We start from the raw sequence: 72089 nt of genomic DNA on the forward strand, positions 1-72089 counted from the left end.
CAATTGTAAAGGGAGCCCATTAAACTTAATATGTTTCAGAGTGATCTCCATCTTGCTACTAATAATCTTCTAGTTATCCTTATTATTTTTGCCTGATTCTTCAATCTAATTTATATTGGTTTTAGCATTAGCTTTGATATGACAAGGAGGGTAGTGAAAAATTTAAATGTTTTATCTAGAAACCTAAGCAATAAGTTTATATGTCATGGTCTGTTCAAAACATGAAGCAAATGTTTAAGTCCATAAATAATTGGGGATTTTTTTGGCACAAGCATAAATTTATGTTCTGAAGGAGTGATTCTAATTGTTGTCAGTCACTGATATACTATTTTTACATATACAACTATAAAACACTTTCTTTTAAAAACATAATTGTTTTTCAATTTATAAAAACTGATTTTGTATTAATTAAATTCAATTTCATGTGTGGAATATTTAATACACTAAAAGATGTAAGGTACACTTAAAAGAAGTGGTTTTTTCTCAGCGCATGTTTCAAAAAACATAAAGGCAATACTAAGCATAACTTTCAAACTCATTACCAGAGAATAGCTGCTTAAAACATTCCATTATATTTCTATTTTCTTTACATGCAACTCACAATTAATAATATATCAAGTTCAGAGTGTCGGTTATCAAACAAAATCTTTTTGTATACTATTCTTTAACTCTTGTTTTAATATATTTTAATTACTCAATATATAAACATAATGTTAGATTCAGAGTGTCTTATAATATTGATTAACTGATCTGAATGAATAATTTAGTTACCTAGTGTCACATTGCTTTATATAATACATAGTTCAAATTTTGGTTAAATATTTGGGCAAAAATTAATTTTTGCCTGTGTCAGCCTCCTAAAAATTGTTCTCATCAGATTCTTGGAATCACATCATCAACCTCCTACTGTATTCATTGAAATACTACTTCTGAGAGCTCAAGAATGAAAATTTACAGTCAGTTTTGAATTCTCATATGTATTCTATTATTCAACAAATTTCCAGGTTGTTTACTTGGAAGGTCTCTTCTCAGTGCCATTTGATTCAGTTTTCCACTCTGTTTTTCAGTGGTTATATTCTAAATATGCATTCATTCCCTGTAATTAAGAAAATTTGTAAGTCTGTTTTAAAACTACTATTTTTGATCCAGTTTAACTATCTCTAGTTAAACAACTAGTGTTGTTTTCCTAGTGGAATGAAACCAAACCAAAAGAAAATTCAGCTACAAACACAACAACAAACAAGAAGGCTTTAAAATTAAAATGTTTTCCTATTGGCAAAAAAATGAAAAATCAACCCCTTGTACTGACAGTTGATGTTCTTTATCTTGTAGATCAAATTTTCTTCAGTTTTGTCATAAAATTTCCCTACATGAACAATATACTCCAGAATTATCCATAATGCCATGGATTAGTTACCTACCTAAATACTCTTTCCTTCTTGATTAAAAAACAAAACAAAACAAAACAAAACAAAACAAAACAAACAAACAAAAAAAACTAATTTTCTCCGGGAATCAGCTTCACTGTGCCAAGGGAATATTTTTGGTGAATTTTCTCCTATTCCCATAGGTTTGTGTGGTTATTTCACCTGACATTGGGTAATTAAATATATAAGAATTAAATTGAGAAGCATTTTGAAAAGAAGTTTTCTCCATGATACAAGAGAAAACATACAAGTAGTGAGCTTCTCCTATTTCCTTATTTATTTTATTATAGAATGAAAAAAACTGAAATCATTTGTGGACTATTTAACATTTTAACAAAAAATTTTTTTTGTTAATATTTCTAGCACTCTTCATTCACCGTTTACTGACCTATAATTTAAGATTTGGAATCTACCTTAACTGCATCTATATGAATTTCTTTACATAACATTTCGAATTGTTTTCTTCTCTTTAACTTTGTTACTATTTAGATTTTAAAAATGTCCCCCCAAAAGTCTTATGTGTGTGAACCTGACTGAATCGTTGTATGCTATACTTCTTTTCAGTGAATACATCTATTGATGAGTTTAGTAGCTAAACGTGTTGCCAGGATGTGGGTGCCGGTCAGAAAGGGCTGGTTCCTGGGTGTAAGACTTGGAAGGGGTACAGTCTTGTTTCCAGCTCATCTCTTTTTAGCTCTGCTTCCTGAATGCCATAGAATGAGCAGCTGTTCTCTATGAGCTTCCGTGGAACCAGATGACTTTGCAATGAATTTACCAGAAACTCTGAGCCAAATAAATCTCTTGTTCTTTAAGATGTGGACATCAGACATGCTGTCCTAGTGATGGGCAAGTAATTATTATAAGCATACTCTAGCCTTCTGTCAAGTACAGCTTTCTCCTTTAATTTGAATACTGAGTCAATATTTCTTAGAAAAAAAAATCATTCTGCCATTCCCCTTCTCCAGTTTGCTTTACTGAATCTCATTAACTAAACCTGAAACTTATTTTCTGCTACACAACATACTCAAAGAAATCTTTTTAGTGCAACTTGACTTCTCTTCCAATTTAGTTGCATATTATTTTGTTTTCTTTCCTGAGTGTTATTGTTAGATTTTAAGTACTATCTTAAATAACAATGGTGAAAGAGGACAATCTATGGGTCCTTGTCTTCTAACCATTACAGAGAAAACTTTCAACTCTTTTACTCCTAAATTATTCAGCATTTTTATCAGAAATGTATATCAAATCTTTTCACCATCGATTGAGATGATCGTGTTGTTTTTGTCTGTCTTTCTACTGATATGATACACCACGTTTGTTAACTTGCTTATATTCAATCACAATTGTATACTTGGGATGAATGTTACTTGACCATGGAAAATTATGTTTTTATTGTGCAACTGAACTCAGTTTGCTTGTATTTTATTAAGAATTTTTGCATTGCTCTTCGTTAGTGTCACTGACCTATAGTTTTTGTTATATCCATATCTGATTTTGCTTTTAAAAAAGCATATGAATAAGAAGGTCAGACATATCTAATCACAGAATTTATATCAAAACTGCAATGAGATATCACTTCAACTCAATATGAGTGACACTTATTAAGAAAACTATGTTTAAAGAGATGAGAATTTGAAGGAAATGGAATCAATGCACAGTATAAAATAGGACTGTAAATATAGTCATTATTAAAAATGATGCAATTTTATAAATAAAAAATGGATCTTCCATACAATCCAACAATGTTATCTCCAGGTGCATACTGAAAAGAAATGAAATTTATATGTTGCAGAGACATCTGCCACACTAGTGAATGTAGCCAAGGAATACGATGTATGAGTCCAATCATTGATTAGTGGATAAATAAAATTTGCTACGTACATGTAATGGAATACATTCAGAGGCAAAACAGAATCAAATCTTATTATTTGCAACAACATGGATAAATTGGGTATCTTCATATTAATTGAAATAATAAAGGCATGGGAGGAAAATTTCTGCAAGATGTCAATCATATATGAAGTCCAAAAATGTGGATCTCATAGAAATTGAGAGTTAAATGTTATGACTGTTGGGACTGGAAGATGGGGGAGGCTGATTAATCGGTACAAAATTATAATTAACAGCAAGAAGTGTGGTGTGCTACTGTACAATAAAGTAGCTACAGATAATACACTTTACATTTCAAAAATCTTGAAAAGGGACATAATTTCATTATGAAGGATTTGTAAATATTTGAAGAGGTAGACATGACTATGGTATTGTGATATTACATTACATGACATATATCTTTAAAAGCCATGTTTTCTCATTATCATGTGCCCGCTATTTTTTCACCCTTCACTATATTTATGTTATTAGGTATGACTTAGAATGAATTTAGCTTAAGGAGGAATGCTTTTCAAATAGTAGGAATAGATAAATGAGGAGGGCCAAAGTAGACTGAAAGTTTGACTATGGCCTGTGGTGCAGATTACAAAACCATACTGAAATTATTACATTTCCCATCAAATGCAGAGCATTCTCATAGAATTCATATCTGTTGGATTGCTACTATTAATTTTACTAAGGCCAAAACTTGACAATTAAAAAAATGTTGAGTGTATATTAAACATAGGACACTGCTCCTGGTGATTAATAGAATGTCTGTCTTTATGGATATTAAGGTCCATGATAGTGGCTTGGTCCTGTTCCAACCAGGGCCTCATAAAGAGTTTCAATATTCTGAACTGACAAAGCATTAATTTTATAACATATGAATAATAAACATATGAATGATAATTCTGTTAAATTCTGTGTATAGATTTACCATCCATCTACCTTAAGTATTTTATAAGGAAGATAATTTCTTGGTATGAAATAACTCAAATTTATGTATGTTCAAAAATGGTTTGGACTTATCTTTAAATAGGGAGTTAGAAGACACTTCTCCATTGTTTCTGACATTCATTGCATGCCTGTGGCCAAGCTGCTTGTCTTTGCTCACTTGTTGTTTTTGACTTTGGTTTTATTCTTGATCTACTGCAGACATCAAAAATGAAAAGATAAATTACAATGGATATAATGTAAGAATGGGTTAATTTTAAATGAACCTACTTAATGCAGTACTCATTTAATCTCTTGATTCAGAGTATTTTTAATTCTGGAAAATTTTAAGCTAAGGCTTTATTAATATTACTTCATTTTTTGGAACTCTTCAATTTAGTATTAAAATATTTTAAAATATATTTATTCCTTTTGCTACATTCTGGGAAAATTTCATTCTATTAAATCTATTTCACTCAGACTATAAATGTTTTTTCAGTTGAATGTTATTTTTTAAAGCAAAGTTTAATAAATATTTTCACCATCTCTTGTCACATTTTTGTCTTTCTAATTTCATAGATTCTTTTTTCTTTTTTTTCTTTTGTACTGGGGATCAAACTCCCAGTCTTGTACTTGTCAGGCAGGCGCTTATGACTTTGAGCTAAACCCTTGGCCCCCAGATTCTTATTTAATTTTCAGAAATAACTTAAAATTTCCATCTCTTTGAATATACTAAATATAATTATCTTAGTGATTTTTCTATTAAGTTTTTATACTTGAAGTCTTCAATTGTTTCATAGTTTTGAATGCTAGCTTCATTTAAGTGGAGGAATTTTGAATTTTAATATTTTTCTTTGTGCCGTTCACTAAGCCTACACACTAGACTTTGTAGAACTCATATGGGATTCCCATCCTACAATGAAAATGAGGCTATTCCAGTTCTAGGCAGCCTTCAATGTTTGTCCAGCTGTTGGTGAGTAGTCAGTGTCATATCCTCTTGCTCTCACTGACTACAAAGCTTCCCAGTATAGTGAATACAATAGACATCTTAACAAATCCTTACTGAGCTTTCTGTACTTTAGCTGTTTTTGTTTGATGACTTGAAGCATTCATACCAGCCCTTAGATATTTGCTCTTTACATTTTAACTCACTTTACTATGTTTATAGCAAAGAGAAATTGCTATGCATTTAGAACAAGATTATGTTCATTAGATTTTATTTATAAAATTAATTATTTTATTAAATAATATATAATACATGTATACAAATAATCACAAAATTAATGCATAAATTATCTAAAATGTAAAACTCTGAATTCATTTAAATGTAACTAATGTTCTAAGATTCCATTCTCCTTCTCTTCTATTGAAGCATCCATGTTCACATTTGGGATCTATCTCAAGATAGCCTTCTATTGCATTTACATTTACAATCATTCTCAATCATTCATTATATACATGAGGGTCTTATTCTGTGAGTTTCCTTATTTTAGCAGATAAGCGTGACTTACTATTTGCTATTTTCCAATGATAGATAATTACAGTGCTTCTAGTATTTTCCTCATTAGAACTGTGGGGAGTGACTGAGCTGCCGCTGAGCTGGACGGTTGGGGATGAGCAAGTCCAGCCCTGAGAACAGAGTCCCAGAGGCCAGCCATGTAAACAAGTTGTTGGGACTAGACCAAGGCCAGCCCAGCAGGTGTCTGGCCTTGGTGTTCTTCCCTGTTGACCACCACACAGATAGCTCGGGAAGGTTTAGCTTTCAATGTTTTCACTATAACACTGAGACCCTGCACTTTGGGCCCGTTTGCATACTTTCTCCCCTCTTTACAGTATAAATAATGACTCAGACCATGCTGGATTTCTGGGCAGTTTGAGATTGTATTTTCAGTTGTTGTCACCTATTGTCACGAACATTGTCACGTTGTTTTCCAAGTAATGGTTCATATTTATGACCAGGGTTTCCACACAATATAATGGTTTTTAAAAACTGCAAAATCTACTCGGCAAGAGGTACTTCATAACGGTATTTTTAAATTATTTATTTTGGCAGCTTTACTAGTTTATTTTTTCCTACTCCCCTACTCTTCCTTCAGCCTCTCTTCCATATTTCAAAAAATATCACTTAAATTGGTAATCAACCAATAGTAGATGTCAGTGCAGCACAAAATATTTTCACATATTTTGATCATTTATATTCTTTTCCCATATTTTATCTCTTCATAAGGGAAAATAAATGTTTAAAAAACTTTTTCTTACTACGTGTAACAAAATGATTACATTTATTGTGGGGAATTGGTAATCATTCATAACACATCTTAATTCTTTTTCTCCTTTATCCTCCTCCCTTTTAACCAGTATCAGATTTATTTATTTATTTATTTATCTCCTAACGTTATAATGTTAACTATATTCATACATATTAACAACCAGATTAATAGACCCAAAATCACCTGAAACACATAAAGACAGTTATAATAAAAGTTTATTTAATCTTTGTTTTCTTGTAACAGTTCCCTTATTTCTTTATTACATATTTTAGATATTTGTAGTTTTCATATTTTGCTGGTAGTCAACTGTTGTTAGTAGATTTATAAATTTTGTTCATGTTTTTGTCCATCAGGATCTTTTTATCTTTTAATCAACATTTTTACACATCTTCTAGCAACCACCATTTTGATATCTGCTTCTGGAATTCACTGTTTTTAGATTTCTCATAAATGAGCTCATAAAATCTAAATCTTTTTAAAAAATGATATAAAAATTTTTTCCTCATTTCTCTACCCTCTTTTCAAGCTCTCTTCTCCTGCTTATTTACAAACTTTGTCTCCATTTGTTTCTTTTCTCATTTAAAAAAAATTTCCCTTTCTTCCTTTCCCTCTGCCCCCTCTGTGTTCATCTTCCCATTTGAACATTCTCTTCTTATTTCACAATACGTGTTATACATTTTGATCCTTATTTACACTTTTGGTTTCTCACACCAGACAGACAATGTGGTATTTACATGTGTGTCTGATTTTTTTCACTTAAAGAATACAGTCTCAAAGACAACATCCAGCATTAAAAACTCTATTTTTGCAATAGCATTCTATCACATCTCTATATTACAAACACTGGATTGTTAGCTGATACAGTACACTTTGTTTTAAAATTTAAACCTGAACGCTAGAATTACAGTGATTGCTGAAGTTCACATGTGTTCGCCTGTAGGCACAGCATTCCTGAGGGCTTTTCTGTGAAGCTTATTCTGCTCACCGCCCAGGGTATCATCCCGACTCATCACCCTTCTCTTGCAGCACATATCCCTGGCGGTCCTGCCCAGCAATGGCCTGCTACAGATGTCCCTGTTTCGCAATCCAAGCAGATAGCAAACCCCTGGAAGGCAGCTCATTTTGAGCGTCTTTGTAGCCATCTGGCTATGCCACCTATTTGGCAGTTCAAGTCTTGGATGCTCCATGTGTCAAAGCCTGAGTCCCTAGAGCAGCACTGTCAAGAGATTCTGGCACCATGAGGGTCAGACTCTGGAAAGTCTCTGGATAGCTGGCATTCTGCCCTTGAAGAGCAGAGTGAGATCATGGCACTGCTGGCCTTCCTCTGGGCACCAGATGAGCTGCTTTGCTCAAACTTTCTTCATGATCATCTGTGTCATGAGGACCAAAACAACAGAGCCAAGTGATCATGGAGTGGAACCTGCAAAACTAAGGACCAGATAAAGTTTTTCTTTATATAAAATATAAATCTGTGTGTGTGTGTGTGTGTGTGTGTGTGTGTGTGTGTGTGTGTTTGACCTATTTCAGTTAGATTAAAATTCTTTGGTTTTACTCACGTTATTGCAAGTGACACGATTACATCCTGTTTGAAGTCGAACTATACCTACCGTATTTTCTTTATTCATTTGTTAATGTTAATTTGATATAATCCTTTTTGTCTGCTTTTACTTTCACTGAGTATATTTTGGTGTCAAACTCAAAAATACCATCGTTCAGACAAATTCACAGAGATTTCTCACTGTATTTTCTTCCAGTAATTTATATTTTCAGTTGCCATATTTAATTTGTTAATTAATTTTGATTCATGTACAGTATACAGTATGCAATAAGGTCTAATTTCATTCTTGTTCATGAGAATGTCCAGTTTTCCCAGTAGAGTTTATTGAAGAAACTGTATTTTATGTACTTTGCATACTTGTAAAAAATATAATTGACTAGTAATATGTGATTTATTTCTAGTCTTTCTATTCTGTTCCATTGGTTCATGTGTCTATTTTTATGTTAGTAGCATGTTGTTTTGATTACTATGTTCTTGTGGTTTATTTTGAAATCAGATACTGTGACACATTTGTTTTATTTTTTATTTTTGGTCAAAGTTGGTTTAAATATTCAGAGTACTTTGCAGACTTTTAATTTTCAAAAATTTCATTGGATATGATATAAAAATGCATAGAATCTGGTAGTCATTTGGAGTACTAGAAACATTTTGACAATATTAATCTAATTTATGAACATGGGCTATTTCTTCCATGTTTTTTCCTCAATTATTTCTTTTGTCAATGCTTTTCAGTTTCCCGAGTGCAGGTCTTTCATCTCTTTTGTTAAATTTATTCCTCAGTATTTTACTTTTTATAGTTACCATAACTGAAAATTTTAGGTTTCTTTTTCAGATCGTTCAGAAATTTACTAATTTTTAATGTTAATAATCCATCATGGACGTTAGTGAATTAATTTATCAGTTTTGTCGATGTTTTGGTGGATGTCATTAGGATTTCCTATAGATAAGACCATGTTTTATGAAAGCAAATGCAATTTTCTTTTTAATTTTTGTGATTTCAGTTCTTTGCTTGCCTAATATTTCAGCAAAGATATCCAATATGATATTAAATAAAAGTGGCATAACTAGGCATTAAATTCTTGTTTATATATATTTAGAGAAAGTTTTCCAATTATCTTTAGAAATGAGTCCTCTTGTTTATTATTATTTATTGCTAGAGGAAGATTTGTATATGTTTATTATGTACCCAGACACCTTGCTCACTATATATTCATTTTTACAACAGCTTTTTAAGGCTTTTCAGACTGTTTGCATGTTGATATCATAGTTTCAAATAATAACAATTTAGCTTCTTTTTTCTCAACTGTTCTTTTATTTATTAATTTTGAGATATCACAATCACTAAAACTCTTATAATGTTGAATACTCATTGTGATAGGAGTTATCATTAATTTATTTTTACATGAAGGAATTATTTTAATATGTTTTTACATGGCAATCATTTATCAGATAAGTTGTTTTCTTTTTATTACTTGCAATATATTTTTGAAAGATTTTGTACCTTTTTTCTGTTGTATTGAGATAAGAATAAATTTATGTAATTAACTTTGCTAACATATAATGATGACATGCGATTAATAAAAGGCTAGTGATTAATAGAAGGGAAAAAAGAGAGAATGATCTAGAAACAATGAGGTGCTATTGCCTGTTTTACATCCCGTTCCAGTGACACCATTACTATGGTAAGAAAAGTAGACACAACTTCTGAGAGTGGTAGAATTAGCAACTTCAGAAAAAGCTAAGTCTGGGGGAAGCAGAATGTGAAGAGAATATTCTGGAAAGAATTGGAGGATAAAAGAGCCTCCCCAAGTGCTGGACTGTATATCAGCAAGGTCAGTAGAAGGGATTTATGAGAGAGGGAGAATACTGAAGCAATAAAAATTTTCCTGGAGATGTGCTTCTTGTTGAAGTAATATATCTCAAAAACTTGTTACAAGTTTGAAGAAAAAGAAAATGTGAAGAGGTTAGTGCCAGTGCTGGGAGGCTGTAATCTGTGTGGTGTTAGGGCTTAAAGAAAGAAGAATGAAGCAGGTGCAATCCCTGTGTAACTTGTGGTGATGGTGATGAGGAGTTTGATTTAATTCGCCCCATTGCGGGTGGCTCTAGCCTTGACTACTAATGATAGAAATAGGAAGTCCAGAGAGAAGACCTCTGCAGCATGTGTGGCCTTCACTAGGACAGGGAAGCAAATGTACTGGCTTTATACTCACTCTTGGCAATATATTATTCCATCACAGACTTCTGGGAAAATCAGCTGCTACTTAGAGTACGTGGATTCTTAAAAATAAGTATGGAAAGCTGATAGAAATAGAAATCCATTAAGTCTCTTAGTATTTATGCTTTCAGCAAAAGACTACTATTGTGTTTAACTAGCGTGAAACAAAACCACTTTGGGGGCCATAATGGATAAGATAACAAATAGGAAATGCTGTATTCTGTATTTTTTTTCCTGGGCTAGAATTGAGGTTTTATACAGATGCAGAACTGAGTTCATGGAAGATACATTCATGGTCATGAAGTTATTTTAAAATGGAAGAATCAGATGCATAGGTATACACATTTTCCTGGAGACTGAAAGAATATTCTCCAATAAAAAGATTATTGGGAAAGTACAAATTTGATTTCCTGGCTTTTTTTTTTACATTTTAAGTCTCTTGGCCTGAGCAAAATAAATTTCATGGAAAGATACGTTGCATTTGATTTTTTTTTTGTGAATTTCCACAACTAATCTATTTTTTCAGTAAGCCCTTCTCCCAAATGAAATAGTTTATTCTGTGGGGATTATAAACATCATTCCGTAATTATCTGAAATAAACTATGCAAAGGCACATTGATTTTTATATTAAATACTCCTTTTAAGGTGCAAATAAGAGTATCATTTTAGGTCTAAAGCTCTTATTGTGGATGAATTCTACAACACTGTTACAACCTATAGTAAATATTGCATCTGTTGGAAGCATAATACTAACTGTTTTAAGAGGGTTTTTGTTATTGTTGTTTGTTAGTTTGTTTGTATTTGATCTTCAGGGTTTCTGGAAGTTTAAAGTAATGGTCTGTAAGATTTATAAAGGCTATTTTTTTAGTGCTGTCTCCTGTGGAATACAAGTTACAATGTACTTATTTTTGAGTAACCACAACATTATAATCAAAAACATATCTTCATGTGTGGTTATAATAACGATTTTTCAATGAAAATAATGCAAATACAATATCCCTTTTTTTCAGAAGTCATAATTTCATGGAAAGATATTTCTCACATTTTTAAATTGTTTTGTATTATTTACCTGAATATACAAAAGAGTGAAAACATTAGGCAATTATAACAATTGATCCCAGGATATAAAATGAGAGATTATAGGACAGAGATCTGAACAGGGAGAGTAATCAAGGAGAGGAGCTCAAGCTCTATACTAACGTATTATTCATGTACTAGGTGTAATTAAGGCTTACAGGTTACTGAGGGTGAAGAAGTGAACTGTATTTTAATTTAAGTCTGTTCAGGTATATCCTTTATAACTAACTAGAGAATTCTGTACGTTTTGTATGTCAAGTCCTATGACAACTAGATTATCATATGAGGCAACTTTGAGCCAAAATAAAGCATAAAGCAGACTTAATCTGATTTTATACTCACTTTTCTATTAAACCGAAAGTCTGGGAGTATAAGATAGTCAGACTGCAGATCGTACAGTGTTACGGGACAGCTCATTTCAAGTATTTTGGCAAAATATCCAGGTTGTAACAAGTACATTGTTCCCAGAGATATTGTGTGAAATTTTATAATTTTTATAAGAAGTTACATAACTGAGGCAAAAATATTTGAGGAATTGAATTGATCAATACTGTCATAAATTCAAAAGAATTTTTGGTAGTTTTATGTGACACTTTAATATTAAAATAAAATGTCTAATTTACACAAAGCACCAGAATAGTCCCTGTTTTCTACATTAGCTTTCTACTAGTGAACCATGCACTATTTCACCCAATTTGATGAGGGTGAAGAAGTGAATTAGTCCACCAGATTTCTAAGATTTGTGAATTTATACCATTTTGGAAACATTTTTTTTTTTTTTTTGGTCGTAGGAATGTCAAAGCAGGCAACTTTTTAATGGCAACTTGTTTCTCCATCTGTTCCATACATTTAGAATGATGCTGTAGAATGGATTTTATGCTATGCCTGGAGATCTTTCTTTTGTCTCTTTCCAATGTGATTTCTCTAAGAAGTCTCCTGTACTTTGTGTTTCTGTGACTGCCAGAATGAGTTGTTTAATTTCTCTGAGGAATCTTAAAGAAGCTCAAAATGTATAGAGAGCTAAAATTTGAAATGCAGTGTTTTGGTATTAGGAAGCATGTATTAAGCTATGTCCTGACAAATATATCTTAAATTCTCTCTTAGTTACTTTTGACTCATTATTGAGACAAAATACCTGATGCCCAAAGTTAGGGAAGGAAAGGCTATTTTTTTTTTTTTTTTTTTTTTTTTTACAGATTGGAGGTTTCAGGGTTTCAGTCCATACTCAGTTGGCTGCAAGGCAGGGTGGCATGGTAGGATTCAGTTCATGGCTGGCTGCAAATAGCAACATGTGAACCAGCAAAAGACAGACAGAGAGACAGAGAGAGAGAGAGATAGAGATAGAGAGAACAGAGAGAGACAGAGAGAGGAACCTTCTTCCCAACATTACATCCTAGGCTGGCTCTAACCCTAGATGGGTGGAACACTCATATCACCAATTCCAATACTAGACACCAAACCAATCGCAAATACTAGATTCTTCAGCCACATCCATATTACATGAAGCCGGGGGGGGGGGCAAAGGAATATATAATCTATAACATTCTATTCCTGGCCCGAAAGACTCATGTGTATCTTTATACAAAACACATTTAGTCCATCTCCAAGAGTTGCCAAAGTCCTAACAGTGCTGAAAAGTCCAAGTCCCAAATCTCCTCAGAGATCTATGGCAAACACTTATCTGTGACCCCCTGTACAAATGAAACAAAGTTAAACATTTCCAAAAGCAAAGACACAAGATAAACATTACCATTCCAAAAGTTAAAAACAGGGGAATACAAAGAATTGGAAACAAAGCAAGTCCAAAATCCAGCAGGGCAAACATTATGTCCTGGAGTTCCATGTTTGACATCTGAAGCAATATGGTTGCCAGCTCCAAAAGGCTCATGTGATTCCACAGTACTTTTAGGGATTTTAACTCCCATAGCTTCTTAGACCCATTCTGCTCAGTTCTTACAGCTTTCCATGGGTGATCCATGTCCCTGGGTTTTTCAAACTTCTGCAGTCCCCACCTTTAGCTTTCATGTTTACATATTGCCTTCTCAAGGACACACTGCTTGGCCTCGCAGGCCTTTTACACTCAGGGGCAGGGGAGCTGCCTTACCCTCAGAAGTTGTGCATTTTCCTTGCACTTAAAACCAGCACCACGTGGATGATGCTGAGGTTGCTGCCAGCTGGATCAGGTACCAGGTTTTTCTCTCTCTTGGCTGTAGGGGTTGAGTGCCTGGATCACTGAGCTCTCTGAACCTGATTGTAAGGAAATTCTTCTCCATGCCACTACCATTATGGAGTCTGTTGTGGCTTCTGTCAACACTCTGGAATGTAGTACTTTGTGGCTCTCTCCTCTGAGCAAAGTCTTTCACTTTTGGCAATTTGAGGCTGCAAAAGGTGAGGATCAGCTGCTTTCTGGGAAGGCCCCAGGCAATTTTTTTTTTTTTTTTAATTTCTCTGTTCCTTCTCAGCAATTGAGGTTTCAGCTCTATTGTTACAGTCCACAGCTTTACTATAGTTTTACTTCTGGCCAAACTCACAGCCTTTTAAATTATTCTAGGGGCTCTTTCTTCTTTATTTACAACATAAGTCTGGCTTATCACCTCCATGCCATGCCATGCCATGCCATGCCATGCCATGCCATGCCACTGATCCAATATTTGCCTTGAAATTTCTTTTGCCAGGTTAATCAGTCCATAGTCCTTAATCTTAGTCTCAGGCAAAGTCTTAGGACATGAGCAAAATGCAGACAAACTTTCTGCCAACAACCAATGTGATCCTTGCTAGCCGAAACCTCCCAAGCCTGGTTTTACCAGCAGCTTTTTATCTGCCTTCTGGTCTCCTGAGCTCTGACCAGAATCTCTTCTACAAAACAGCCTAAGCTATTTCAATACTACGCATTCAGGTGAATCTCTTTACCTTTCCAAACTCCACCCACAGCCATTTACAAAGCCTATTGAACCACATGGTCAGGTATAGTCACAGCAACAGTCCTACTCCTCTGGTACCAAAATCTGTCTTACTTACTTTTTACTAGTTGTTGAGACAAAATACCTGATGTCCAAAGTTAGGGAAGGAAATTTCTTAAAGTTTGGAGGTTTCAGTCCTTACTCAGCTGGCTGCAAGGCTGGGTGGCATAGCAGGCTGCATTCATGGCCGGCTGCAAACAGCAAGGTCTGAACCAGAGAGAGAGAGACACACATCTTCTTCCCACCATTACATCCTATTTTGGCTCTACCCTTTGGTGGGTGGAACACTCACATCACCAGTCCTAATGCTAGATAACAAACCAATCACAAACACTAGATTCAGTGGCATCCATTTACATGAAGCTGGGGAGTAGGGAAAGAAATATAAAATCCTTAACAGGTACTTAGCAGCTTCACATATGCAAGTGTATTTTTTTCCTAGTCACAAACCCCTACCTAATACACAAAGGTATGAAAGTGGAAACTGACAGGGGACAATTGGATATGGATAAACACTAGTAATCTACATAGCTGCCAGCTATTCTTTGTTGAAAATTTTATCTCTCCAGTATCTTATCCTCTTTTGAAATCACAAGTTACATAATCTGATTTATCGTCCAGATTAGTGATGTAGATTTGGATTGTTTTTAATTTGCACGAGACAAAAATGTGTCTGATTTGCAACTTTTGGGTGAATTAATTTGTATAAGGTTTTGGTTGTTTGTTATGTTTGAAAAATTTATTAATGTAATATGGTAATCTGAAAATTAACATTACATGATTTCTCAATCAAGAAATAGCTAGAATAAAATTTTAGAGGAAATTAGATAAAGTTTGTAGACAAAAATAGGAAACTGTACTAGTTTTTTAAAAATATTGTAATTTCTAACATTGAAAGCATGTATTGAGATTTATTGGCCGCTAAAAGAGCTGTAAGTCCCTTGCTGAGTTAGTTAATTTAATTGCCTAAAATCTCTTTCCTTAAGTTGGAGAAAGTGTTACATCACTGACAAAATTGTCATATTGAGTGATGAAATTCATGTAAAGTAATTAAAATATTTCCTGGGTTTGATGACGAGCTCAGTGCCATATGGGTCACTGAAAAGTGATGATAACATCTATGTTGTATTTGAGCCAAATCCACCTGCATACATCATGAGTTACATACAGATTTCCTCAGTGTTAAAGTAAATGTTAATATCCCTTTTGGAGTCATTAAATGAAAATTTATGCTAACACATATCATTCTATCAGTTTTTAAGAATGTCTTTGATGGTTCTTTTGCTTCTCTTTCATGTCATTAACATCAAAATTATTTCCATGGAATTTATGATTTCACATAGACACAAAACTAAGATTTATAATTTATATTTATCAATGTACAATTCATAAACACTATAAATACAAAACACTCAAATGCAAGATGATTGTTGTCAGTCTGAGAATAGTTGAGTGACAAGACCTGTTATAAAACTGCCACTAATCAAAAATGTAACTTCTTGGTAGATTAAATTAGTTTCCACTCTTACTCCATTTCAGATTAGTGTTCTAAACCTCAGTGCCTTGCGATATAGTTCTCTGGCCAAATAAAATTGCTTTAGTTATGATTAGTTAAGGTGAGGTCCAAATACAATACAGTGAGCGTGAATTCCATATAACTTCCTGTAACTGGAGTCATTGTAAGAATAGGACATTTAAGTGCAGAGATGTACACTGTAGAGGGAAAAGATGATATGGAGGTGTTGAAGGAGAGCTATGTAATGCCAAAATAGACTTGGACTTTTTTTTCAGAAGGAACCAACTCTATCAATACTTTGAAATTAAAATTCTGGCCTGCAAAAAATGTGGGTGTAATATAGAAATCTATCTATCTATCTATCTATCTATCTATCTATCTATCTATCCATGTAGATATTTAGATCTAGATATCTATATCTATCTATCTATATATATATATATATATATATATATATATATGGAAATAGATGTCTATTTTGGAGATATGCAGTAATATCTTAACCTTTTTAGAATTTTGTATCAATATTTAATAGAGGCATTCTTCCTCATGCCTCCCTTCCAGTTATTTCTGATGTGTCTACGCCAATTTTGGAGCAGATTATTAAAGTATCATGCAATTAATCCATTAAATCATTTTAACCATACTTCTAAACAAAACCATCAAACATGTATTTGAAATAAAAAAAAATAGACACTGAGCTCCTAAACCTTAACTTCAAACACAAAGTACTTTTTTTAGTTTGCTTCTTCCTCTTTTCTTCTACTTTTTGCCCTTTTATAGTGCAGCAGTGAACACTTGTTGTCATATAATATCCTCCCAGGGGCAATTGAAAGTGTGTCTAGCAGGGAGGAGAACGTGTGAACTCTAAATCAGATCCTTTATTATACTCAAGAGATGCTACTGAAAAGTTCATGAGGCCAGAGTACACAAAGCAGAGATCAAACTTAAGAGTGTATCTCTCATCGTTAGCTTTGCAGTTGCCAGTTTGAATCTTTTCTTTTTGAGGTGAGACATTAATTTGTCCAATTTTGTAGTCTCCTGTGGAATTCTATGAATATAAAATTTCTTCTATTTATACAGCACACAGTTATGAAGTAAGAGGTTAATGATAGTTACTGTTCCTGGCAACCAGACTTCATTAACCTCTTGTGTCTATCATTGTTAGCTTAATGTCTTCCGTGCCGAGTCCTAAAAAAAAAAAAAAAAAAACTTTTTTTTTTTTTGATTTTGTACGTATCAGCTTTGTCTTGATTATTTTAGGTTATTTCAGTTAATTTTTAATGTCCTAATCTAGAATGAATACTATAATGCCTCTTGAAAGTCTTGAGTTTTGTTGACATAGTTTCCAGTGTTTTTATTTAATGTCATCAGGTTTTATCAGGTTTTCTCTGTCTTTTTATTCAAAATCTTGTTAGAAGCACTTTAATGAAGCTTGTGTTTGAAGTTTGGATTAGCTGTCCTAGTGTTTATCACCATCATTGTGTTTCATCCATTATTTTTAAGCTTTAAGAAAAGATTTATTTCTTTTATAAACTTCTTGTCATGACCATAAATGTAGCTATTATAACTACTTTCCACCGTAATTCACTATTTTTATTATAAACTCAGGGAGTTGTTCATGCTAGTCAAAGCAGTAAGTGGTGGAGCTTGACTGTGATGTAGCTTCCAAGCCAGCACATTACCGAAGTATCAGTCTGCCTCAGAATTCTACCAGCAAAGTTTAATTAGCCTGCTGTTAAATTCTCTGTTTTTAATACAGCTAACAACTTAGAAGAAATATATATATATATATATATATATATATATATATATATATTGATTGCAGTAATTATCTTTTGGAAAGTTTTCAACAATAATGAAAATGCTACTTTTAACTTGAGCCAATTCCCTCATTTATATCTCCACTGAGTGTCTTATAGGATGCAATTATTGGAAAAAATGTTCTTAGTTACCTTGTTTGATAGTAGAAGGTTCAGCACAGAGATCATAATTAATAGGCTTTCAATAAACATTATTAACCTCTCTGTTTATTCACCATTGTTTTTTCAATAATTTAGAACCTTCCTAGGTGCATTGTCAAAAATCACTGTCTCTTTAGTTCATAGTTCTGAAGTTCTGTTTCCTGGTTTTGTGAAGATGGCTAATAAAATTCTGACATTCTCTCCATTTACATTTTGATGGTGTATCTCCCTCAGTTTTAAAATGTATGTGTTTTCGTGTGTGTTTATGTACGTATCTTTCTCTCTGTATCATATGCTTATTCTTGTTATGTCCTATCCCCCTTCTATAGAAATTATAAATTGTATGTTCCGTTCAAGTCCGTTAAGCTTTGCAATTTTTTATGCATATATGTCTATTTGGATACATAATTCTGTTTGTTAATAATTCCCAGTTTAACTTTGCTCTATTTTTTCTTCAGGGCTTTTTAATTTCTCCTTGACTATGTCTTCTTGTTACCTTCTAGTCACCTCACCTCTCTATGCTTAAAATTGTTTGCACAAATATTATTACTATAACAATTATACATTTATGTTTGATATACTTATTCTTTTAGGCTACCAAATTCAAAGTTTTTTTTTTCCCTATGGATTCAGTCCATATAATTGACAGTTGACTACATTTTCAGTAGTCTTTATTTCTTTTATGCGTTTCAATGTTATTCATTTATTTTCATTAGTATATGTTTGTCATATAATATAATTACATGTGTCTTGGGGACTTGGTACACAGCACATCTTAATGAAAAAAAATTATTTCCTACCCCTCCAATCCCTCCCTGTTCCTGACAACCCTTTGTCTCTTACAGTTTGGAAAAGCTTTATTTCTATTTTTCCCTCTTTTTTCCCAGGCCATGTCCCTTCCTTTCCTTCTTTCCCCCGCCATATGTTTTTCTCTTGTTTGTTGGGATGTAAAATAACTACAGGAATCAGTGTGGAAGTTCTTCAAAAGCTAAAAATAGACATTTTATTTGACCACGGTATTATCCCTCTAGGATTTTTTTTTCCAAAAGCCTTAAAATCATCATCTTTTATGTGATACACACATATCTATTTTTCAATAGCATTATTTATGATAGTTAAAGCTTGGAAACTGTCTACATGCCCCAAAACAGATGACTGGATAAAGAAAATGTGTTACTTATAATTAATGGAGAGTTACTGTGCCATAAAGAATGATAAACTTATAACACTAGTTATATGGTTGCATCTTGAGACCATACTATTAAGTGAAATAAATCAGACATATAAGCTTAAATATTGCATGGTTCCCCTTATATAGAGAAAGCAAGATATAAGTGAAAAGCAAAATAATGATAGATGGAAAGATGTGGGGAGCTCCATATTAGTCTTCCTCATTCTGGCTTTCACCAACATTTTAGTACCCAAGTTAAGAGGAGCCATTTGATTTTTTCTCACCTTTTATTTCTTTTTTATTTAACCTCTTCTGATTTATTTCTAGTATATCTAACTCAAGAACTTTAACATGTAAAATTTTAAGTCATTTAATGTTTTCTCAGTGTCACACTGCAAAATACAAATACTGAGACTAACAATAAAGGCCCTTGCAATCTATTCTTGGGCTTCACTTTGAATACTGTATCTTCTTAATTCGTAGCATGTGTAATTCTGATTCAGATTGCACAACCTGGATGGGTATGGTGTTGCATGTCTGTCATTCTAGCTCTTAGAAGTTTGAGGCAAAAGTAGCTCAGTCCCGATTGGTGCCTGTAGCAAAGCTAGCCTGGGTGATGAAATGAGATGTTGTCTCAAAATGTCCCCAAATATCCCATAACCTGAACAGATTCTCTATACTCTAGAAAGTTAAAATATATGCATATTACATATCTACTATTCGTGGTAAGAAATGTTTCTTTATATTCATTGAATTTGAGGCTGTGGAAATTCCAACTCCTGCAGAGGCTAAAAAGAAACAGGTTGGTGTTTCCATTTCCAGTTTTCCATGAGAAAACTGAACTTCTTTTTTTAAGGAAAATTTTTTATTTTATTTTATTTTTTGGTACTGGGGATTGAACTTAGGGCCTCGTGCTTGCCAGTCAGGTGCTGCACTGCTGAGCTACCTCCCTGGTCCTGAACTTATTTTCTTATACATTAAATTTTTAAAAGCTTTTTACATACTTTTCTATGACGCTTATGAAAAAATGGGAGTCTCTGTTGGATAACTATTTTAACACTGAAAACTGATAATTATCCTTAGTTTTTAAAAACAATTCAAAGGATAATTATTTTTAAATTTTTATGGTACATGAAAGTCCTTACTAATTAATATGAGCTATCAAAACATAAACATGAAGATAAGGAATCAATCTCATTTGTGACATATAGAATATTAATGTAATTTACAGACCTGAATTTTTTCTCTCTTATAGTAAAACACTAATATGAACAGAACAGTTGAGAAAATGGAGTTTAACAATTTATTTATATTATATAAACAATGCCAAAGTCAACACTCAAGTCTAACTATGCAGGCATTTTCCTTTTAACTACAAATTTCCACATAATGTAAGTCATTGGCACCTTTACTTTTCTGAAGAAGAAAAGAGAAAATGGATGTACTCTGTAGTGTAAATAAATGATCAGTTTTTATACTACTGCCTCGATTCAGAATGAAATACATAAACAACCTCAGCTGAAAAACTTAAGTTTGAATGCAATATAAAAAGATTTTATAAACATTAGCACTGACAAGTAAGTTCAAAGCTTACCCATTGCATTTTCTAGTTGTCTATGTCTGGAAAAAATTACTTAATTTTTCTCAACTTCAGTTTTCTCTTCTATAAATAACAAATATTTTAATAATTTTATGGGGGTTTTTTTGGTAAGAATGAATGAAATAAGAAAAACTAGGTACTTAGAAGCATATGTAACTGATCCATAGCACGTACTCATCCTATAACCTTTAACAGCAAGAGTTGTGGCAGTTGTAAAAAATAATTTTTTTGTTAGCCTTCTTTCTTTACCTAGAGAAAAATAATCAGGTGAGAGAACAAGCATATAAATTATTTTTATTTTCTGAGACCAATGGCACTTAATTTCATGTTCTAATCCTTTAGATTTCTGGAATGGAAAAAGAGCAAGATTTGTCTAATGACTAAATTCATATAGTCCATGGCGCTCAGAGGGATCAATTCTACAAAGACACGTGTCCATTCCTAAAGACTTGGACCATTTTCACACTTCACTCATGTCCAGCATTTACCAGCTTCCAGTATTTGTAGCATCAGGGATGAAAGAAAAACCAAGCTTTATGTCTAGGTTCCCCTTTAGAAGTTCTCTGCATCTTTGTGAACCATAATGATGCTGACATTATCAATAATGTCAATAATCCTTATTATCAATAATAAGGTTGTGTGTACACAGTACATGCACAATAGTTAGATACTAACATTAGCAACAGTAATACATGCAAACCCTACTCAGATTCTATGCTAGATAATGTCTCACTTAATTCATAAGATAATCTTATTTCTCTTCTCGCATACAATTAAATTAATATTTTTATTACTTAAAAGTGATCATTTTTACTTATCCTCTTTTGATTGTTGATACATATTATTGAGATTATATATATATATATATATATATATATATATATATATACACATATATATTTTTTACGTACTTTGTCAGTTAAAACTGACAAATTACTATGTCAGGAGGATGAGGATCAGAATTTATTCACTATAAATACTTTAAAAATAATATATGATGGATTCAATTATCAATTTCTCAACAAGACCTTTGAAGAAAAATGTTAAATTTTTCTAGAATTTGATCTGTAAATTTCTTGTATTATGGATCATGATTTTAATATCATAAATAAGACATCTGAGCCTAAGTGAAGGACTATAAAGGTATCTCTGAGCTATTCTTTAGTGTTTGGAATTTATTTTTATTGCTGTGGTCAATTCATTATTAATTTATTAAAATTAAAACTTATTTTGACTGCAAGTATCTAAATTATAATATTATTTGTTGATAATCCTAAACTTTGTTAAATGGTATTTTTGTAACTTTGCCAAAAATTTTTCCATAACAATAGGAACTTAATTTTTAACTCTATTCTGTTTCATCTATTTTTGAGCCTTATTGCTAAAGCTACAGTGCATCTGTTCTTTTACAAATTTTTGAGTTTTGTTATAAAAGGCAATTGAGTAACATGTAAATGGTTTAACGTTTTTTTTTCCCTGTAATTTGCTAGGCAGATCCAGAGAAACTACCAGCTGATGTCTAATTATTCCCCACTTTTGGGGAAAGAATGTTATGTATACTCTACACAATGATCCATGAAAATCGAGGTTTTCTAGTCCAGCCAGTGGGAACACATAAGTACCTTTTGTATTCTAGTGTGAGTGTTGATCTATGTTGATTTTATCTTTTGAGGTAGTTTTCCCTAGCTTGGATAGTTTTATTACACAGATTTCCTCATTAGTGCTCATGGAATCCTCCACGTGGACTGTTTCCCAGACTCCAAAGTTCTTTGTCTTATTCTCTCCCCTCTCTGGAAGTAGTTCCTGTGAAATCTAGTTGGCTTGTTATCTCAAAATGTTTGTCTTACTTGTTTTTAATCTCAGATATTAGAATTCTTCATTGCCAGATATGTAGTATCACAGAAATCCTTTTACACAATTCTGTTCATTTTTCATTAATTCAGATAATAGTTCAAGTCTGGTCTCTTGTATTTAAGTGGAAGTCTGAAGTAGCCCTTCAATTGGAAAATACAGTACAATCTGAGTATTAGTTAAAAATAATAAAAATGCACATTGTTATCACCTCACATGAAATGTATTCACTCCTGGAAAATAGCAGGGGTCTTGCTTATGAAAGAAATGAGGGCAAATGAATATTTCTAAGAAACCTTGAAAAACATTACAATTTCATATTCTTGGCCTAAAAGAAACAAGGGTGGAGCAGATGAGAATTGGACAACTGTTTAATGATGAAAATCATAATATATTTCGCCTGTTTTTCCTTTTTGTCTGGTTTTCATGCTAATCTGAACTTGCATGAGACTCTAAATCCACTTAGAAGGGCGAGGTTTTCTTCCTTTTAATTCTTGATATCGATGGGAAATATGGTAAAGATGAGTTGAAATAATGAAAAATGATGTAGTTCAAACAGACCAACTTTGGAAAGCTATAATATTAGTTTAAAATTACTTTATATTGAGGAGTATTTTTAATTCTACTGAGACTAATATACTTTGGAGTGAAGAGCGGATGTCCTGACACTGTCTTGGTGGAAATGGAAGTTCCATGACTAGTTGACATTTGGGAGCAGAGTGCCATGATGGTCCAATAAGGGAGATATCATCAAGCTAGTTACCTATTAGCAATCACTGAAGAACATCTTAGATTGCTCTATTTCTAAGGTAAAATTGTGATGTGGCTATAAAATAAGCAGAGCTGATTGTGAGGAGGCTAATATGTCTCTTGTATCTTACAAAGTGTTTTTTTTTGCCACGACTTCTGTCTATCCCACATGTTTTTGTTCATCTTGGAGACACTTTAATTATAAATAAATACCTACCATTTTCCTTTGTCATTATTATTATTTACACTTTTTTACAGATCTTTTTCTTAGTACAAGCATGTAGTACATAACATTTACACTCCTTATGGGAAGTTGGTGCATATACATAGCATTACTTTCTTTTTCCTCCATCTCCACTCCATCGTCTGTTGACCCCTTTCTTTGGTGGTACTGGGGATTGAACTCACGACCTCATGCTTGCCAGGCAGGTGCTTATGCCGCTGAGCTAAATCCCCAACCCCTGAACCCCTTTCTTCTTGTACATTTTTATTTATAACTTTAGATTACAAGCAAAATGGACCTTTGATCCCTATACTTTAAAATGTAAACGTTTCACTTTCAAATACTGTGAGAATCACGGAAAAAATGATGCCTTTTCAGTGATGGGAAGGACACGAGAATGAGTGCCTCTATCACCCAGCCCCGAGCCTGCTTCCTGTGCTTCTATCCAAGGCTGTTCCTTCTGCTGCTACATCTGTATTTTGAATTATTTTTCCTGTAGATGTGTTAGTTATTTTTTCCAAATTGAAACTTATTTTATTTTCCTTGCTAGGGCCCATTTTATTTTTCCAACATTTCCCCTTTTTAGTATCATCTGCAGAATGCATTAAGACCTTGTTTACTCTCTTGCTGAGTTCTCTGAGACACAGCGTAGAGTTAGGCTGTGCATTCACTTTCCACCATGCAGCCTTCATAACTGACACTGTCCCACATAAATCAGAGTCTTAAAATTTCCTTATGAATTGTGATTTCTTAGGTTTCCCATAGGACAAAACTGAAGTAAAAAACAATATCAACAATATGTTTCAATTTTCTGCTTTGTAATAAAGTAATCAACAAACATTTTTAAATCATTATTCAGCGCCTGTCCAGACTTTTGCTAAGGAGCATGAGAAACATTAAGAGGGGAAACTTTGGCTCTCTCCCTCAAGGAAATTATAGCAATGAAGGAGAGTAAGTGTATGTGCACACTCACTTTCTCTCTGTCTCTCTCTGTATCTCTGTCTCTCCATTGGTGTTGTCTCTCTGTTTTTGTCTTCTCTCTCTCTCTCTCTCTCTCTCTCTCTCTCTCTCTCTCTCTCTCTCTCTCGCTATCTTTTTCTCTCTCTTTCTGACATTACATCATGATGCACAGATAACTGACTTGTGAGATGGACGATTGAATTGACAGGAGAGTGGAAAATTATTCATGTGTTTGTAAAACTCAGGAAAACTTTGACTAAAATAGAAAAACTTGTCTTCAAAACATTTAGTTATAAATTCACACTGTCTTTCTCTAGGTATTTATTGAGAATCTACTTTATTGGAGGCTTTATCAGAATCTACTTTATCAGAACTCCCAACAAAAAGGAGTATTCAGATCATGCCATCACCAAAATTTCAGTTTGCAAGAAACAAAGAATATCACAAAACTGTGTGATAAGAATTTTCAAAACTTTTGTTCTGGGTTGTTAGTGATACTAAAAATCAGAAAAACAAGATGTGATCTTCATGGACTTCAAAATACATAATTTATATAGTCATTTGTCTCAAGTCCTTAGCCTATACAAGGAATTGCTCTTGATATTACATAAATATTGAGAATTAGATTTGTACCCTGAGTTTAAGATTTTAGTCTAATATGGAGAAATAGACTAAAAATACATAGTAGTAAGTGAAAAGTTATTGCTGCTTTTTAACCTAGCTTACATTTGAAAATTAGCGTACAATTCAAAATGCTTATAGAAAGGATCCTTTAGTCAAAAATATTGGTAAGAAGTGAGCCCGCTTTGGAGGCTAGGGAAGTCCTAGTCCTAGCACTCCTCTGAGGAGGAGTGCAAAAGCAACAACGAAACATGTCTATTTCTCTTTTGAAAACGTCTGAATCATGGTTAATATTTGGAAAAATTTAACAGCAGCGGTAGTAACAAGGCTCACAGCTTCTAGATTCAGGTCTTACCCGACGATACCAGCCTTTAGTTAACTATTTTAATTTTCAGAATCCCATTTAATCTTCCTGGTCTTTCGTGCGATAGCTTCCATTGTTTTCCATACTTCAAATAAAGAAATAATTTGAGCCTTAGAAAATAATAATGGCTATACAACCCAGTAAGTAGGCAGGTGAGCATAAATTCAGTCTCAGACATCTGTAAGACTAAGGTCAAAATATAAGAAGTAGGAGGTTTGGGGGAACAAAGAGATCGGCCTTTGCACAGTGTCAAGCGGCTCTTAATGGGAAGGACATTAAAAATGCTTGTGGAGCTCCTGTATCCCCCGACCTTCCCATCATGTAGGCTGTTGACTCTGGACTCCTCTCATTCAATCTGTGTCCTATTTCACAATATAGAATGGCACTTCTTAAGACTTGGGTGAAGGTTTGTGGAATTGAACTAAGGTGGGAATAGGTATTCCTTTATAAATTTTTATTCAGTACTCACTCGCTCATCCACATAAGTTGGTCATATCATAATAATTTCTGAGTGTGAATCTCAGCTATTAGAATTTCCACAGGCTCCCAAATAACCCTACCAGTCAGCCAGGCTTGAGACTAAATGTCCTTAGCTGTTACCGAGAGAAGAAGAGAACAAGTATACCAAAACCAAGCATGCAAAATGTTATGGTCATAATTCAGATATGCCCCCATAAGTAAATTCTGTGAACTGAAACTTGTACAAGAAAATAATAAATTGCTTATTGCCATTAAGTTGTCATACAATAGGTAGAATCTATAGCATTTCAGAAGATTGTGACCTTAGCCAACTTCTCCAAGATGTGTATGGACTGCCTCTCACTTTTCCCAAGTTTGGTTGACAGAGTATTTTACATCAGAGCTCCAACTTCTTTTGGTTGTACAATTTGTTAACAATACTTTTTATTCTTGAATACTTTTTATGGAATACTTCAAAATGAAGCTGGGCCACATGGAAGACCTAAAAGCACTGGAGTATCTGTACTGGGAGAAAAATTCAATATTTTGGTAGCTGATTTAAGTGAATCCTGGACTCCTTGCTACGGGCATTTCATGGTTTTCAGTGCCTTTCCTCAGAACACACCTCAGAGGCACGTACCAGGTTAGGTCAAAAGTATGAAAGATGACATATTAGAAAAATATCTGTCCTGAATACTATTAATGATCCATAGATAAAGTGAAGTTTTCGTTAGACACAGTGAGTCTCAATTTACAATTCTGAAAAAAAAAATCCTGCTTTAATTAACTGACAGGTAAATCGGAAAAGGTTTACCCAATATATCCAGGAATGCATTTCCAGGAAATAGGGAAGTGTGCAGGAATCATTCCACATTTGAATTAGTAATTTTTCAATTTTCTCCAATTCCTCCACTGAGAATTTTGCTCAGTGGCTCAAAAATCTCATGCATGGATTGAAGTGGCGTGTGAGGGACAATTACCAAAAAAATATACCATGTTTATGGAAATATGTAAAATATATCTTCAAATCAGATACCATCATTAAAATAATAAATTTAATAAATAAATCTTGCTTTCATAGAGGTCATAAATTTCCCTAAATATTGAAGATAAATTTAACATTTTTATAGATGCCAATTAACATATTTCCATAAATTACAGGTTTTTAGATCCTAGGCCAATCTTCTTGCTTGACAACTGAAATAAGTTCATGAAGTGCTATTTTGTACCAGCTAAATCTAATTACCTTATTGCTCTCCAAGTTTCATACCACAGATTTCAGGAGCAGAGACCAATAAAATGTTTATCCCACATTCCAGCAGGCAAAGAAGGAAGGCGTTTTTCTTGTGGCTGGATAAGAGCATGTTTCTTAATAAGAAAATGATGGTTTGAACACTGCAACACATGCAGTCACTTCCTTTGCTGCTTTGCCTGTGGCTTTCTACTATTATTTGACACACTGCTTTCGCATCCTTTCTGTAGCTGACCTTTGTCCTGGTCCATATTAGAAATCTTCATTTAACCTCTTCCATCAATAAATTTAGCTTTTTTGTGTTCTATTTCTGATCAAATTTATTATTCAAAAGGAATAATAGACAAAAATGAAATACAAATGGAGACATTACACCTGACACTAGCAAAATAAACATAGGTTATGATTTCACACGATGATATACCAAAAATGGTCAACCTAGAAGAAATAAATGTTTCTAGACACAAACAATCTATTTAGGCAGAATTATAAACAAAGAAAATATCTAAACAGATCAATAATTAAGGAGAAGACTGGTAAGTAATAGAGTTTTCCATCAAATGAAAGTCCAGGATTTGACAAATTCTCACTGAATTCCATCAAATGTTTAAAGAAGAATTAATGTGGATTCTCTGTGATTTTTAGGAAAAATCATAGGTGAGAAATAGTTTTAAATTTATTTCATACAATCATATTTGCCAGATATCAAAATTAAAGTAGGATATTACAAGAAAACTAAGCCACTGATGAGCATATATGCAAACCTTCTTAACAAAATAGTAACAAATTGAATCTAAGAAAATATTAGATGGATAATTTACCATGATCAAGTGAGACTTATTCCTGAGATACAAGGATGATTTAACATTTATGAATAGATGTATATGATACAACTATTAAAAGAATCATCACAATGACTGAAAGAGAAATATTATTATTTGTTCTCTCTTAAAAGGGAAATAGAAAACAATTGAACTTACAGAGTCAGAGAGTAGAATTGTGGTTATCCAAGTATAACGGAATGTGACTAGGGAGATAATTGCAAAGGTTAAAAAAATCTTAGGTAGATAACAGTAATACTTGTACATTTGATTCATTAAAAATGTCTGTTGCATGTTGTGGTTCATATAGCCACTATATCTGATGCTTCATGTAATAGCTAACAATTTATTATTATATTTTTCATTGTCACTCAGAGTATGGATCTCAAATTTTCTCATTACAGAGCACAGAAATTCCTTGAAGTGGTGAATGGTTTGATTGACTCGATTTTGTTATTCCAAATTGCATTAAATGGCATATCATTTTGTGCACTGCTAATAATGTACTCTTTGTCAATATATAAAAACAAAAAGCAAAAGATATGTAAGTATGTGAATGAGAGAGCTAATCACAAATAATGCAAGTTTCTCTGGGGAGGTAAAAATATGTTACTCAATTTAATTTTTCTCAGGGCCTTCAGATAACGTATGTGACATCAATTTGTCAATTGTTAATGTTTTATAGTTACAAAATCTAGCATCTCATGGGTAGCACCATTCCTCTTCCTGCCATTATTTCTTTATAATTCAGTCTACCATTTCTCCACATACAATCTTCAGCATTGTTTTGCTTCAAAATAAGGAGATTCAGACATAAATGAGGGAAGAATGGATAAAAACAGAGATGATATGGATACATGCCCCCTTTCTCTCCCACTGATTCAATTTTAGTACTGGACTTTTCTTCTCTTAAGCTCTTTGGCTTTATTTTTCTGAAAAGACCACTAGTTCATACCCATTTAAATTTAAAAGAGGGTACATGACAGCGAAGATGATTAGTAAGTGCCTTTCATAACTAATTGAAATTTTTAGCTGCACTGGAATGGTTGAACATAGATTCCATAAATAAGAACATAGTATACACAGAGTCGATAGTTTTCTAGTAGATAGTAAAACATTTTAGAATTAAAATAGACAGAGAAATAGCATGTCTTACTGATAGGAATACTGCACTAAATGAGAAAGGAAGTCAGAGATGATCCAATATCAATATTTCCCTGCAAACGTCACTAGAGACATTTTATTGGCTGAACTGTGTTTTCCAAGCTTTGGTATACTTCCACAACTAACTCCAAACGTGACAGTATTTGCTGACAGAGTCTTCAAAGACTTACTTAAGGTTCAAAAAGGTTAAAAAGCTGGGCTTGTAATTCCCTATGACTGGTGTTCTTACAAGGAGAAGAGATGCCATCATGTACACGAGCTGAGGGAATCCGTGTGAGAATAAGGCCAGAAGCTGGTCCTTTGCAAGTCAAGGAGAGAGAGAGCTGCAGAAATCAAATATGCTGGAATTTGACATTGGATTTTCAGTTTCCAAACTGTGAGAAAACAAATTCTTTTGTTTAATCCACATTGTCTGTGATATTTTGAAAGATTAACCATAACAAACAAGCATATGGCCTGTAAGTGTATCGTCTAAATTGTGGATCATGGCTTTTTTCTGAAACATGCTGTCCTCACGTTCTCTAGAAATCCTTTATTGATAATTCTTAAACTCAAGACCTTGTGCTTGCCAGGCTGCGACATATCCCCTGCCCATGTTTATAATTCTTGAGCAGGCACATTTCCTAAAGGGTTTTAGCAGAGATTTTTCACAAGTCTTGTGTGGTTCCAGTGACCCATTATTTTCCTAAGCTTCAACACCAGCCAGTTGCTAGTAATCACCCAAATTTTCCTTGGTTCTTAGACCTACATATCTCATTTATTTTTTGATATCCCAGCTTCATATTTTTCAGGTGTCTCAAGATGAAAATGCTCAAAATTAAGCATTACTTTCTTTACATTTGTTTAGTATTTCCTATTTCATGGCAACTATCACCTAGTCAGTGTGTAATATATTAGCTTGGTGGCCATTTTTATTTTCTTACTCAGTACTCAGACCCAACAAGTAACAAAGCTTTAAATGCATGTTATGAATCTTTGTAATTATCTTCATGCCCAGGCACATCAAACTCATGAAGACCACCATAACCTACATTAGGGACTGCTTTAGTTTTCTAAATAAATCCCATGGATTCAGTTTTACTCCCTTAAATCTTTTCACAGTATAACAAGAATGATTTTTCTGAGGAGCAAATTTTGTTCTTCCATTAGAGAAACAAAAATCTTCAATGCATCTTTCTTTTTGAGTGAAGATTGAATTTCTTGATATGCCTCAAAAACTCTGATATGTGTTCAACTATGTAAACCTTGATTTTTTTTAACCCCATATAAATTTTGTTTTATCTGCTCTGTGTTTCAAGACAATTCTATTTCTTTTTCTCAGGTCTTCTTTTTACCTAACTCTTGACTTTCCTATTGTTTCTATTTCTTATCTGGAATAATTGTTCTAATTCTGGATAATTCTTCAAGTCTCAGAGCTAAAACTGTAAGTTTTTCCATTAACGGTTGTCTATCCCAGCTGTTGGCATCCAAGACCAATTGACACTGACATGTATAAACATAACACATGTACGTCATTTATCATAACATTTAATATCCTTTCTCAGCGTTTAATCAGTTACTGTAGAGGTAACTTACTCTTATTTTTCAACTTCTTAATTCCTTATATAATGATTCTTATTAGGAGGCTATTAGGTAGTAACTAAATGAATGAAACTCACTGAACTTTTAACATAGGAACAGGAGAGATATTTCAACATGTCCCAGTAGAAATCTGTTATGAAAAAAATATATATGAAACAAGAAAATAAAACAATATTTTGCCATGAAAAATGGGCTATGTAATAAATGTGGCTTTTATCTGCACAGGATGAGAAAATTTTACTACCTTAAGTTATATTTAATTGCTGAAATGATTCTGAAGTTTAAATTTGTAAAGCTCTCTGTGTCTGCAGGAATCCTACTGTTTTCCAAATGGGAATATAAACCTGTGTATAGACATATTTATAATTTATCCCATGTATGAATTTGTGAAATTACTGGAGATATACTAAAAAATGAAAGATTTGGACATATTGTCAATTTGGGAATTTTAACCTGTAAATATGCAGTTAGGTTTTAAGTACCAAAATTGGAATTTTACTTTTTTTCAAATAATTTTATTTTTAAAGCTCTAATGACTTTCTTGCAAAATTCATTCAGTATCCACTGATTCTTGCATTCCTGAAAATCTTCCCAGAGGCATAATTTCCAGATTCTATTTTAACAGTATCTTTTGCAAATTTTACAAGATAGTTTTTATAATATTTGGACATATCTGTATTCTTGAAGCTTTTTCTTCATAGGCTTTCATTATTTAATAAACAATGGATTATATGTGTAGAGGTTATCTTACAGAAATCCATCTGCTAGTCAGCTGACTTGCCGTTGGCAACTTTTTCAAGGACTCAGCACTGTTTTTTAAGGGAATTATTTTCAAGTTGAAATGTTTTTTTATATTATTATTATTATTATTGCACACACCTCTCTTCTATTACTAACATTCACTTACTTGTCCTAGCACTTTTCTTTGTAGCAAAAGTATTAACCCTAAGGCAACATCTTCAATTGCATAAAATAACATTCAAGTAACATTATAAATAAAACAATGGATTTGAATTTTAGCATACTTATACTATATGTCATTTTCTCCATCAATTGACACAATCTATTAATGAAGTGTTTGAATTTTGCTTTCTTGTATATATCCATCCCCTTCTAATAATACTATCATACTGCTTTATGCATATAACATCCTCTGGCCAGTCTTCTGTATTCTAGGTCTCAGTTCTCAGACGAGTTCCATTGCTTACTTTTTAAAAATACTGTTCTGACTACTGTTACCCTCTGCGTTCTCTTTCATTCATATTCTCTCTCTCTCTCTCTCTCTCTCTCTCTCTCTCTCTTTCTCTCTCTCTCTCTCCCTCTCTCTCTCTCTCTCTCAACATTAGAATTCTAAAACCAAGTATACATTATATAATCAGAATGGCGATGACAACACAGCTTTGAAGCCCTCGTGAATTGGATGCCATACGTACAATGAGGGAGTCATAGATGGCGACGATCCCACAGCTTTCTTTCTGGCTCTTAGTTTGTGAGCATCAGTGCTGGGACTAAAATGTGTCAACTGTATTTCAGCTGAGAGTCCAGATCCCATGACAAATATTGGGTTCCAATTGCAAATTTAGGTTCAAATAAACAACTGTTGTTTTGTGTTTCTCATTTTTATCATAGATACCAATGGATTTGTATCACAATTTTGTTGTTCAAATGGGCACAGTTTCAATCTGAATGAAGTGCGAAACAAAATTCTAATAATGTGACAGACCAGCAGCTAATGTTCTCCTGATCTGTAAGATACTCTTATTTACTAATTCAAAATAATGTATATTGGCACAAATCAACACAGAAATTTTACAATTTTAGTCAATCTTAAACATCTTCTAAGAGTGTTTAGCTGCCACACTACCATATCAGTGTAATTTCATTATATTAGATTTATTACCATGGACAGTAAAATAATGTGATTCACTACTTTAAGTAGACTGCTTTCTTTTGGTTTGTTTCACTCTTTACTCATTATGTTCATCTGCCTCTTTGAGGAGTATCTATGAAGATCTATGTATTTTCTTTCTTGTTTTCTATACCTTTTTGTATATTTTGAGCTTCATTTGTATAGTGCATTTCTTACAAGTATTTTTCACTCTTGTATTTTTATTCCTTTTTCAAATTTCCACCCATTTGTGATACATCTTGTCAGAAAAGTTTGTCTCTAGTGAAAATCAAGTGCTCTTAATATCTATGTTTACTTATATTATCTAGTTCATGTATCATTATCATGTACAGTAATGGCTATTTTTGCTCTTGAGGTACAGTGATGAAATGAGAGTGAATAGGATATGCATGGATGAAGGACTTTTTTTTTTTTTAACTTTAGGAAAGGAAGCCCAAAACAACGCATATGAGGTTTGACGTACGCTATGCAATGCCCTGACTTCCTCAGCCGGAGAGAAAAATCTTTGCTACCTAAGATTTTAAATAGAGTACTTAAAAAATGAAAGCATGACTCTGCAATACATACTTTGAAAACTAAACAAACAAACACCTGGGTATAAAATACTTAAATATCTTTCCTTATCTTCACTGTATATTCAATCATCTTTTAACTTCTAAATTTTCCTTCCAATTCAAGTTCTAGTTTTTTTTTTTTTTTTTTTTTTTTTTTTTTTTTTACGTGAAAGCTCCAACCATAAAGAAATATGAAAGTATTCCCTGCTCCAGACCACACGTGGGATGTCTCATCTTTTTATAGGGAAACTCTAATTAGTAAAAATACAAGTATCCTATGTCTTTAAAATTAAGAAATAAATATTAATTAAAATAAAGATATATGTTGATATGTGTTAGAAGCAGAAAAATCATATAATTGTTTTCTTTGCCCAAATGTGATCTTTGCTTCCAAGTTTTCTATTTAAGTAAGAATAAGGCTACTGAATTTTCAAATACCTTTTTCTTCCACCTGATACAGTATGTACTTGTTTGATCCATACTGGGGCTAGTGAATAGCTTAGTGAGACAGATAGGACAGGGTCCATTACGGCTTCTTTTTGTGCATCTCTTTTGGTCTTCCCAAAATGACTATGATAGTCTTTCACTTTTATTTTTGCATTTATATCACTGTTCTTCAAGCAGTAAGTAGATATGTGAGTTCTAAAATTTGACACAATCCTTAAAATGTTTCATAAATTCTTTTTAAAATGAAAAGTATTATAAGTAATACTTTGAGGCTTTTCTTCCATTTTCTGTTCTCAGGAATTTCCCTTTTAATGAAAACTCACCCCTCCAGATGGCTTCTACGTCTCATTTATTGTGTTAATTTATAACAGATTTCAATAATTATCTTGCAACAAAAAAGCTATCCTCCTTTCCAAGCCATAGTATTTTTAAAGGGAAGATAAGTGCATTTTCCATGTTATTTGCACCAAGTATGTGAAATATAAATATGCATAGTTCAAGATTTGGCTGTTAAAATTTCCCAATATGCTCTTCAGTAAACTCTGTAGTTCAGTTTTTAATGGCTAGAATTGGAGTAATCCTTAGTTGCCATTAAAAACATAAGGGAATATGTCAGACACTCCATCAAAACAGGTTGTATAATACCTGTGGATGAAAGTTAGTGAAATATTCTGTTCCCCTACATTTACACAAATAGACATAATATTAATATTGTGAAGTCAATATGCATAGTGGAATCTATTTTTAATTTTAATTTTATTAACATATATTTGCAGTACATAATGATTATATTAATTTGGGGGAGTCGGTGTACACACATAATTAATTGTTTTCCCATCCTCTTCCCTTCATGTTCCTCTCCCTTCCTCCATTTTTGATCCTTATCCTGTTCACATGATTTTTCATGACAAATACTCTACTTTGAAAGGTTTAAATTAAAAATTATTATCGTCTATCCAAGAACGTTCTTTACTTAGTATCACCATAGCTGCTGTGGAGAGATATAAGAATTTGGAACTAGGGAAATAAATCAGATTTGATAAATACCTAGGAGAAAAATTACTTTGCATTTAATGGCACTTGGTACTGACTGAAGATACCAGTATGGACGGAGGACTCTAGTTAAAAATTGTATGACCAAACAAACGTGAATATGATCAAACAAGTATTTAACTATCCAGGTTTGTTAAAATTCCTTAGATACTAAGTTTTATGTGTAACAAACAGGAGAAGAAAAATATGTATTTTTCAAGGGGACATATTTTCAATATTCTTCTTTAGATGGGACTTTGATGGACAACAGATTAAAAAATAGTTTCTTGCAAACAATAGGCTCTAGATAAATGAAGGTACTTCCCCTCATGCCAGAGTAATGACTTACAAAAAATAAAATTAAAAATTCCGTCATTGCTATCTTTGTTAGATTTCTGGTCACTGGACGGATAGATCTGCCACTCACAACTTAAAGGAGAAGAGTTTGAACGAGGATCATAGTTTTAGAGGATTCAGTCCACGATGTGCGCCAATGCAGAAATTTCAAAACAGAAAGTTGTGGTGGCTTAAAGGAATTCATAGTATCTGGGGAGAAGGTCAGGCGAACAGTGCCATAGAGTAAAAGGCAAGGCGCCAGGTATAGACATCTCTGTGATGTATCCTTAAATTAAATTAACACTCCCTCCACCTTAGCGTCCATATCTAAACCTTTGTTAGCACATCTTCTTAAACTATGCTTAATCTCTAAATAAAGGTAACAACAAATTAATAATTTTTCTTAACATTACTGTTGTCCTCTGTGCAACTGGGAATGCAGTAAACCTTTCACCAAAGTCTTAAAAGTTCCAGAATTTCAAAAAGTCCAAGTAAAAGTCACTCCTGAGACTGAAGGTAAACCCAGCACTGATGCTCAATAAAAGTCAAATCAAGCTACATAATCACAAGGTACAATGGCAAAGTATAAAAATTCCCATTACAAAAAGGAAGAGCAGGTGTATTAAAAAGAATAGAAGGGAAGCAAGTCTAAAACCCAGTGGAGAAAACATGTCCTATAGCTCCATGTCTAGCCTTCAGGGCACACTGTGGTTAGATGTGGGCTCTAGAGTGCTTGTGAAGAAGGCTAAACACTATACCCTTGCTGGTTATAGTCCAAATGGCCTCCTGGTTGGGATGGCTCTGCTCACAGCCTGCAAATTTTATGTTCTTCATTCTTGACATATTTGATTTCTTGATTCTCTATTGCCCATTGACCTCATTTCCATACCTTCATGTACTGCCCTGTCAAAGCTCCTTGCTTGGTATTCTCAGCCTTCATTTGAAATGTAGGCAGAAGCCTCACAGACATTGCAACTTTTACTTTCCGCATGGCAGTAAAACCAGCATCATGTGGATAATGCTAAAGTATCATCAGAAAGGACAGTAAACAGGCTTACTTGGACAATAACTACAGTATTCTCTGAATATTTGCGTAGCTGAGCACAGTGAAATGATTCCTGGAAACTCCATCTCCTAGGTAGCTCTTCTATAGCAGGGATTTCCCAAAGCACTCTTCTCAGGGAAAGATTTATCTTTTCCCATTTTTGAGTCTTTGATGGGTATGGTCTTGATGGATCCAGAAATGTCCCAAGGTATTTTTCTTCTTATCTCTGCATAAAGTGTGTAGTTTTGTTTTAATGGTACTGATCTCTTCAGCAATCGTATTTCTTTGGCCTCAACACTACACATAGTTTCTTCTGGACCAATATGTAGGTTTTTGAATTTTTTCTGCTTTGCTTTTTGTTCCAAGTTCTTACTATGAGTCTACCTAAAAACAGCCTTATAAATGTTCATGACACAAAACAAATGTTGGACTGCCTTTGAATTTCCTCCATCATATCAATTAGTCTGCTGCCCTTAATCTTGATCTTCTGCAAAGTCTCAGGACCTGGGAAAATGTAGATTTTTTTTGGCCTTAGTGTAATTACCTGGCCTTTCTTTCAATTTCTAATGGAACTCTTGCTCCCAACCAAAATCCTATGAGCTTGACTTTTATTGTTTGCATTACTATTAGCCTTCTAGTTTTCTGTGCTTTGATTAGAATTCTCTAACAAGCTCTACTTACTATAGTTTAGATTTTTGCAGCAAGTATCTACAAACAATTCCAAAGTGTCTGGAAACCAGACAACTCTTCTTGACTCTCTTTGAAAAGAGAAGCAACTATCTCCATTTTGGATAACTTGGTCCTGTATCTTATATCCATGTAATGATATGTACAAAGCTGTAATGATATGTACAGAGTTATTACCTTGTCCCTTCAATTGACTTTAAGCAATGTAAATTGGGTTAACTGAGGAGCTGATGTATAATCTCAAGGGCCAAGTGACAGGTCACTGTTACTCCATCCAGTGACTCCCCAAATATGTGGTTGAGTCTGGTGGAATGGAGAGCCACACTACATGATGTCAGCTGGATCTGAGCCTTCAGAATGAGGCTATGACTTCCCAGGGAAAAAAGGACTATACATCAGAGCTGAAGCACTGACCCCACCTTATTAGATACTACTTCAGCTGTGTTCTGCAGATTACTTCCTCTCTGCATTTCTTGCCCTCTGCATATCACAGAGGTGATCTCAGACCTCCCACCTAGACCAGCTCATGATAGTCATGGAGGTCTTGGATTCTATGGATCCCCATAACTGTACATATGCCTCAGTGTGTTTCTTCTCACCTAGGTTGCCCTGGAAGTGGTAGATTGGAAGTAACTCACTAGTATTCCAATAACTTCTCCTTGGTATTACAATTGTAAACCTTCATGGACTGCTAAAAGGACAGGATAGAGTTCTCTACACCATATCCAAAATTCTATAAACTACACAGTTAATAGTAATAGCTGCATCTCTGCTCATGTTTCCAATTTTTATTAGCTTTCCTATTACTGGGCATAATAACTAATACCCACAGTTTAAAAAGAGAATGTTTTACTTGGCTTATTTCTCCCAGGAATTCAGTATGTTATTAACTGGCTTCAAGAAATAAACATCATGATACAAGGGAATGGCAGAACAAAAATATTTTATGGTGGCCAGGAAGCAGAGCAAAGAGACAGCCTCAAAGTGGAACTTCCAAGGGAGTAGATATAGACCAAGAGTTCATGCCTTCATGATTCATTCAGATACACCTAGAAGCATGCAACATCAGTTCTCTGATAAGAGCCTAACCCCAGTCAAATTGACACTTTACTTTAACCAGCATAATTGCTAAAAATGTATAATTTTATGTATCTTATATTTCTTACCATTTCAAGTGGTTGTTTTACTGATGTCCTTGCTTCCTTAGTAATATGGGAATGTGGAATTGTAAGATTAAAAATGATTGGATTTTTAAGACATAGGTCATTACCTTCATGTACAAAGAAGGGCAAACTGCTATACTGGACTTGTTTTGTGAGCAATGCAGTGGTGAGTCAGATTCTGAGTGGCCTCCTTGGGGATGAGATGCAGAATAATATTTTGTCGTGAAATAAAAATTATGGAAGAAGTAGCTATAGACACAATATTTGTTCTTTCATATTATTGTATTTTTCATGAGCAAAACAAACCAAACTTTCCCATACCTTCTTATACTTGGTTCTGTTTCTGTGACCAGTTCCAGTTCTATCTAACATAATGTGGAAAGAAGATACTCTGGCCATCTCAAAAACTAGTCCATTAAATTTTGTGATTCTCCCTTAATTTCTGCTATAGTCAGTTAGAATGGCAACACTCTCCCTTGATGATCTTGGAAACCACGTATTATACATAGCGGAGCCTTTTCAAGTTTAGTTGTGAAAGATACCATGGACAGTGGCTATTCTGATAAGAAACTCCTAATAGAGTTTACCCTGGTTACTATTGTGTTAGAGTAATTAAACAAGTATAAGTCTATTTGCTAAGTATTAATTCATATGAAGGAGTTTCTATCCATGTAACGCTTGTCTCAGTGCCTAGATATGTAAAACAAGGTCAGTAAATTTTTTGAATGAGGATGAAGGAATTATTTCTTCTTGATTCCAGGGACCAAACTCACTGCTTCACATATAACAAGTAATCACATCTCAAATGAACTATCACCCCACCCATATGCATAATTTGTAAAATAAATTTTCTTAATTGATTTTCAATATATTTCCTTTCTTAAAATTGTACTGGTTAAAGTAGACTATTGTATTTAGATATGATAATATACAAGAAAATACCTTATGCACCTCTGTTTATATAAACTGTTATATCACAATTTTTCCTCTCAGTATTCAGTATCATCTCAGCTATGACTTCTTTTTCTAATTTTCTTTCTTATGGATAGTTCCTTTTTTATTTTAAAGAGGGTAAAATTAAACATAACAAAACAGAACATAAGAAAGCAATGTAAAAGAGATAAATTTCAAAGCAAGACAAAGATCTTCACTATCTATCATATTGTCTCTTGATTTCTTCAAAAATATTGTCGATACCTTCACATACAGAGAATAGTATGAAACAACATAGTATCGTACTGATCTGAATAAGATGAGGAAGGCATTTTAGGTCTTCAAGATCAGACAATAGGGAAGTCAACAATGGCTGTCATATTGTCTCTCATTGTCTTCAAAATAGCTGTCCATACCTTCATGTACATTGAAATTAAACAAAACAAAATGGGCTAAAATCACTCTGAACAAAGAATAGCAGTACTGCTGGATTTTACATCATGATGCTATGGAATCAGCACTGGTTACGCTAGTGTCTCTTTTTCTTTAAAGTAATTGTTCATGTCATCATGCATTATATGATCAGTTCTCATAGACTGTTTAAAGGTTCTATACATGTATGAGTCTCTACATGTATTTCTATCCTTTCTGTATTAGAGGGGAAAACAAAACAAATTCTTATAAAAACATGAAATGAAAAAGTCATATAAAACCACAGTACAAGGTGATCTACAACGATTAATGTGTTGTCTTTTGTTATCTTTAATAAAATTGTCTATATCATCAGGAATAGTATAACTGAATATAGCAGTACATAACAAAATTAGCCAAAATGAAACATTGTAGACAGTGTAAAACTTTTAAAGCAGGTAATTATCAAACCAGAGTGGGTATCCTAGTGAATCTTGTCATCTTCAGAGTAGTTGTCTATACTCTCAGACTTGATATTATCAATCATAACAGATTTGAATAAAAACTTTCAATACAAAACAGTAATCTAACAAACCAGATTCAACTAAGATCAGTCATAATAAAACAGTGTAAGTTATACAGGGTTTCAGATTAAGTTAATAGGAAATTAAGGATGATTACCATACTATATCCAGCTATTTTGGGGATAGCTGTCTGTGTCCTCAAATCTAGTAAAGGCAGACAAACTGGAACAGAATGTAATCCATCTAAACATAGCAGAGTGCGTAATGTGGGTTCTAAGTCCTGATACACTATTAACAATATCCTCTGCCTCCTTTTTTTAACAATTCCTTCCCTTTTCCTCCCACAGGGTGTACTGTGCATTTTGGGTCCCACAACGCCCTCAGTTTTTGTACTGGAGGGGCAACCTACTAATTACCTAAGTGGTTCCAATCCTTTTCATTCCTGGACTTGACCACAAGTTGTATTATTTTACCTACAAAATCCTCAAAGTTTTCCTTTGTTATAGCTAAATAGTTCTCTACTACACATAAGTATCCTGTCTGTCCAACTTATTTGCAGGTGTTGGTCAAGTTGTCCCTATTTCTCTCTGTTTCCCTGTCATATAGAGCATTGTTTTTCTCATATTTGATTTTCAGTCCATAAAACCTTTTCCAGATTAATTATATTTCCAATACTGAGCATCTCAGTGGATCCTATTTCCTGATCTAGTCTGCCAGTGTTTCTTTTTTTTTTTCTTTTTTTAATGTATCAAGGTCATCTATGTTAGAGGTGATAGCCAACCTTCTCTGTCTCATTTTTGCTATGCTATTTTTCTGCCATTGGTTGGTCTACTTTTCTCCTTCATTCCACTGTATGCTGCATTCATTGAGGCCTCTCTGCCACTGTTCCTGATATCCTGATATTTTTTTCTCTCTCTGTCTCTGGGCTGTCCTTCAGTATTCCCTGTAGGGTTGGATTGGTGGTTGAGAATTCCCTCAGTTCCTCTTTGTCATGGAAGCATCTTGTTTCTCCATTAATTTGTAGAGATAGTTTTTCAGGGTACATCAATTTGGGCTGGAGGTTAGTTTATTTCAGGACTAGGAATACTTTGCTCCAAGCTCTTCTTGATTTAATGGTCTGTGTCAAGAAGTATGTAGTGATTTTTGATGGGTTTTCTTCATAGGTAATCTGTTTCTTTTCTCTGACAGCCTATAGTACACTGTTCTTATATTGAATTTCTGGGATCTTGATTTAAATGTCTGGGTATAGCTCTGTTCTGGTTGTAGGTGGCTGGAGTTCTGTCTGCATCCTATATCTTAATATCATTTCCATTTCCTATGCTTGGGAAGTCTTCCTTAATTATTTCTGTGAATAGTCTCTGTATTTCCTTTGTTTTTACCCCTGCTTCTTCAATCACATTTTTTATTCTTAAGTTATAGATTCTCTTGTCATCTTCTAGCCTTGTATTTTTACTGCTTCCTTGTTATTTTTAAGAGATCTTTCCTTTCATGATCATACATTGAAAATCTGTCTTCAAGTTTTGATAGCCTATTCTTAGTTTCTTTCAAGCAGTTTTGCCAGATTTCAATGGAGTTTTTAATTTCCTGGTAAGCTCATTGAATCTGCTTCATGTATTCTAGGTTTTCTTTATATTCTTCATCAAACGTTTCTCTCCATTTTTGTGTTCCTCCATTTTTCCATCTGTGTCTTCTTGAGAGGTGCTTAAAATTTCTTTTATTAATCTAATCTTATATCTTGCTTTACTTGATTAAATATTTCACTTTTGAGCTTATCTATGAGGTCCCAAAGATATCTCTTTATGTCCACTGATGCCATGTCTGATATCGGATGTTTGCTGCCCTCAGTCTCTTTTGTATTTACCTCTCCTGCATCAATATACTCAGGATTGGGGACTGAGGGCTTTTTCTTATTTCTTTCTCTTGTTATGTTTTTGGTTTCTTCCATATAGGTGTATAGTGGATGTCCCAGCCCCTTTCCTTGTTGATTATGGTTCTTCTGAAGTGCACTGGCCAGGGATTTCTGCATTCTCCAGTTCGATGTTGATAAGTGATGTGCAAGCAGGAGTGGGATATTCTGTCTCCTCCTCTCCAGGCCAGTCAAACTGCAGAGGCCTTCACCATGTTAGTGTGTGCTTTGTGTAGGAATTTGTTTGGAACAACTGATTGGGTTCTGTCTAGGAGAGTGACCCAGGCCAAGCAGATCCCAGCAATCTGCTCGGGGAAGGGGGAAACAGACTGAAGTCACTGCCATTCCCATGTCCCTGCCTGTCCTGCCAAATTCCAACATGTCATCTAGTTGGTTGCCCCTTTCCCATAACAGGGTTTTATTCCCTGCACTCACTGCAGGTTAATGCAAGTCTCCACACTGGCTCTGTTCTCTGTTGGGCTGGCTGACCTCCAACTTCAGCATGACCACAGATCCAGCGGGTTGTAGGGGCACGAGTTCAGGTAACTCCAGGAAGTCATGGTAGTGTGAGTTTTTTGCTGCTCCAGCTAGAGTACCATGGGTGATAATCTTAGCTGCTCCAGTGATGGCCCTGGGACTGCATGTTTGACCAGCTCTTTTCACTTTAGTTTCTTCCTGGGTTGAGAGGATCCATCTCCTCCTTTCTAGAACTCTGCAGCATGCTTTATTCTGGCACCTGAGTTGTCTCTCTCAGGGAGCCACTGTATGCTGCTGCTTACAAATCCACCATCCTTGTAGGAAACTGACCTGACATTCTTGATCCAAAAGCAGTAAGCTGACTTATCTCATGGTACAAGGTCTTCATCTTCTTGGGTCCACACTTGGAACAGAGCTATTAAAGTGTAAGGGGACTTTGCATAGGATTTGAGGAATGGACAGAATCAAGCACTTATGGAAAGAGCCTTTTGGAACAAGAGTTTAGACCTACAATTCAAGCTTTGTGGATTCAGTGGATGTTTTCAGCTGCTATTTGAATCACCTTGACCAATCTCTTAGGGGCACTAAAGCCCTTCCACTTCTCTCTGTGGAATCTTTGTTTTTCTTCACTGTGGTAAGAGAAGGAGGATGTTCTGATGGTGCTGCAGATGGCCATTGGCATTGTCCCCTCCAACTGCAGCGATATCCTGGATAGTTTCTTTTTTATATAAAAAAGATTGAGATAAAAGAGGACATAACAACACAGGTCAGAACAGAACAATCTAAGTAACATAGTGTTTTACCACAAGACAATCTGGCATAACAGTAGCTACCATAGTGTCTCTTTCTTTGAAATATTGGAGTATACCTTGATATACTATAGTATCAACATAAAACAACAATGTAAAACCATTTAAGAGAATGAAAGTATTACAGGGTATTCAGAGCCAACTAACAGAAAATGAACAATGGTTTCTGTATTATCTCCTTGTCTATTAAAAAATTTCTTTATACTATTACCTATAGGAAAATCCAGTAAGATAGAACATGATAAAACCAATGGAGATAGAAGAACAAAAGCTTGGTAGGACTTCAAAACAAGATAGTATTAAATCAGCACTAACTATAATAATGTCTTGCTTTCTTCAAAATAGCTGTTCATATCATCACAGACAGTAAAAGCAAACAACAAATAATTAAATCATTCCATTTAATGATTGAAAGCATTATAAGGCTTCAAAGCAAAATAATGGGGAACCATGATTACCACACACTTTTATGTATTCTTACCATTTCTTACACTAGGTAAACTATTTGGTATTTATACATGTGATTTATTATATACAGTTTGATGTATTTCACTTATATGTATGATCTTAAGATGCATCTATTTATTTATAAATATCTCAATGTGATCATTATTTATAGCTGAGTAGTACTCCATTGTATAAAAAACCACAACTTTTTTATCCATTCCTCAGTTGATGGACATTTAGGTTGTTTCCAAGAATTGGCTATTACAAATTATGCTGCTATAAATGTAGGTGCACATATATCACTGTGGTATGATGTTTTCAGTTCTGGGAATATGCCTAGAAGTGGAATAGCTGGGTCAAATGGGACTTCCAATCCCAGCTTTTTGAGAAGTCTCCAGACTGACCTCCATAATGGTTGCACAAGTCTACACTCCCACCAACAGTGTAGGAAAGTTACTTTTTCCCCACAACCTCTCAAGCATTTGTTGTTGTTAGTTTTCTTGACCCTGGCCATTTTTCTGGATTGAGATGGAATTTCAGTGTGGTTGTAATTTGCATTTCTCTAATGAGTAATGGTGAAGAACATTTTTACATGTATTTATTTCCCATTTGTATTTCTTCATCTGAGAACTGTGTGTTCATCTCAGATGCCCATTTTTGGACTGGATCCTTGATTTTGGGGGTCTGATTTTTCCAATTCTGTATATGTTTTAGACAGAAGTCCTTTGTCAGAGGGATAGTTCACTAAGATTTTTTTTCCCAGATTGTGTAGTTTCTTTTCACTATGCTGCAGATTTCTTTTGATATGCAGAAACTTTTTAATAAGACATGATCCCAGTTGTTGATTCTGGGAAGCATTTTCCGTGCAGTTTGATTCCTGTTCACGAATTCTCTACCTACCCATATGTCTTCAAGGTTTTTATGCAACTTATCTTCCAATAGATTTAGTGTTTCTGTTTTAATATTCATATCTTTGATGCATTTAGATTTTAATTTAGTACATAGTGATAGGCATGGGTCTAGTCTGAGTTTTCAGCATATGGGAGTCATTTTTTCTACTATCATTTATTAAAGAGCCTGTCATTCTTCCAGTGAACTTTCTAGCCTGTTTTTCAAAGATAAGGTGGTTGAATGTGTTGGTAGTTATGGTTGTATCTACTAATCTATTCCTTTGATCTTCAGCTCTGTTTTTATTCCAGTACCACATATTGATTTTATTACAGTTGCTTTGTAGTATAACTCAGTAATTGTGATGCTTCCTGCCTGGCCTTTACAGATTAGAATTGTCTTTGCTATTTTAGGCCTCTTCTAACTCTAGATGAATTTTAGGAGTGATTTCTCTAGATCTAGGAGGTATGTTGATGGTATATTCATTGGGATTGCATTGAATCTGTATAACAGTTTTGGGAGAATGACCATTTTCACAATATCTATTCTTTTTATCCATGAGCAAGGAATGTCTTTCCATTTTCAGAGATCCTCTTCAATTTCTTTTTTCAGTGTATTAAATTTTTTTCTTATATAGGTCTTTCACTCCTTTAATGAGAATAATTCTTAAATATTTCATTTTTTGGATGCTAATGTGCAGAATGTACCTTCTCTTATTTCTATATTATTTTGTTATTAATGTATAGGAATGCTTTTAATTTTTGAGTATTGATTTTTTATCCAGGTACATTGCTGAATTTATTTATTATATCTAGGAGTATTTCAATGGAGTTTTGGGGTCTTCTATGTAGAGTATCATGTCATCCGCAAACAATGCTAATTTAAATTCTTTTTTCCTATCTTTAACCCTTTTATTTCTCTTTCTTGTCTAATTGCTCTGGCTAGCATTTCTAGTAGTATATTAAAGAGGGGTGGTGATAAGGGACATCCTTGTCTTGTGTCTGATTTTAAGGTAAAAGCCTTCAGTTTTTGCAATTTAGTATGATACTGGCTGATTATTTGTCATAGATGGCCTTTATCATATTGAGATAAAGACCATCTCTTCCAATTTCCTGTAAGGCTCTTATCATGAACAAATGTTGAACCTTATCAAAAGTTTTTTTCTGCATCTATAGAAATGATCATATGATTCTTACTTTTGGCTTTATTGATATGGTGGATTATATTTACTGATTTACGTATGGTGAACCAACATTGCATGCCTGAGATGAATCCCACTTGGTCATGGTGTATAATCTTCTTGATGATTTGCTGCATCCTGTTTGCCAATATTTTATTGAGCATTTTTGAATCTGTGTTCATTATGGAGGTTGGCCTGTATTTCTCTTTTTTAGTTGGATTTTGGTACTAGAGTAATGTTTGCTTCCAGGAATGACAGGAAGGATTACTTCCCTTTCAATTTCATTGAAGATTTTGAGGAGTGTCGGCATTAAGACTTCTTTGTATTTGTTGTAGAATTGCACAGTGAATCCATCTGGGCCTGGGCTCTTCTTTGTAGGAAAGGACTTAATTACGTTTTCAATTTCATTAATAGAAATTGGGTTATTCAGCAGTTTTACATCTTCTTGACCTAACTTTGGCACTTCATATGTTTCTATAAATGTGTCAAGTCTCTTCTGTATTATCAAACCTATGAGAGCAGCGGTTTTCAAAATAGGTGTTGATGATCTTCTGTATTTCTACAATCTGTAGTGATTTCACCTTTTTGATTCCTTATTGCATGAATTTGAGCTTTTTCTTCCCCTTTTTAATAAGGTTGGCCAGGGGCTTGTAAATTTTACTTATTCTAAGAGCCAACTCTTTGATTCATTAATTCTTTGGATTGTTTTCTTAGTCTCTATTGCCTTAATTTCTGCTCCAATTTTTATAATTTCCTCTCTTCTTTTATTTTTTGGGCTTGACTTGCTGTTCTTTTTGTACATGTTTGAGGTGTAGCATCAGGGTTTTTATTTGTATTTATTCTGTTTTCCTGATGTGGAAACTCAGTGCAATAAATTTTCCTCTGAGGACAGCTTTTATTGCAGCCCATAGATTCTGTTAAGTTGTATTAGTATTTTCGTTTGCTTGTAGTTATTGTTTAATTTCTTCTTATTTTCACCTGTGAACCACTGATTACTTAAGATTGTGTTACTCAGTTCCCATGTGTTTGTGGAAAATTTGCAGTATCTTTTATATTGAATTTCTAGTTTCATAGCGCTGTGGTCCAATGACCTGCATCAGATAATTTCAACTCTTTTGTGTTTATTTAAATATGTTCTGTTGTCTAGTATGGTCTTAGAGAATGTCCCATGTACTGCTGAGAAGAATGTGTATTATGATGTTGTTGGATATAACACTCTGTATATGTCTATCAAGTCCATTTGTTCAAGGTGTGATTCAGTTCTGTTATCTTTGCTGATTTTCTGTCTGGTTGATCTGTCCCTTGGTGTCAATGGTGTGTAAAGTACTCCTGTTATGATTGTGTTATTGCTAATTTGGTTTTTCATTTCTATTAATACTTGTTTTATATAACTGGGTGCTCTGGAATTTGGTGCATGTATATTTAAAATTGTTATCTCTTCCTCTTGAAGTTTTGCCCTAAGAAGTATGTAATGATCTTCTTTAATCTCTCCTGAGCATTCTTTGTTTGAAATTCACATTGTCTGCATATGAATAGCTACCCCTGCTTTTTTTGTGTGTTCCTGTTGCATGAAATATTGTTTTCCATCCTTTGACTTTCAGTCTGTGAGTATCCTGTTGGGTTAGATGGGTTTCTTGTAGAAATCATATGGTTGGATGTTGTTCTTGACCCATTCTGCCAGTCTGTTCTTTTAATTGGTGCATTGAGAGCATTTACATTAATGGTTATAACTGTTACATATTGGTTTTTTGTTGATATGTTATCTTTGTGATGTTGCATCTTTATCTTTCCATTCTGTTTAATTGTCTGCTTTAGTTAGTGGTTTATTCCTAAGTGTATCTAAAACATCTTTCAGTATTCTTTGCAGGGTTGGCTTGATGATCATGAAGCTCTTCAGGTGTTGTTTGTCATGGAAGTATTCTATTTCTCCATCAAGTTTGAAGGACAGTTTTTCAGGGTACACCAGTCTAGGTTGGAAATCATTTTTCTTTAAGCTCCGAAATACTTCACTCCATGCTCTTCTTGACTATTGTTTGTGCTGAGAAGTCTGCTGTGATTCTGCTAGGTTTTCCTTTATAGGTGATCTGTCTTTTCTCTCTGATAGCTTTTAATATTCTATTATGTTGGATTTCTGGGATGGTGATTATTATATGTCTGGCTGTAGTTTTATTTTGGTTATGGTTACTTGGTGTTCTATATGCTTTACTGATCCTGAAGTCAGCTTTCATTCTCATGTTTGGGAAATTTTCAGCTATTACTTCTCTAAATATCCTCATGACACCCTTTATGTTGTGTTCTTCTTTTCCAATATCCCTATCAATCTTATGTTGTTTTTCTTTGCATTATCTTGTAGCTGTTGAATTGTTATTCCCTGATTCCTTGTTATTTTTAAAAGATTTTTCCTTTCCTGTTCACTAGCTGCAATCTTGTATTCGAGGTCTGAAATTTTATGTTCACTTTCATTGAGGTGGTTTTAACAACTTTCAATGAAATTTTTCATTTTCTGCATTTCTCATTGCATCTGCTGCGTGTATTCTGTTTGTTTCTTATACTGTTCGTCCAGGGATTCTATCTTTTTGTTTAGTTCTCCAATTTTTTAACTGTGTCTTCTTTAGATATGTTCAGCATCTCTTTCATTTCTGTTGTCATTTCTTCTTTTACCTGGGAGATTATTTCTAGTTTGAATTCCTTTAAAGCTTCCTGGAGGTGGTTCTTTATTTCAGTGGCTTTTATTTCAGGTCTTTCAGGTGTATGGTATATGTTTTCTTCTATGTACATAGCTCCTAATGTTTCTTGGGAGGGGCTGGAGGCTTGAGATTGTATTTTGGTCTTTCATTTTGTCATTTTTCTGTATTTCTGTGTTTCAAGTGTCATCCCAAGGCTTATTCTTGGCCTAGTGCAAATCCTCTTCTATGTTCTCAGCTTCTGAAACTCTGACTGCCCTGTTCCCTGGATTGAGAGAGGGTCACTAGGTGTGGGGCAGGCAGGCTCAAGCCTTGCTGAGCAGGTCCAGTATGGCAGGAAGCCGCAAATTTCCCTGGCCAGTGTGAGTAATGATCTTTACTCCCTCCAGAGACTTGGCATGGTGAGGGTTGACTCACCCCAGGCCACCCAGTCTCCAGAGTTGAGGGAGCAGGCAGGCAGACCCAAATCCCTGGAGGTGGCGGAGCATGGCTTCCAGAAAGTTGGTGTAGGCAGGCCATAGCCCTGCTGAGCTCTCCTGGATAGTTTCTTAAAGCTGTCACACACACATGGACATATAAACACACACACTAGAAAAAATGTATGTAGAAATGAGATTCTTATAATTATTGGGAAAAAACTCTTTCTGGGATTTCCAAATCATTCTTTTACCCTCTGAAAATAGTTAATGTAGTCTTAAGCCACTGCTGATATTATGGCCTTCTGATATGATAAATATTGAAAGTTGACCTTGCGACTTCAACAATTTATTATTTGGTTTTTCACACACACACACACACACACACACATACAAAAAAACAATGCTCTTTTTCATATTCATTAAGTTAGCCCAAGAAAACAATGAGCTGGCCACAGACATTGGAAAGGTATTGTTTGTTTGTATTTGTCCCTTGTAATGGGTTTTCTCCGTGAGTTTCTAGAGTCTAAAATCCTTAACTCTGTTACTCCAGGGCCTTCTTATGACCAAAGATATAGGGAATAAACAATATAGTAAATTATTGATTATGTAATGATTCAGTTTAACTGAATTTATGATACGCATTTTATCACAGTAGAAGAACTTTCAATAGGACTCCATTTGAAGTCACATTTAAATGACTATGTACTTTTCAAAAGAATTTAAATGATTAAAGTTGATTATATAACCATACTCTTGTAATTCAAGGTTTCCAAAGAAGCAAAATTCAAATTTCTGACTTTACTCAGTGTCTAAAATAAGGTTTGTGAAGAGAAAATAAAATGTATAACTATACATTAAAGTCTTCTATAGGATGAAAAATTATCATTGCCCAGCAGAGGCAGCATAGAGCAGAAGTTTATTTTTTGAACAATTCTTTCTGTAATATTTAAAGCTTTTCTCTAAATAATAGATTTTTATGCTAGCACAGTTCGAAAACTGTCCATACATATGTGCTTTTATAATACTGCCTCCAAGAAACAAAAATGATTCTTGAATTATGAAATACATATATTTTCAAATTTGATAGACCTGAAAAGACTAATGAAGTGATGGATTTATGTGAGATTTTACTAAATGTGAATAAACCAAATTTTAGCCCATCATATTTTGTAGTGCAGTTATAGGCAACATAAAGTAGGCAACTTACTCATCTTGGTTTGCTTGGAACCCCTCAGTTCGACTAAATTTTAGAGGGCTTTTGTTATTTTTCCGTGACTATGGCCTCATACCTTTGTTTGTTTGTTTTTGGTGATTTGCTTTTAAAAATATTTACCTACACATATTTTTCTCTGTCCCTTTTTTCTAATGTAACTCTTCTACTATACTATTGACAGTTTTCTAACCGAGATTACTTTTTTGACAGTTCTGCAGTAATACTGTTGTATGTAATTGTTAAGAAAGATTGCATATTTAACTCTGCTTCTATGGGAGCAGGAACCTAATTAAAACAAAAAGAAAACAAAAGGAAGAAAACTACTAACTGATCAATGAAGTTTTTAATGCCTTCCATTACTTTTCTAAGACTTCACCTGAAAATCAAAAAAATCCAAGCTATCATTTATTTTGGCAGATTTTACTTTAATTTTTCTCTATCACAGTAGTTTGTAATAAATTTATAAGTAAATAAATTTATAAATAAATACATTTATTACAGAATATAAATAAATAAATTTAATAAATTAATAAATCTTCATTGCTAAATTTAATCAATTTAATACATTTTGTTTTTGGACAAGATCTTACTAGAGATAGCAGTGGGAATCCTCTCAGACAATAAAGCTTGTTTTATCTTTTTAAAATTTTGTTTGGTTTGCTTTTCTACAGTTATCTATATCATATTTAGAGTCTTCTAAAACCTTTCAGAAGAGTCAACATGTGTTTTCTACTGTGGTTTTATAAGCCACAGTAGAAATCATGAGATGGTTCAACATATGGTTGTCAATATACCAAATCATTGAAAGGAAACTGCATTGACCATATTGAGGTTTATTTCATTAGTTATTGTAAGAAATTATGACATATATTGGACATATTTTAGCATCACAATTTTAAAGATCTTTAACATTAAATAATGAATTTCAAATTTATTTCTTAACATAGAAGAATGAGTTCTTTACGGGAAGTATTTTGTGAACTTGTAGACTTCAAGCAGATGGCAATGTTGCTACTGACCTCAGTTTTTTCTGTCATTCTGAGAAACAAGGAAAATTTCCTGTTGCGACAAATCAGGATGAAGAGATGATGTGATCATGTCTAAGATCTGTCCTTGAGTATTGCAACACAGGCTGCCTCTGTGTCTTTATTTTAGCACAATAACACATGAACTATTTGTTACTATCTTTGAATGAGTATATAGAGCTATTTACTATGTGCTTGTTTTATTAGGGTAGCTTTTCTCAGCTGTGTTTTGTAATTCTCCTATCCTGTTATTCATTACTTCAGCTTACTCTAATCAAACTTCGGCTTCAGTGACATTCTTCCAATGTTGTTAGAGAAGCTAGAATGGAAATTTGTGGCATATTTCATACTTTAGCAGGGCATGTGGTTCTCAGCAAGCACTTCTGAAGACTTGATGGTCAAGTGATATAAGCACAGTATATGGATATCAAGTTCTATGTGCTTTGGTTAGGAATATTTTCATTGCAAAAGTCAACATGAACCAGTATAATGAACAACCACAAATATTTTATTGACTTCTAGAACTCCACAGTTCAGGGAAATGAAGCATATAACTTGTCACTGCAAATGAAAACCAGAAGGTCTGTAAATTTTTTCTTTGCCTTGCATGGCACTAGTGGTCCCTTTCAGCTCTACATGATGGCCCTTGGATCTTCTTTTATGATGACTAAAATTATGTCAGAAATCTCATGTCACAAAGTCATTGAGTATAATAAAAAATGCTGCTTTTTATTTGCCTGGGAACTGAATTCAATTATGCTTCAGCTTTCTGTTAGAATCCAAGGACATCTAGTAAATTGAATCGACTGGAGTACGCTTATTCAAACCCTCTCAAATACTATAGCTACTATACTAGGCTGTTATGAGAACTCTCCTTCCAAGGATAGTCAGGTTAATTTGACAGAAAAAGAAAGAAATGCATGCTTTGTACACTAATGCTTGGAGGCAACCACAAAAAATCCAGAATTTATGTACAGATTTGTTAGTCATGACGTAGACTTTCTCATTGTGTCTCTGAGATGTTGAAATAATTTCCTTATGGTGTTTCTTCTCTTTTTTGTTCACATTTCTTTCTGGAAAGCATCATAGGACTATTCTGTTAGGTTAGCCACACTCCTTATTTTCATCCTGCTATTTCCTTTTCTACTCAAGCCTCTAAAGCCTCAGGCCCTACCAATTTTCCTAGGCATTGCAAAATCCTCTTCTTTGATTTATTCACACAGCCTCATTTTATCACCTATTTGTGAGCCACTAAAACTGGACTTCATATCATTAGCAGCAGTAACAATGACAACGGACCACTTTTTCAGTTCTTTTAGATATGCTTCTTAAAGATAATTGCCTAATACTTTTTTCTAGAAGGAAAGAAAAAGTATTTTATTGAATCTTGAAAATGTATTTCCTTTTTGCTAAAGTAAGCTGAATTATTATTTAAAATGATAAAACAAAATGTCAACACTACTTTGAATGTAATATTATCTTATACTACAACATTTATATTGTATTTTTGTTGAGAAGGTGTTTACAGAATAGATAGGTTGTGATTTACAAATTCCACTTACTTCTCTTTCCCAGCTTTCCTTTCTTTATGTAAGTTAATTAAGGAGTAAAATAATAATAATAATAGTAACAAACACACCTACATCATCCACTATGTCAGCAAGGGTTGAAACTGGTAATAACTTATTTCACTAGAAAAAAAGCTCTGTGAAATGGGTAATATTCTTATCCACATTTTAAAGTTAATAATGTCCCCCCAAACCAAACAACTTACCTAAGGAACAGAATTATATTTTGAGTCAGTCAATTTGCTTTCAGAATCTAGGTTTTTACTTCTATGAACATTATTACTACTATAAATGATTAAATTTTTGAGCTGGTGATAAGTCAAAGATTCAAAAAAACTTAAAGGAAATGATGAAATACTAGTTCAAAAAAATATTCCTATTCACTGGGATTCAGAATATTCCTATTCACTGGGATCAAAGAAGATGCATTGAGCAGGAAACTGATACATTTGTGTCCTTCTGTGATCATTACAGGGAATATCAACCAGCTAAAAATTCTGTTTGGTGTTTGACACTGAAGGTGTGATTATTGCGTTAGAGACTATCATGAGTTTTCAGTCTCTTTGCCCTAATTTTCTGTCATTGCTTCATCATTGCTGTGAGTTTATAACAGAGGCTTATATTCTATGATGAACATCTAAACTACGGTTAAAATTTTTGATGAACCAGTAGGAAATAACAGAAATAGTGTTTCAATAATTCTTACCATGGATAATACATTAAAGAATTTCAGTTAGAAAAGTGAAATAAATTAGAAAAATCTGTTGGGCTACATTGTGACTATAGTTGATGATCATGTGTCAGGTACTTGAAAATTGCTCTGAGCATAGATCTCAGAAGTTCTCACTACAAAACAAAAATATAAGGATATATATACCTATATATCTATATCTATATCTATATCTATATCTATATCTATATCTATATCTATCTATCTATCTATCTATCTATCTATCTATCTATATAGATATATATAAAATTTAACCATTCCATAATACACACATTTATAAAACAATCACTTTTTTGTTTTATATTGTTGATTTATTTTTTGAATCAAATTATATGTATAAAACAGCAATCTATATACAGAGGATATAATATATACAGTTATCTTTGAAAAGTCAAGATGCAAGTCACAATAATTATGAATATAAAGTTTATATCAAGCATTCTACAAAGTTGATTTATTTTGCTATTTGTGTTGAAAGTCATTGTTTAAGACTTCAGTGATCACTTTTCTTTACTTTCTGGTCCACTAAAAGTGCCTGTCCAAATAGAATAATAGGAGATGGAATTTTATTGTGTATAATTTGTTTCATGCTTTTGGGTTGAAATATATTTTCCTTACTTACTTCTAAATATGAATAAAAGCTCATTGTTTCAATCATCTTGTATGCTTTTGCTTGAATAATTAGTTAATAATCAGAAAGCTCAGAGCTATACAGCAATGTGAGAGAGTCTGCAAAGATCTAAAAATTAAAGAGAAAATGATTAAAGACATGCAAATGATACTCAAGGAACAAGAACAAACTAAACTAGAACAAGATCAGGTGCTTGAGGCTAAATTAGAGGAAGCAGGATGTTTAGCCATAGAATTGGAAAAATGGAAGGAAAAAGGCAAAGATCTGGGAATCAAATTCAAAGTAAAAAATTTTGAGGATGACAGACACATATCTCAAAATAGCTCAATAAACTTCAGGATAAGTTGTAGGAATGTGGTAAAAATATAAAGTTGATAGAATGAAATTATTAGAAGAAAAACAGATGCTTGTCACTCAGGTAAAAGAAACTGAAAATCTACGAAACAGAGATGAAAAATATGCGGAAGACAGGGATTTTTGTTTAAGCAACAAAGCAAAATGGAAATACTGACAACTCTGCTGATAGGGAAATATAGTGACCTTCAGAAGTAAAGAACAGAACAAGATCAGTTGGTTGCTGCTTCAGAAGTACAGTTGAGAGAGGAAAAGGAAACAAAGAAAAAATTTAAAAAGTAGGAAAAAATGGAAAAAAAAACTTCTGTAAATGGGGAGAAGAGGAAAAGTTGAAGGAAGGGTAGAAAAATGAGAAAAAATCAAGTTATTTGATGTTCAGGCACAGATGCTTTATGATGAATGTGATCACTGTGTATATCTAAAATGTACTAATAAAATCTGATTAAAAATAAACACAACTGGAAGCACTAATCTTCAGTAAGGTACAGAAAGATAACTAAATTGAACAGTTTAAAAAGAGCACATTAGAGGCTTTCAAAACAGAAAAACAAAGCCTGATCATCAAGTCCAGATATACTGGTTGTCTTAGTTACTTTTTACTCATTGATGAAACAAAATACCTGAAGCCCAAGTTGGGAAAAGAAAGGTTTATTTCTTACAGTTTTTGGCGGTTTCAGTCCACACTCAGTTGGCTCCAAGGCAGGCAGGCATGGCTGGGCCACAGTTGACGGTGGCTACAAACAGCAAACAGGAACCAGCAAAGAGCAAGACATACCTTCTTCCTGCCATTACATAACATCCTGGCTCCACCCCTATGTGAGTGGAGCACTAACACTGTGAATCCAAGCACTATACAATGAACCATCACAAACAATGCAAACTCATGAGGCCTGGGGGCCACAGACATAAACCATGACATTCCACCCCTGGCCCCCAGGACTCATGTACATTCCTTCATACAAAAGACATTTAGTCCACCTCCAAGAGTTGCCAAAGTCCTAACAGTTTGGTCATTGCTGAATAGTCCAAGTCCCAAGTCTCCTCCAAGATCTATGGCAAACTGTTAACTGTAACCCCCTGTACAAATGAAAAAGGTTAAACATTTCTGAAATGCAAAGGCACAAGATAAACATTACCATTTCAAAAGTTACAAACAGGGTAATATAAAGTATTGGAAACAAACCAAGTCCAACATCCAGCAGGACAAACATTATGTTCTAGACTTCCATGCTCAGCATCTGAAACAATCTGGTTGCAAGCTTCAAAAGGCTTGGGTGATTCCACTCCCACAGCACTTCCAGGGATTTCAGGTCCTCAGCTTTTCTCTTAAATCCTCTTTGCTCTCTTTTTGGAGCTTTCTTTGGATCATCCATGTTCCTGGCTTTTCCAATCTTCTGGGGTCTCCACTACACCTTTGGCTTCACATTTACATCATCACAAATTGCCCTCTCAGGGGCACACTGCTTGGCCTCCCAGGCCCTTTGCAATCGAGGTGGAAGCCATCTTACCCTCAGAATTCGTGTATTTTCCTCGCACCTAAAATCAGCAACTTGTGGCTTCTGCCAAGATTTGCTGCTAGCTGAAGCAGGAGCCAGGATTTTCTCTCTCTTGGCTGTAGGGGTCAGTTGCCTGGATTGCAGGGCTCTGTTTACCTGATTGTGAGAAAAAGCTTCTCTATGTTGCCACCATTCTGGAACCTCATGTGGTTGCTGTCACCATTCTGGAACATGGCGCTCTGCAGCTTTTCCCTCTGAGCAAATTTTTTCTCCTTTGCTGTGAGTCTGCACAGGGTGGGGACCTGCTTCCTGGGATGCCCTGGGGCCATCTTTCTTATCTCTCTGTTTCTCCTCAGGAATCAAAAATCTCAACTCTGTCTTTACAATCCACATCCTTCCTGGAATTTTCCTTCAGGCAAAACTCACAGCATTGTACATTATCCTGCTGGGCTCTTTGCTCCTGATTTGAAACATAAAGCTGGCTGAAAGCGCCCAACAATAGCCATACCACAGCCTCAATGTTTGATTGCTTTTTAATTTCCTTTTCAAGATTAATCAGTCCATTGTGCTTTGTCTCAGTCTCAGGCAGAGTCTCTGGGCAGGAGCAAAATGCAGACAAACTTTCTGCCAAGCCATAACACACATCATGTGGAGTCCAACAACTAATGCAGTCCTTCTTCTGAGCAGAAACCTCCCAAGCCTGGTCTTTACCAAGAGGCTTTCTATCACCCTTCTGGTCTCCTGAGCTCTGACCAGAATCTCCTCTACAGAACAGCCTAAGCTGCTCCAGCTCTATGCATCCAGGGGACATGTCCAAACCTTACCAAACTCCGCCCACAAGCCATTTCCAAAGCCTCTTGAAAAAAAAGGCCAGGTATAGTCACAGCAAAAGACCCCACTCCTCAGTACCAAATTCTGTCTTAGTTACTTTATGCTCGTTGCTGAAACAAAATACCTGAAGCCCAAGTTGGGAAAGGAAAGGTTTATTTCTTACATTTTTGGAGGTTTCAGTCCACACTCAGTTGGCTCCAAGGCAGGCAGGCATGGCTGGGCCACAGTTCATGGCAGCTGCAAACAGCAAGCAGGAACCAGCAAAGAGCAAGACACACCTTCTTCCTGCCATTACATCACATCCTGGCTCCACCCTTATGTGGGTGGAGCACTGACACCATCAATCCAAGCACTATACAATGAACCATCACAAACAATACAAACTCATGAGGCCTGGGGGCCATAGACATAAACCAATGAACTAGTCCAATGATCTTCCTATGGTTGAAATTGAAGCTCAATCAACAAATTTGGGAATTTTGTGGTATATAGTAGAGGATGGAATGGTGATTCTTGATTTTTGTGAAGTGTCAAGAGAAAATGAACAAGGTACTTAATTTTCAAAACCTGAAATCAGAGATTCTATTTACACTATTAACGGAAACAAAATAGCATCAAAACATCTGAGTTGTACCAAACCAGTGAACACCATCATATTTTGCACTGTAAGTATATACAATTTTGAGAATTCAAACACATAAATTAAAAAAAAAAAACTTATGAACTTATATAGCCCAAAAGAGAAAAAATCAAATGAATGAAACTGCACAATATGTTATTTAGGTTTTTCTGCTTAAAGAATATAAAATAATTTGAAAAACTCATTTGAAAAACTCAAGAAAATGTAATTACATTTAGAACATATTAGAAGTTCATTGTAAATTACTAAGATTTACATATAATGATTTTTATTTGGCAGAGAAAATACTTAAGGATTATGTAAAATAAAATTTACTGTATTTTTCAATAACTTAGAACTAATTTCTACTATATACAACCATAAATTTTTAAATGATTGTTTAAATCATATATTATCTTTTATCCAGTTATAAATGTCTGCTTTATTGACAATCGTGTTATTTGACATTTTTATTTTATATCCTGGAAATAAATCATTAAATTGTGCATTGATAATGAAAAAAATAAATTGCATCACCAATGTTGCCACGAGGATGAATTTATTCCATATTTGATAACTTTCATAACTCTGAAAGTTAAAAGATGCTGTCACCATCTTTTATATTGATGTGAAATGAGTGTGTGCCATCGAAATATCTAGGGAAACTAATAACCTGAAACTCTTCTTCATTGATTTACTTTAAGAATGTATTTTATTTAAGAAATTTATTGCAACCAGATGTCTGTAAGTGTAAATCATATCACCTTTTTGTACACTGAACTCACCTATTACTCCTTAGAAATGTTTCTCTACGCTTAAATGATTTTACTATCAGTCAACAAAGACTGTTTAATCAATGCAAAAGATGGAAGTAATCCTTAACTTCTGTTTATATGTTAACCCTGGTTCTTACTTCTCACACTCAAGGCTTTGATAACCTCTTTAGTGGTCTCTCTTGATTGTCTTATCTAAGTCTAATCACCACAAGAGAAAAAATTATGTGGTGAGGAATACTTTGGTGGGCCTATAATTTCAGAATATTTTGCCTCTTGGAAGCCTGGAAGCCTGTAATTAATAAGTGATCTGGCCCCTCATATCTTGTACTCAGCACTCTATCAGCTAATACAGCATATTATTATATATGTGGGTTTTACCTTCAGAATTATGGCTTTGTGCAGGGCAGCCAGAGGTGATTATTCCCTCAGTAGTACTGTGGTCTCCTTTTCCCTTCATGCCTATGATTCTCCCATTGCTTGGTTGATCATGGACCACTACCATAAACCAAAGGAACTGTGAGAAATTGCAAATCATGGCTCAGGGAACAAGTCTGATGATTTTAAATCATTGATCTCTGTCTCTCTGACTTTCTTTCTCTGTCTTTCTCTCTCTCGCTCGCTCTCTCTCTCTCTCTCTCTCTCTCTCTCTCTCTCTCTCCCCTCTCCTTCTCCCTCTGTCTGTCTGTCTGTCTGTCTCTCTCTCTCTGTCTCTCTATCTCTCTTTAAGAAAATAGGTAAATGAAGAGAAAGCAGTGGTAAATAGGTACATCACATTTTATATCTGAAGTTTCAAATATTAAGATACAAATATATATTTACATTTGCATTAGTAGAGTCCATATTTGATCCTTGATGTAACAGCTTTGTGGTCAGTATTAGGTAGGGCAAAAGAAGTTAGTGTACCTCTCAGTGTGTTTCTTTTTGTTGCTCTTTACTGAAAAGTTTTCCATGTTTGTTATGTACAGAATAGCAATTATAATCTTACCTATCCAAATTTGTGAGGCACTTTTGTTATCAACCAAAGGCATTCTCCTATACTTCATTGACTCACCACTTATATAATGCTTATGGCATGTTTCAAACATAATGTTAAAATCTTTAGATTACAAAATGAATGAAGTCAGACAGTGGTGCCTATAATACCAGCAGCCTAGGAAGCTGAGACAATAAGACATCAAGGTAAAAGCCAGCCTGGGCAATATTTACCACTTAGTAATGCCCTATCTCTAACTAGGAGGTGGAGATAGAGGATGAAGCTCAGTATGAAAGTCCTAGGATCACAATAAACAAACAAATAAAATGAAATATTACCAATATATTTGTAATCTCACTGTTTATTGTTTATTGTGTGGCTTTCCAAATAAGATATGTAAGTTTTGATATTTTTCTACTGATTCTTCTGTTTGGCTATTCATTTTGAGCTAAATAGATATCATTAACAAATATTGTTCTATAAATAGAAACTAATATAAAATATTCATAATTTGGAACTGAAATTTAATCATGTTGTTCTGTGTATTTGTTCTCAATCAGATGTCCACTGAAATCTTTGAAATAGTTTTATTTTGTTTCATTGATTATGTTTTAAGTTTTATCAATGAGAGTTTCTTCTTTAGACTCACATATTGAATCATACTATGAAAGGTAGGCATCTGGCAATAGATGATTTTTTAAAAGTTCTTCAGTTCACTGCTATAACCATTCACAACTGATAACCAATGTGTACAACTAGTATGATATATTACAGCCTTTATGCATAAATATACATGCTTCCTTATTTTTTTGAACTGTTTAAGTTGGCTTTGAGCTCACTTTATAGCCCAGGCTGGCCTCAAATTTGCAAGGATTCTCCATTTCAGTCTCCCAAGTACTGTGATTATAGGTGTGTACCACCATGCCTGGCCCTTTTTGCTTTCTTACATGAAGTTATACATACATTTTTAATGTTCTCTGTGATCATTCACAGAATATAATATCTGAGTTTTACTTGATGTATTTATTCTTTTTTTAAAAAGTTTTATGACTCCTGTGAATGAATGTCTGTTTAATGACTTTTTTCATTTACTTATTTACCATAATGTGGGAAGATCAAGGGTCTCATATTCCCTAGGCAAGTGCTCTTGTTATTCTTATTTATTCCTATGACAGTCTTTGAACATAGGAACCATCTCTATAAAGTTTTAGCCAAGAAAAGTAACAAAGTAAGGTATTTCATTCAATAATCTAATATAAATTTTATAGGATGACTTATTTTTCTATATAAATATTATCTATTAAAATACAGTAAACATAAAAAGCCATTTGGATAAATTCTTTTAAAGTGGTTAATAGTATCCTAAATAATAAAATTATCTATTTTCATTGTGATATAAAGTAAAAGGCAAGATATATAGCTCAGTGACATAGTGCCTGCCTGGTAAGTGCAAGATCCTTGCAGGTACAAAAACAAAAAACAAAAAACAAACTGAAAAGTAAGATATCTGTTTAGAATATAGACTACAAACTGTAAGTACCCATTGTGCCTTAAATAAGAGTATTCTGATCATATAGAAGGTAATGACAATAATTACATTTTGTTTTTTTACTTTGGTTGCTTCCTGGACAATGGCAGGCAATGATTTAAAATTATATCACTACATAATACAGTATTTGTCTCTGTCACTATCAGTGTCAATAAGAAAATTCATAACCTTTTTAGGAGCTAAGGAAGTAGTGTGTTCATTTGATGATCAAGGGAAGGGAAACTTGCAAAATATATTTCACAGTATGCATGACAGTATGAATGTCTTTCAAACATTGCACTGTTTCATAAAATAACCTTCATAGGTCATTTGCTAAATAGTACTTGAAGTATCCTTGGTTTAGGAAAAAAATGGGTGACATTAGTCCAGTTCAGCGTACTCTGTGAAATCAGTGTGTGACTTTCATTTTCTCATTTAGCTTTCACTGAGTGAAGAATGCAATTTCAACTGCACATTGAATTGGAAATTTAGAGAACTAGAGTTTTATTGCCAGCTTTATCACTGACATACCGTGAGCCATTAGGAAAAATTACTTTTCTGCTCTGAATGTCAGAATTTCCTTCTTTAAAATAAAAACAAATTTGATGACTTAGAATTGTATTTTATTTGGAAAATGTAGGCATACTCAATATCTTAGAGCATTTGATTTAATAAAATCATGCTGTATGCATAAAGCAAAAAGGTATCAAGTATATAGGTGCATAGTAATAATGACAACTGTGCATAAATAAGTGGGAAATTACATTAGCTAGTACAACCTACTTATTCAACATGCTGTGTTATGTCATTAGGATAGAAGAGCAAAATCATCTACCCCCTTTGATAGAATGACTATCATCCAAATTGGCCCCACAGATGTTCAAAATTGGTGCTTATAACGAGGTGGTATCATTCAAATGTGTGTATGGTTGTGTATGCTCAAGTGTACATTAGTAAATGTATGCTGAGATAGCAGCAGATCTCTAAAACGTGGATCCAGATATGTATGTGAAATACAGCAGATATAAGTGCAGTTGCTGAAAACAGCAGAATAAAGCAAATCAAATAGAGGAATGATTTATAAGAACCATAACATGCTTCCAAGCCAGCATAAAACTGTTATGAGAACCAAATATCAGAAGACAACGACAGTCAGGATGCAACAAGGAACTTTTAGATATAACTTGATGATAATTTAAATGTCAAATCATGGTCACTCTCATTTTGATCACTTGCAGTCATCTACTTCAATTATTTATTAGATGCTTACATATTTCCATAGCTTCTCTAAGTCTAGTCTCTATTTAATTGCTTCTAAATTGATGGAAATACAGTAATATACCTAATATTACTAGAGACTTTTTTCCAGATCTGACATCTGCCTTAATATTTTACTCATTTATGCATATTTTACTTGTTTGTAGAAACTGAATGACATTCTTAACCACTTACCAGTCTAATTACTTAAATACAAGATAACCAAAAATTGCATATTTTTCATTAATTTATGTAAGATATTGGGAAATGTGAAAATGACAATTTCATCAAATTTATTCAACTCATCAAGAATTAACTCTTTAAAAATGACATCACAAGAGCAATGTTCAGGATAGTGCACAAACAAACCCACTGCCCTAATGACACTTGGGGTATATGGGTAAATGGTTAATCAGTCACTCACAAGTTATAGAATATTTGAAATTCAACTAATTTAGCAAATTCTAAGATATAAAATGTGTTTGGATTTCCTTATTCTTAGTTTCATTAATTTTAATTTTTCTCTGAAACCTGACAATTCTCTGTATTAAACACAAACATGTTATACTTTACGGGTGATCCTAAACTATCTTACTAATCACTGGGTTTACAGTTTTCTTAAATGATACTGTGACTTGAGCAACTGTCTCTAAGAGGATAATGTGTAATCTATTAACTGGTGATTTCTTACTGTTTTTTTTTTTTTGTAGTTCTGTATTACTTATACCCTTACACTGCTTTGTTTTGTTTTGTGCAATGTACAAATGTTTAGCTACTCAAATATATATAAAGTTATTGGAATATGAATTTAAAGAAGTTGATGAAATTTTGCTTATAGTATGGCAGCAAATAATGGATTGAACATTTTACAAATTTTTTAACCACTTCACAAAATTTGGAGAAAAATCTCTACAAATTTTTGATTTTGTTTTCTCTGTGTACTACAGTGGATAAAAAGAGACATATTTTGGAAGAGACTTGGAATTTGGAGGAACAGACTGTCTTATGTTACACAGCCCATTTTTATAGCATGGGATAGTTGAATCATACATACAACGTTATGAAAGTCAGCTACAATTCTGATAGACATGACTATCCTGTTCTAGTGAACCTCAAGACAGAACCTGGGACTCCTACAGACTCTGTAAAGTGAGAAAGAAATTCTAAAAAGGAGAAACTTAGAGGAGGGGAGCTGTAAATTTTGTGTTGACTCATCCTGCATCTCTGACAGACCACAGAACCAAAAATACACGGAAAAAAATCAGAGTAAGTTAAGAAAAAAAGACTTAAATAATATCTGAGGTATGAGCTACTGACAGTGAAAAAAGCTTTGGTTTAACTAACTTAGTTACAGAAATAAATATATCAGTAACAATAGTTGAATACAACTTTAAGAAGTTTGGTGAAAATAGAGAATAAAAACAAAGCAAAAAGTGCTTTGACCCAAGAAAGGGAAAAACCAAAGAAAAAGAGACTCTTAATAAGTCATCAAATTCGGTGTTACAGTACAAAATATCAAGAATAGAATGCAAAAATTCAAAAAGAAGATAAAAATAGGAAAAACAATATACTGTATATAATTACTAAGTATAATATCTGTTTTTAATTATCCAAAGTAACAAATAGATTACTAAAGAAGCAAGAAAACAATAATCAAAAGGGTAAGAGATTTTCTTTTTCTGTTTCAGTAAGTGATCAGTTTGTAATCATCACTGTGGTGAGGTGAAACAAAACCATCTGCCTTTAAAAGTGTATAAGATATATTCTACACATTGAATTTGCTGTATATAAATTTCAAATATTAATATTAAAATTAAAAGTCAAGATGTGGAGAAGTCTCAACATCAAATACAAACACTAGCAAATGAGTATAATGATATCACAAAAGAAGAGCACAGTCATAGTGACAGGAACGGGCCAGGAAAATCAACCAGAGTCAAAACTTTGAAACCAGAATTTGGATTCTATGTTTTATGATTAAAGAAAATATATGTATGCAAATAATGTAATCAAAGCTGTAAATTTGTTTCACATAAGCATATAGAGTAAATCATACGTAACATGTGTATACAACAAATAAATAAATATATGTAGTGGAAATCAGATGCACTACTCTCAGAGAAGTTACAAATAAGGAAAAGGGACCGCTCAAATGGCCACCAGAGTTTTACACTAGAATCAGAATTCTCAGTATGGACATAGACAGCTACATTCAATACAATGTAAGTTTATGTGGTATTGCACGTATTTTTATTTTAAAATGAAAAATAAAAACATAATAAAGAATTTCACAGAGGAATAACAGGTTAACTGTAGTTAGCATATTTTTTATTGTTATCTTCAAAGCATTTGCTCACATCACAATATATAGACATGAAAAAATGATCAATGAAAGCACAAACTGTTTTCTGATGAACTAATAGAGATTAAAAGTATAATTACACATATATACTTACAGGACTGTAAGTGACATGTTTAGCACTCATTAAGGTACTAAATATTGTTTTTCAATAAAAGAATAAAAGGATTGATTCCATGGGTAAAACAGAAGGATTTGGCAACAGAAACTAATGAGTGCTAAAAAAATAACAGGAATATTTTAAAAAGTCCTAGGAAATACTCTTGAAGAGTTTCCAATATCCAAGTCCATAACAATCAGGAAACTATAGCGGTAACGATATATTATTATATAATTGATAGAATAGAATGATTCATAAATTTAAACAAATATGATTTACTATATGGGGAGAAAAATTCTTTAACAATTGTAATTAACAAAAATATGAAGGAAGTAGAAAATTTGTATTAGAAAATAAGGTTTTGTTTTGTTTTGTTTTTCAAAATAAAGCCACTGATAAATACTAAAGTTAGAGAGTAAAAGTTTGGGATAAAATTGTACATTAGCATGATCTCAAAGAATTTCCCAAGATCGCCATTATGTAAAGAAAAATAGCAGCTTTTCTTTGAAAACTCCAAGTACCACTTTAACCAAATGGTCATAGTCATTATCACAAGCAGTGAAACAAATCAGTATCATCATTATTTGATATATTACACTGAGCAGGGATTATTATTTATGCTATTCTAGTAATGTATGTAGTAACTTAAATTTAATCATGACATAACATTAGGTTGGTACATTCTATAGAATTATTAAACTGTCTTCAAAATTATCAAGATTACAAAGTATAAAGAGGGCTATTATGCTGTCTTTATTGAAGGAAACAAAGAAGAAAAGGTTCAGATCATTGTCATACCATGTTTACAAATAGGATTTTGATCAACCTTCTCCAGTCATTATTCCAGGAAATCAGCCCACTAACTGCGATAACCAGTCCAGATAATCAACCTACTATTGACAGGCATCAGTCTACAAAGCTGAACAATAACCCCTCGAACAACTGATCCCCCAAAACAGGATTTTATTAACAACTGTCAACTTCTCCAACTTATCCCTCATCTAGAGTACAGCTCCACTTGGAAAAGAAAAACCATGTACTAACTAATCACATAGGATGCTCCATTTCTAATATATCCACCCAGAGCTTTCTAATACCAATAGCTTCCAACCAGATCACATCATTAAAACTTCCTCACTCTCCTGCCTGTCTTTAATTCTCTGCCATGCCTATCACGGAGGTAAACTCATTTTCTTAAGCAAGTTTTACGTTCTTTGATTAATTGAATTGATGTGATCTCTATGTATTTCCACAAAGGATATGTGGCAAAGGAGTGCGACACTGAGTTTTTGGACCAAGAAGTATCATGAATGTAAGAGCTGTTAAAATCTAAATAGACTCTAGTTTATTTAATAGCATCTTAACCAGTGTTACTGTCGTACTTTTAATAACTGTAATACAATTACAAAGATGGTGAAATTTAGGTAAGTTTGTGAAGAATCTTTAGAAAATTTTGTTATTTTGGCAACTTTCCTGCATGTCTAAAGTTATCTCAAAATAAATGTTAAGTAATAAAATACATTTAAGTAAAAAAAACAAGTGATAGAATATTTGCAAATTAGGGGTAAGCAAAGATTTCTTTTTTTAAATTTTATTTAAAGGAAAACAAAACAAAACAGTAAAAGAGTACAAATAATACAGAATTTCAAAAATAAACAGTAAGAAATCACTAGTTAATAGATTACATATTGTCATCTTAGTAATACTTGCTCAAGTTACAAAATTAAGCATACAAAGTGGGCATTCAAACAGTGAGACTGCAAACAGTTGTGTTCAAAGACCCAACAAAATCTTAGTAATATGATCATCTATCTTACACACCTAAACACACTTGCAATTGTGTCCATTAGAGCACTTTCTTTTCCTCTCTTTTTTACAATAACATTTACACATTTTGAATTTTATTACTCCCACATTTCTTATTACTATTTTTTGGAAGAGAATAAAACCAAATGTGACAAAACAAAGCAGTCAGTCAAAACAAAGGATGGACACAGTACATGATGTATAAACAGAATACAAGGTAATCAACAATGGATACCATAATGTCTCTTGCTTATCCTGTCATCAGGTATAATAAAATTGAACAAAACAGTACAGAACAAAACCAATAAAACCTAAACATTGGAGACATTACTGAACTTCAAAAGAAGATAATAGTCAAACCAGAATGGGCATCATAGTGAATCTTATTGCCTTCAGAGGAGTTGCCTATACCCTCAAACTTGACACTATCAAACAGAACAGAATAGAGTAAAATCAGTCAAAACAAGATTGTGAGAGCAATGCAGGGCTTCAAATTGAGTTAATAAGAAATCAAAATGTTACTATAATATATCCTGCTAATTTTTAAAAACTTTTTCCCTTAATTAAAAAAATAATTTTTTTTTTTTTTAAAAACGGAGAAGATAGAGATAAAAGAGGATATAACAACATAACAATACAGGTCAGAACAGAACAATTTAAGCAACACAGTGTTTCACCACAAGATAACACAACATAATAGTAGTTTCCATAGTGCCTCTTTCCTTGAAATATTTGAGTATAACTTCATATACTATAGCATCAAACATATGAGGACAATGTGAAACCATTCAAGAGGATGAAAGTATTACAGGATATTTAGAACCAGCTAACAGAAAATGAACAATGGTTTCTATATTATCTCTTTGCCTATAAAAATTTTTGTTTATACCATTACATGTAATAAGATCCAATAAGATACAACATGATAAAAGCAATGGAGACAGAAGAACAACAGTTTGATGGGACTTCAAAACAAGATGATATTAATTCAGGACTAGCTATTATGATGTCTTATTTTCTTCAAAATAGCTGTTCATATCATCACAGACAAAAACATCAAACAGCCCAGAAAAAAAACGTTCCAATTAATGAGTGAAAACTTTATAAATGTTCAAAGCCATATAGTGAGGAATCATTATCATCAGATACTTTTATGTATTTGTATCATTTCTTACACTAGGGAAACTATTCAGTATTCACACATGTGAGTTTGATTTATTTCACTTATGAGTATGGTCTCAAGCTGCGCCCATTTATTTATAATTATCTCAATGTGATCCTTCTATATAGCTGAGTAGTACTCCATTGTATAAAAATACTACAATTTTTAAATCCATTCTTCAGTTGATGGACACTTAGGTTGTTTCCAGATCTGGCTATTACAAACTGTGCTGCTAAAAACATGGGTGCACATGTATCACTGTGGTATGATGCTTTCTGTTCTTCTGGGAATATTCCTAGTGGTGGAATAGCTAGAACAAATGGGACTTCCAATCCCAGCTTTTTGAAAGTCTCCAGACTGACCTCCACAATGGCTGCACCAGTCTACACTCCCACCAACAGTGCAGGAGAGGTCCTTTTTCCCCACAGCCTCTCCAGCATTTGTTGTTGGTGGTTTTCTTGATCCTGGCCATTCTTTCAGGAGTGAGATGGAATCTCAGTGTGATTTTAATTTGCATTTCTCTAATGACCAATGATGATGAACATTTTTTCATGTATTTATTTACCATTTGTATTTCTTCATCTGAGAAGTGCATATTCATCTCAGATGCCCATTTTTGGATTGGATTCTTAAATTTTGGGGTCTGATTTTTTTTAATTCCTTATATGTTTTAGACAGAAGTCCTTTGTCTGAGGGTGAGTTCACTATGATTTTTTCCCAGTTTGTGAGTTTTCTTTTCACTATGCTGGAGATTTCTTTTGACATGCAGAAACTTTTTTAATAAAAGGTGATCCCATTTATTGATTCTGGGAAGTATTTCCCATGAGCTTTGAGTCCTGTTCATGAATTCTCTACCTACACCTATGTCTTCAAGCTTTTTACTCTATTTGTCTTCCAATAGATTTAGTGTTTCTGTTTTAATATTCAGATCTTTGATCCATTTAGATTTTAACTTAGTACATGGTGATGGGTATGGGTCTAGCTTTAGTATTCGGCATATGGAGAGCCAGTTTCTCCAACACCATTTATTAAAGAGATTGTTGGTCTTTCAGTGAACCTGTTTGGCCCCTTTATCAAAGGTAAGGTGGTTGAGTGTGTTTGTAGTTGTGGTTGTATCTTCTTTTCTATTGATCTTTGCTCTGTTTTTATTCCAGTACCATGTTGATTTTACTACAGTAAGCAAAGATTTCTTAAACTAGATGAAAAAGTATATATTACACAAAGTCTGTATTAAATTTGACGTTATTAAATTCTTGTCTTTAAGCTTAAGATAAAACATGTTAAAAACTGCAATAGATATTTGCAATATATATATTAGCCAAAGAACTTGTTTCAGAATAATATATAAGTAATGTATAATAATATAACATTATAGAAGCAATGGAACAATTTTCACTGACCCTTCTCAAAAAAGGTAAAGAATAGCTAAGAGTACCTAAGATATTCAAGAACCATCAGGAAAATGCAGATAGAAATGAAACAAAGCCATACACATTAGAATAGAGGAAATTTAAAAGATTAATGATAACAACTATTGGTGAAATTGAGGAAGAATTCTCGCACATCAAAGATAAAACTGTAAAATTAGGTAGTGCTATGGATTAAAAAGCAGTCAATTGAACACCAGCAGAATTAAATCAGCGTAGTGCTGAGTGTAGATGGCCCACCTTAGGAGAGTTTCTAGCATAAAAGGAAATGTGGAGAGAAAGACCAAGTTGTTGTAGGTTCTCCTAAATGTTGTTTGGAGCCATTGGTTCTCCTGGAGAAGCTTTTCATGCTGGCTTCCCTGATACGAATTCTGCCATTTTCACTGGAAGAGCTCAGGACCTTGTTGTTGAGAATTGTTGCAATTCACTTTGGTCCTTACTTTGAGCATCACTTCCTGGCTCTGGAGATGTGTGCTGTTTAATCTCCTGGAGAAGTTTGTCGTGCTGGCTTCCTGATATGTACTTTACTGTTTTCATCATCGGAGAAGCTTGAGATCTCATTGTTGCTGAGGATGGCTGTCATACTTTTTGGGGAGCCCTGGTCCTTATTTTGAGCATCACTTCTCAGCTTCACCCTGCTGGCACAGATCCCTCATACTGTTACCAGAGACTTTCTAGCTTCTACCACTGACCTTTGGGCCTTCCCAGTGCATACCTGTAAAACAGACTTTCCTGAGTTATTGTGGGCTCTAGTCCTCCAGTTGGACTCATGGAAGGCATGGTCATTGGCTTGAGGTCTTCATCAGGACTCATGAAGGACATTGTTATGGGATTCAGGCCCTTAGCTGTATTTTCTAGGACTTAAATGTTGTGGACAGATTTCTTACACTTTCTTATATTTAACTTTAGATGACTAACATAAAATAATATTATAAATTCTATATCCTGTAGGTAATTGTTCTCCTTATAATCCCTGACTACAGCAGGTAGTCACCTTGGAAGATAATTAAAATATATACAAATATACTCTGAACTACACTCTTAAGTATTCAATCAAGAGACATGAAAATATATATCTGCAAAAAAGATTTGTGCAAGCATGTACATAACATATTTATTCAAAACAGATCCAAACTGGAAATAACACTAGTGGTCATTATGGGTTAAAAATTAATCATTATCACTAAGGTGAAAGAAACTGCTAGTCTGTGCAATCACATGGACACATCTAATAAGTCAAATATTCTATGTGAATAAGGGCAGACAAAAAATCATATGTATATATAAATTTGTTTATGAGGACAGGACAAATCAGAGTTGTCTATATTGGAAGAAAGAAGTGATCAGAAAATGACATTGGGGTCTTTGAGGGATGAATAAATGTTCTGTTTTTTAATTGTGTTGAAGGTTTCATTGGTGTGCGCATATATTGACATTTATTTAATTGTACATTTAAATATATATAGCTTGGGAAGGACTGATCTTCACCTTCCATCTGTTCTGCTGCTTGGAGGTTTATTTTCCCCAGCATGTGGAAGCGGATCACTGAATGAAATATTCTTTAGTAAATTGGATAAAAATAAAGTGGAGTGACAAAATTTAAAATTTGGAAAAGCCTCAGAAATCATTTTGTAATCTTCCCTGCATTGTAAACAAATGAGGAGGAAAAGACTCAAGTGAAAAAATCTAAGTTATATACTTTTTCGGAATGTAATCAGGAACAGAATGTAAGTCAGAATCTAGATATTTTGCTTGTTGGTCCATGTTACACTAAGTATATAAATATGTATGCGTAGTAGAGTATTTAACATACTATGGGATATTCAATAAGGCCTTTCTCCTCATGTTGCTTAAATTCTAGAAGTGATTTATTATTAAACATGGGGTGGCTAAACTGGCAATTTTGTCTTTCCAGCAAGAAGAGGCAAGGAAAAACACTGGATTCTCATAACATATTGGTTCGCCTGGATTTTCCAGAAATGATAGGAATTCCTATTCTGAAATATTTCCAAAGTCTGAAAATGTTTTCAATAAGCCATTGGGAGTTTTGGCTCAACCTTCTGTTCAGTTCATGCTTTTTGGGCTTCACAGAACACTCAATCTACAACATGTGCTAGAAACCTGGCGAAGGCTAAGATTGAAAACTTGTGTTGTCTGTTATCTGCCACTTTGCTTTTTCTTTCATTCAGTGGTCCGTTTCCACCTGCTGGGGAAAATAAACCTCCAAGCAGCAGAACAGATGGAAGGTGAGGATCAGTCCTTCCCAAGTAATCAACCTGGTCCTTACCGCCTGCCTCCCATCTAGTATATTGGACCTAGTCTCAGAGTTGTCATCATGTCCTTCGCAACCCTGCTCAAAAGGAAAAGTGTTTGAATATTATTTTACTTGGCACACTTCAGAACTCATTTAGAACAACAAAAAAGTTCAACTCAGTTCAGCTAAGCAGCAGAAGTTGAGAAAGGTGCAGAGGATTACTAGGCATTTGGTGAGCTTGAAGTCTTGTATGTGGGTAAAATACAATATTTGGTCATTTTCTTTACACGCGTAAAGATATATGTTGCATATTTGCACAGGATATTCTTTTTATCAGACTGATTAAAACATCACAGAAGGTTTTAGGCAAAGAAAGATCTAAGCTTTAGATTAAAAATAGAAAAGGGAAAATACAAATATGAAATTTTTGGAGTCTAACTTCTTTTATTTGTGAAGTGAATATTGGAATAACCTTAAATTAATTTACCTTTCTGTCTGTCCTACTTAATTGGATGCAGAAACGAGTCATCTCTGAATTCCAACTCAAAGATATTTTCTGTGTGTATAAACTTCAAGTGCTGCCATCCTGCTTTCTGGTCTCTGGATTTTAACAGGAGAATGGTTTCCCTAAACAATTCATTCTATCATCTTGCACGTGGCCATGTCCATTCTTACATTTTTGGCTCATACTGCTAGGTCTTTACAAAGATGCAGATGTTTCTTAAAAGTGCCGAAAAGATCAAAGTGTCCTTTTTTTGTGCCTGATGTGCTGGAATGGGTCTGAGTTCTGTTAAATCTGATTTGGACATATTAAATAAAACCAGAAATTAGTGGTTTGAAAGAGGTTGCTCATGAAGTATGGAGCTTCATGGGTCAAAATTGTAGCACAAAAATTTCCAGATTTAATTGCCTTTAAAGAAATTACACCTGAACATCAAAAACTATCAAAATGGATGATGCTACACATTATAACTAGGTTGCTTTCAAATATTAGTAACTCTCCAATTAATTAGCACACATGTACGGACTATTGCTTGCTTTTTAAAAAATTTCTAAATATGACCAAAGAGGCTACTTAACAAATGCTCAAAGTAAAGGCTCAAAGTAAAACCAATAAACAAACATGAAATAATTATTTGTTCACACAAAGCAATAGATCGAAGCAGAAGAAAAAAATATTTAAATAATACCCACAGCGATCCCTGGTATCCAAAAAAAAAAAAAATAATAATTAAATAAATAAATAGTTCCCTCCCTCTCAGAGGAGGGCTAATGGGGAATGGCAAACACACTATTACAGCAATACAAAGAAGTTCCATAAATTTTTACAAAAGAGTTGTGAGACACGAAGAGAAACAGTTAAGTTTAGTTGTTTTAAATATATTTTATTTCTCTTATGCTTTCATTTCCTCTAATGATTTCCTATTCCTTACCCCCTAAATAGGGGTTTTATATTTAACACCAAGTGTCAGGCTTGGTGTCCATTGATATTTAATAATCTTGTACAAGTTCAGAATTAA

Source organism: Cavia porcellus, unplaced genomic scaffold (genome assembly GCF_034190915.1).
Source record: "Cavia porcellus strain 051 isolate PalLab524CR breed Dunkin Hartley unplaced genomic scaffold, mCavPor4.1 scaffold_22, whole genome shotgun sequence".
NCBI classification, from domain to species: domain Eukaryota; kingdom Metazoa; phylum Chordata; class Mammalia; order Rodentia; family Caviidae; genus Cavia; species Cavia porcellus.